The sequence below is a fragment of the Ammospiza nelsoni genome, chromosome 6 (assembly GCF_027579445.1).
Source record: "Ammospiza nelsoni isolate bAmmNel1 chromosome 6, bAmmNel1.pri, whole genome shotgun sequence".
NCBI classification, from domain to species: Eukaryota; Metazoa; Chordata; class Aves; order Passeriformes; family Passerellidae; genus Ammospiza; species Ammospiza nelsoni.
In genome coordinates this window covers 54,406,778-54,478,198 of record NC_080638.1, presented here as the reverse complement: position 1 = coordinate 54,478,198, position 71,421 = coordinate 54,406,778, and the positions used below count along the sequence as shown (strand labels likewise).

The 71,421-nt window shown below is 46.8% G+C and overlaps 1 protein-coding gene across 1 annotated transcript; it reads right to left on the bottom strand.

The window, feature by feature from the left end:
• Positions 1-44,985: 44,985 nt before the first annotated feature.
• On the bottom strand, positions 44,986-67,137 carry LBHD2 (LBH domain containing 2). Its single transcript, XM_059473567.1, has 5 exons — positions 66,962-67,137; positions 57,558-57,659; positions 52,832-52,922; positions 49,314-49,515; positions 44,986-48,222 (listed from the first exon to the last, which is right to left on the bottom strand). The coding sequence occupies exons 3-5, from the start codon at positions 52,919-52,921 to the stop codon at positions 48,146-48,148; spliced, it is 369 nt and encodes a 122-aa protein (XP_059329550.1). The 5' UTR covers position 52,922; positions 57,558-57,659; positions 66,962-67,137; the 3' UTR covers positions 44,986-48,145.
• Between the last annotated feature and the right edge of the window lie 4,284 nt (positions 67,138-71,421).

Here is a 71,421-nt window from a genome sequence, read left to right as displayed (position 1 = left end):
CCTGCAGGGAAGCAGCAGCTCCTTCCTGAGCACCCAGCTGCTTCAAGCACTCATCCCACGCTCTGAGCAGCGCTGCAGGGCTCTGCCCATGCAGATGGACACCTTGGAGCTGGGCAGTCCCAGAGAGAGCTGCAGCGCCCATGCCAGGCTGGTGCCATGCCCAGAGACATCCCTCTTACCTGATTTCCCAGACCACACTGAGGAATCTGATGGGTGAAAGAGAGAAATCAATTTATGATTCAATTAAATTTTAAAATTTTCAATGTTTTGTATTGTTTTATTGTTTTGTTTTGGTTCTTTTAAAGTGTTCTAAATGAAATCTTGCCTGATCTTTCCTGCCCCTCTCCACTTTCTGCTTTCATTCTATGGTTAGAACTGGCCAGCAGGAGGTGGCAGGTGATGCCTGGTGTCCTCTCTGGTGTCCCCCTTTATGCAAGCACACCTTGGCAGCCAGACCCTCACCCAGATACGTACAAAGTTGCCCAGCCCAGTCAGAGGTGGCTGCCTGGCCTTGCACCAGGGACTGCTTTGTTGGCTCCAAAGGGACACTGGCACCATCCTCCCATGGCAGTGCCTGGCACGCATGCTGGAACCACAGAGCTTTGCTCTGAGTCAGGCTGCAGTCCTCTCTCAGGCAGGAATTTGGATTTTGGTCCATATCTAGCAGTTCTCCAGAACAGCAAACATAGATGTGTTTAAATTAACCAGATTCCAAGGGCATTGACTCTTCTGCATTGTTTTCTAATCAGCCATTTGAGACACATTTTCTTGGAAGGTGTGAATGAGGATGAGAGATGATGACACTAAGGTGTGTAAATCCTCCCTCTCTACAATTGCAAAATAGCAATGGGAGCAGTAAATCACATTTTAAATCCTAGCACAAATATCTTCCGCAGCCTGCTAAAAAAATCAAAGGATAAACAATGAAGCCAAATTTGTATTGCTTCTGTGGCTATGGCACATTTTGTGTCCCGCATTTTAATTGCCTCTCTGGCCTCATCTGCTAGACTGATGTTTAGAAAACTTGGCTTTGTTGTGATTATCTTTGTACCACATCACAGAGAAATGTCAGTCATCTCCTCTTCTTTGACCTATTAAACACTTGTCTCTAATATCTTATTGACTTTTATCAGATTGAAAGAATATAACAAATGAGCCTTTTTGATTTTCCTTACTTGATTTCTCTGTTCCTTCCCTATTAGGCTTTTGTTGTTTTTTTCACCATCATATTCTGTCACACAATTCCCACTCCACTCAAGATGCAGTTGTGCGCTCTGAGTTACTCAGTGTAGTTTGGCTTCAGATTTACTACACACTGCATCACCTTGTACAACCCATGGTGCTACAACACTGAGCTGAGATGGAAATAATCTCCTGCCCTGACTCAGGTCATTTTGTGCAAACCAGTAATTGCACTGGTGTAATTTATTGAATCACCTCCATGCCTTCAGCAGCACTGATACATGGGGATGGTCCTCATCCCTGTGAGCAGCCTTTCCAAAGTCTGACTGGTTCTGCTTCAGCTTGATGCTTCCTAAGAATTTTTTATATCTTTGAGGAGCAGGTGGCATGAAATTAGTATGGATTTGCCTCATGCTCAGCAGCTTTGGTGGGAGCACAGCTGCCAGACACTGGGCACTTTTGGGAAGTCCTGTTATAGATCACTGAGTCAGGCTTCCACATGTTGTGGAGTCCAGTGGCAACAGAAGAAGTGAAATAGATGTGTAAAACCTGACCTTGAAAAGCCAAGCATCAGAATACATTGTAGAAAGTTAGAACTGCATATTTACCTGCTGTGTTGTCTATCAACAACTGAGGAGCACATCTGGGTGGCCAGTGCACCTGACAGCATTTGAATACAATGGTCAATAGCCAAGATCTCTCAGTAAGATAAAAAGCAGGACTTGGCCATGGTTGTAGAGCAGGACAAATTAATGCATCCTGTTTGGTTGTGGTCACAAGCCAGCTGCTGAGTCACAGCCCATATCACATCCTTGAGCTTTACTGACCCGGACTGTGGACAGATAAGCAGGATAAAGCCACGTAAGGCAAATAGTGAAAGAACCATTACTTGGGACAAAGGTCTGTGCCCTGTTTTTCTGGTTAACATAGAGGTTTTAAAGAAAATAGGGTGTGAAACTAGTGCAGGTACAGTGCTTCTTCTTTGGAGGTGGAGCTGACTCTTGGTGAAGGCGAACCCTGGATTCAATGTTTTTTTACAAGGGATATAAGGTCTGGACCAAGATCTGACAGTGCTGATTGTGTCACGCTGCCCACCTCTGCTGCGAGAATAGCGAGTTCCCAGACCCCTCCCACGTCTCCCAGGATGTGCACAGCCCCTGCCAGGAACCCTTCCCCATCGCCGCCGCGTGTGGAGCAAACACGGGGCAGTGTTGGCACACGCAGCAGCCGCGGGCACGAGTGGCTCCTGCGGCGCCAGGGGCTCTGGGCTGTGCCAGCAGGCGGTGCCAGGGGCTCCGGGCTGTGCCAGCAGGCGGTGCCAGGGGCTCCGGGCTGTGCCAGCGGGCAGCGCCAGCAGAGGCTGCGCTCAGCTCAATCCGCTCCCTTTCGTAGGCGCTCAGGAGCCTTGTTGTGCCTCAACACACCAATCCTACGCAGGTTCCCAAAGAGGTGTAGGAAGTTGGCAGTCACATCCTGCCCCCAACCTCCTCCCTGCAGCCCCTCTCCTTTCATACATGCTCCATCACTGGATTTTCCCTGGGAGAGGCTACAGCACCCGTGTTTCTTGGAATTGAGTGGCTTTAAATCTCAAAACAGAAAGCAAAGTGCACTAAATTTAGGGAGACTTTTTGCCCTACCTCCAGGAATATTTAACACACCACATGTGAGAGGCAAAGCCTTTCTTGTGTTCAGGCTGAACCAGGGCTTATTTGACATGGTTACTGGTATGGACAGCTAATTCCCTGCTTCCCAGCATCCCTCTGGTGGCCCCCACATCTGCTCCCCTGGAGGGCCCACACTCTGCTAGGGGGGCTAGAGATGATGGAGAGCAGAAGAGGCAGCACTGAGTGGGGGGAAGAGACAGGAATGTAATACATTTTGTGAAGGAAAACAAGTAAAGACAACAGAGGAAAAAAAGGAAAATAGCTGTCAGAAATAAAAACCCTTTCAGCAGAGGAATGAAGACAGATGGGAAGGCAAAGAGAAACAGTGAACAAAGAAAGAAATGCAGAGAAGTCAAGGAGAGGTTGGGGGAAGGCTGTGCAATCATTTGGCACCAGCTCCTTGCATTAGTTCCCTGAATATTGTGTGAAGCGGGGGTAGAGAACTGCAGATCACTGGAGTGTAGCACCACAATATCGTGGGCTGGCCACTAAATTACCATTCAGAGAGTCTCTTGGCTTAGCCTCGCTGCTGCCATGAGAAGGAGCAGGATGTAAGCTGAAAAACAGATCTATGGAAAATAGGGCTGAGGCTAGAAATTCCATTATATTCTTGGCACTTTGACATTTTTCCTCCCCTTTTGTGAAATCTCAAGGGAGCGCTGCCTACTCTTGCAATAATAATAATTAAAAAAAAAAGGTAGCATATGAGTTGGCATGGTAACTTCATCTGCTAAGTAACTAACACGTAGGATTTACTTCTTGATCTAGAATAATAATGTCAACAGCCCCCAGGAAGATGCTTCCTTGTGACTGACTGCCTATTGTCACCTGGATTTCATGCTTCGCTCACACTCGGTGCCCTTGGTGAGACTCGCTGTGGTGCAGGGACAGACCTGTGCTGCTCTGACACCAGACACACATTTGCTGCCTTCCTATGTTACACCCTTCAGTCCAGCAGTATTTGGACATGTCCACATGCTGGTTTACATTTAATCACTGTTATTCTTATTCCTGAAAGGCCAAAACGTTTCAAATGTGCCCATGCTGGCACCATTGGGCTGCTGCCGAACATGGGCACCAGTAGCTCCCAGTAACTCCTGCTTCTGAGCCTTCCCTGCCCATGGGAACAGGCCAGGAGGTTCCAGTGCTCCTGCTGAGCCTCCCTGGGCAGGACAGACGTCCTCAGAGTGATACTGGCCAAACAATTCTTCCTTTAGTGCCTCCAGATGGGGCATGTGCACTGCTATCCTGGAGAGCCGAGGTATGGAGAGCTCAGTGGAAGCAGCAGCAACACAGGGAACAGAAGAAGTGGAAAACACTTCTTGTTGCCAGTTTCAAAAGATGGGGGGAAAAAAAAAGGAAAAGAAAAAGAAAAAGAGAAAGAGAAAGCAGCCTGATACTTTATTTTGTCCATGTTTATGGCTGAGGATTAGCTGTATGGCTGGACTCCACACACCTGTGCCCCTCTGCTACTTCACCCAGGGCAGGTTCTCCCAGACAAACATGTACAAAATGCCCAGTGCAAAGAAAAAGGGTTGCCTGTGAGGAGTGGGAGTGGTGAGACCCTGGACCAAAATGGAATTGCTCCTTTCCTTTCTGTGTCTTTATGTCCCTGCAGATGGCTTTCCTTCTGGGCTGGTGAGGGGACTGTGACCATCCTGGCCCAGGAGCTGGTCAGCTGCAGTTGTCCTCATCAGGGCCCAGGGAAGAAAGGTAAGGGCCAGGGTATCATCCAATGCAAAGAGAAAACTTTGCATTCTGTGGCATGGCTGCTCCTGGGAGCCGCCTTCTCTTCTCACTTCTTGTTTTAGATTCCTGCATCCTTCAGCTCTTCCTTTTCATGGGTCCCACGTAGTTTATTTTTGTCCCAATGTACAGACACTGTCATACTGGTGTAAAGACGACTTGGATCAGGGTGGCTTGATTTTAAAAACCACAAATCTGGCAATACCACTCCTGGCCATAGGTCCATCCAGCCCAGCATCCTGTTTCTGAAGGGCATCATAAATGGGTGTGCAGAGAAAAGCAAGAAGAAAACAGATACATCAGATACTCCTGCAGCCTCCAACCATTTTCAGCTTAGGGCTTCCTGAGCTAAACATGGTTTGCAGTGTGCATGTAGCAACATTCTGTAGTTTCCTTTCCCAGGAACTTCTCCTGCTTCCTCCTGAATGCATGCAGACTTTTAGCATGCAAAACATCATCAGCAAGGGGTCCCATAAGGCCATCTGCTCTCTGAAGAACAACTTGCTTTTGCTTGTTTTGAAGCTGGGCTTCACTATGAAGCAGCCTTCAATTTCTGCCCCTAATTCCTGTACTGGAAGAGACAGAGAATATTTCCTTCAGTGTACAGGAGAAAATGGTTTCAAAAGACACCTATAAAATACTGTGTGGCCTGAACAGTGAGCTGTACTGCCCCAGTGCCACTGATTTCAGTTCAGTGCAGCCAAGCAGCACCAAGCAGGTCGCATGCCAGCCCTATGTGCTCTCCACAGCCTCTGCAGGCTCCATCCTTGGTGATAAATTAACACAACTGCAAAAAAGACAAGTTGTAGGATATCCAAACCCTTTCTGGGTCAGAGTTTGTCCAGTTGTTCCAACATATCAGCTGTTACAACATAAGATAAAACCTTCCTGCACTCCTTACCTCACTTACAGCCTGGTCTGCCACTGCCTTAGCACAGCTGCACGTTACCAACAGTGGGCTGGCTCTGTAGTCCCAAAGAGAGCATGGTGAGTGCAGAGATACCTGAATGAGTTTTGAATGAGGGAACTCTGTTCCTGTTAGCAGTGGCCAGCAGCCAACCCCACCAGGCTGCAGTGTCCTTGAGCCCCTGGGTTTCTGCCTGGCACAGCTCCCAATGCACCTGGGTTGGGGAGCTGCTTCCCAGGGGATTCCACTGATGCCAGCTCTGCTCTGCCCTTTCAGGGCTGGTCCAGACTCAGTGGGTCCTCGTCCACACACCATCACTGAGGGTCTGCTGCAGGGTAATTCACCCTCAGCCTCCTGTTGGGGAGGGTGGCTTCACCCATTTAGACATTTGGTGTTTTCCAAATGTGGGCCCATGCCTCTCTGCAAGCATCTTTTAAATGTGAGGGATGTCTGGTTTAAAGATTTTTGTAGCACACAAAGCAATTTAAAACAGCTGAGTGCTAACCTCCTCAAAGGAAAATTTATAAATATTTGCATCCAGCTCTCAGTGGCACAATAAAAATATATTGTACTTTAGATAAATGCTTTGCCTAGAGGAGTCCCAATAAAGTCAATGATCTTTTTTGTTTGTTTGTTTGCTTTAAGTGAGCAACAAGCTCTAAGGCCCTTTATTTCCTTCACTGATCAGTGATTTAGAAATATTCCTCAGTGCAATCTCTTCCCTGTAGAGCTCCCTTTATTCTTTCTATCCGTGCTGGAGAAACAGGCTATCAAAAGCCAACAGCAGATACCTTATAAACATTTTACTTATTTTTTATAGTATCTGAAGCAAGTGTGAGGCAGACAGGGCTCTCTGAGAGTTGTTTCAAGGTTTCCAGAAGAGCTTTGTGAATGCAGGATGATGGGGCTGTGTTTATACCCTGTGTGGGTGGCAAACCCTCGGGTACCTGGCTCCTCCCCAGCGGGGTGTGTGAGGTGCTCCTGCCCTGCGATGGAGCAGTGACACACGGCCAGCAGAGCGAGGGTCCAGCAGCATCCCTGTGGGAAGTGGTGAGCACAAGTGGGGAATGGCCGTGGGACACTGCTGACAGGCTGGCACGGATTCGGTACCCTGGAGAGCAACGTGGGCCTGGAACAGAGAGGTGGAGAGCGTGCTTTGTGTTGCTTGGTGAGGATCACGCTGTAACCAAGGAAAACAGCCATGACTTGTTTGTACGGGGCCGCCCCGCGCTCCGTGCGATCCCGGCGCCGTGCTGGGCTCGGCGTGTCACCGCAGGCACCACGCACCCTCACCGGTGACTCAGGGATGCTGGGGCAGGCAAACAAAAGGAAGCTCGACTCTGTTCCGTGATTTTTTTCCCTTCCACAAGGCAGGAAAGAGGCCGCAGGCAAGGAGGCTGTGCCCAAAGCCCCAGCGCTGCCGAGGGAGGGGGTCAGGGAGGTGTCAGACCCTGGGGATGGAGACGGGCTGCTGGTGGGTTGTTCTGGCGGGCACTTCTGCTGTGCAGGTACCCTGTGAAACAGCTCTGCCAAGGGGCTGTACACCTCGTTTTGTCTGAGCAAGAAATCATCCTTCTCTTTGTATGGGGCACCTGTAAAAAACCAGAGTGTAACTGGCAGTGGGCAGCAAAGAGCCCCACTGAGCAGGAGTCATTAAAGCCACATTATTTTTGGAGGGTGAGAAGTGATATAGAGCAGGTGAAATCCCTTCACAATTTTTTTTGTGTGGTGTCACTAAGAGCACCTTAAAGTTATTATTTAATTGGTGCTAATGATAAGTAAATACTCCTGATCAGCTGATGGTTTACAACTGAAACATGTGAGCCAACAAAAATCTTAAACTATGGTGGATGGTGGCACTGCTATTTTTGCCACAGCTATGCACAATAATTTATAAAGCAAACCAACAGAGAGGCATCTCTGATTATTTTGTACTCTGTGATAGAGTAAGAGTGAGGTGAATTGTGATGCTGCTTATTGTCTTGTAGGTGATGCTCCTTGGACGTTCTGGAGATCAGAGTAATTCTTCTCTGACCCTCTGTAAGGGCAGGAGGAGCCAGAGGGAAGGAGAACTGAAGCTAAATGCTGTGGGGGAGATGTGTGCATAAAGATGCTGAAAGCTCTGGTATGAAAGGGCAGCTGGAAGCGAGGACCTTGGGGTGAGAAAACACGAATTTCTATTTTGCTTTTGTTAGGGGCATGAGGATGTTGAAATGTCAGGCTGTGAATGTTTTGGTGCCGGTTCACTCACATGAAAATGAATTTGCTGTAGAATTTTGCTTACTGCTGCCTATATACTTACTTTGGAGTTCATTTCAGAGTGACTACTTCTTCTGTTCCTCAAGCCAAATGTTTTGCCAAAGATGCTCAGAATGTTCTGTGAATGAGCCCAAGGAACAGATTTCCTGGCTGATAGAAACTGGCAAGGCTCCTCCAAAGTCGGGCAATATTGGGAGACAATAATTTTGGACTGCTACTAAAAAGCTTACAGATCTGTAAACTAGTGCTCTAAGTTGTCTAGCAATATTATTTTGTGAAGTTATATAAGTTTGCAACAGAAAATGTTTTGAAAATTGGCTCTCTTTTCTTTCCTAATGCTATACCAGGAGGCAGAAGTCAAAGCAACATCAATGTTCCAATTCAAAGGCAAAAAGGTGGGTGTTTTAGGATTATATTGAACACTTTACAGACAGATAAAATTAGGCCTTTTCTTAGGCCATATGAACAGCTGAAACCCTTTTTATTATGATATAATCAACACTGAGTGTCATGAGATTGGACACAGAATTGAGGCATCTCAAACCCAAAAGCTGTAATAAGGAGGCTGTATCAGCCCTCAAAGTTCAGGCAGCATGTAAGAGCTTTGCTGATACTGAAGGGATCACCTTACTTGACATCAGTTTGGTTCTGATGCTCCTGCTGAGCTCCAGCCCACCCCCTGGTCATCCTGACCCATATCTCACCTGCCAGATGTAGGGTGCAGAGCTTCTCCCTACCAGGCAGTCCTACTGTGGACAAATGCTTTTCATTTTCTCAACCTGTTCCAGCATAAAATCATTGATGTCTTTGCTTTTATATTGCAGGGATGACAGTAGGCTGGTTTGCACTTGGGGTTTGCCTATAACAGGGTTTGTTCAGAGACCTTTTTGCCCAAGTTTTGTAGGACACACCCAAGACGATTCTTCACTCCGCTGCTGCTGGTACAGCTGCACGTGGACTTGTGTACTGTAAGATCTGAGCAGTTTTTGTTGTGCCTGACCACTTTATTCTGAACATCTGCAGCAGGCATTCATGGATGGTAAAAGCTGTTTCACTGCTGTTGGCTGGATTTACCTTTCCTCTAACACTCCAACCTCTGCTTAGTGCACTACTGCTAAAGAGCTGCAGCTTAGTGCTGGAATTCCACTACTGATAGTGGGGGAAAAAAAAACAACCAAAACTGCTATCTGCAGTGGATGAAGCTACCAGATTTAGGAAAACTGCTGCAAAGCTAAGTAAATGCATCAGAAATTCTCAAAAATGCTGTTTCTAGGAGGTCCTTTGAGGACAAACTGACTTTTTTCCCCTCTGATTTTAAGATTTTGTTTGCTGCTGGCTGGTTTCAAACTAGGTTGTGGGTATGCTGTTGCATCCTGTTTATCACTCAGGACATAAATGTTGTTAGATAAGCCCAGATCACTGTTCCAAACCTGGAACTGCAGTTTCCATGAGAAAGACCAATTCCTTCCAAGGAGTGAGTATTGGTTCCAGCACAGGGAAGGAGAAGCATTTGGTCTTGTTACACAGTAGTAGCACTGAACATTTCTAGATGTCTGCATGGTTCCTCTAGATTTAGGTAACTAAATATTTCTAGCTTATCACAAATCTTCAGCCTGAAAGAGAGAAATGGGGAATATAGGAGAGGTCTATGAAATCCCAGGAGGCAATGGGAGAGTTGAATGTGTGAGGGTCATACCCTTTCTCTTGTCAGTGTGAGAACTGAAGACCATCAAGTGTAATTAACAGGAGGTTGCCTCAGAATGCAAAAGAGGTTAATTGTTTTCCACACAGTTGATCTGTGAATTGCGTTGCCAAGGGATGTAGATGACAGAATTTTACGGGGACTCACAAAGTGAGTAGGTAGTCAAGGAAAATTAAAATCCACTGAAGGCAATTAAATGAGAGGGTGGTTTTCTGGCTCAGTGAAACCTTAAATCCTAGGTGTTTGGGGTGGGAAATGAGAGTGGGACATCCTTGGGGGGGAATAAATCACTCTGTGCATGCTCCATACCTGTTTTCTTTCCCTAAACATCTCTTGTTGGCTGCTGTTGGAGCCAGGACATTGGGCTGGATGGACCTTCCCTGTGACTGCTCTGGTGTCAGACAACATCTGCCATGTGAAGTCTCTGTCTGCCCTGTCAAAGACTTTCTGAGAGCCAATATGAAATGGTCACATGATAGCTGCTGTTCTTCCATTTGTTTAGATGTGGAAAATATGGTCAATGGAAGAATAGGACAAAACCCAAGTTGCATTGGAAGCTTGTTCTTGACAGTGTTGTAGGCTTTGCTTAGTGCTGGTTTGCCAGAAGGATTGCCTTCGAACAGGCAACAGCACACTTTCATTCTGATTGTTGCTGTAGATTAAACATACTGAGGAAATTTTGAATTTCCCCATCCTTGGGGTAGATTCCTTTCTCAGGTTCAGCTGAGGAGATAAATCTTATTTCAAAGATTTCTTTACAAAGCTGCTGAGAGAAAATGGCAGGAGTGTAATGGTGGGTTGCTGTCTAGGTCTGTACTTTGTTGGCAATCACTTTGAAATCCTCTGAGGTGATATTTGCTCATAATATAAGATTCTACCTTTATGATGATAAAAATGAATTTTGATTCAAGTAATATCTATTCAACATAATGAATTAAAAGGTCTGCTTAAAGTATTCTTTGTCCTTCACAGATAGAGTATTTCCATGTCAGTGATGATTGAGTCACTGTGGTTGCAGCTTGGGGTTTGGGAAGGATACCACACACTGCTTTGTGCTTGCCATCTCATGTTCCTGGGCAAAGCTGTCAATAACATTTAGCTTTTTCTCTAGCTGATCTTTTGCAGCTTCAATCAGGAACATACTTTTCATCAGTCTTTTTCTTCTCTCTGCTAATAGTGATGGAGTTCAGAGCAGCCTGTTTATTTTCATGAGAACTTCTGCTATGGTATTTTGACTTAATTTTTGCTTTTTTATCTCCTGTCCTCAGGAAATCACAAAACTCTGCAATATTCACATGCATGTGCCTGGCATACATTATTGAGAACTGGTTCCCTTGTGGATCAGTTGTCTGAGGTCTGGAATTCAAGTTTTCTTGTGCATCTTAGAAGTTTTATTTATTTGCTTTTTGCACAATTACTTGGAGGGCAGGGGAAGCATTTGGGTTCCTGGCTACACTGTCCAGAGCTGCCTTGTGCATTTATGCAAGCTCTTTGTAACAATGAGAATTTTTCTAGTGATACATATTTCACTTTTAATTTTTCTTGGGGAGAAAAGTGAGAAGTTGCCAGTGATTCCCATTGCTGTTGCTGGTGCCTATTGATGTTGCTCAGTTCATTGCTATCTGTCTTCACTCGTGCAGTCACCTTGTCTGTGGAAGGTGTTGGAACCTCGCTGTGACAAAGTCTTGGATGACATGACAGCACTTGTGTCCATTTTATGTCTGCACCCTTCTTGTTTATGGGTCCTGCTGCATGATTCCAACAACATGGTCCATGTCAAGGGTCTTGCACCTATTGCTGGTCTTTGTATCTTGGTGTCACTCAGAGGCAGGGCAGTGTCCCCTCTTCCTCCAGCCAGGGTGCCTCATAGGTTCATCCCTTCCTTGCTCCGCAGTGTGGTGTAACCTGTCCCTGGCTGTGCTCCCTGGTGCTGAGCAGGTCACTGCTCTCTCCACCTTGCTGGGGACTCAAGCTGGATTTCCAGCTGATGTTCCTGAAGGTTCATAGTGGAAACCAATCTGCAATCAGTCTGTTTCTCCAGGCCTGCTTTTTTTCATCATACTGGCTTCTGTTTAGGATCAGTCAGTGGGGGACCACTAACTGGTTCAAGGATCATAAATAGCCATCAGAATGCTTTTTTCTCCATCTAAGAGGTACCTTCTGACAGGCTGAGTTGTCAGCCTTGTCCTCCACCTAGAGCCCCCAATCCTCATCTGCATTTCTAGGCCTGAGAAATTAGTTTTGCCCAGCCTGTATACTTGTACTTCCTAAAGCCCTGCCACTGCCAGGTCAGAAATCCCCCTGGTGCTGTGCACTGTGAGTACATTGAGAAGAGGGTGAGGCATTGTGTACTGCAATGGGTTGAAGTTTAAGTCCCATGTACTCCTTTCTCCTATGCTTATTGTAAGAGAAGTAGCAAAGAATGTGCAAACTTAAGGAGAAATGGGCACTCAGTCATCTTTGTGTGAAGATGGTACAAAAATTTTGTCTCTTGTTTTTACAGTAGCAATTCAGCTCTTGTCTGCCCTGTTTGTTTTTTGTTCACTAGAGAATTAATACTATTATGACAGTGCAAGTAAAAACTGATGAATTCCAACTTGAATTGCTTTTCCTACAAAATGTTTTAAGCAATCTGTATTTAGCTAACATTTATCTAACTCCACCCCCAACCAACAGTTGGAAGAAAAAAATCTTTACAGTTCAACACCTCCTCCTCTCCCTATTTCACTAGAAGCTGCAAAACCTCCCACTCTACTTCTCTAGATCTTCTGAGGAGACCTCTGCCAAAACACAACTTGATGTTGGATTCTTTTTTTTAAGTATGAAAAGCAGAAAACAAAATACTTCCAGCTTCTCATACACAAAGAATCAGAACAGGGCATGAGTCCAGCTTGTTTCCCTGCCTATATTTCCTGAATGTGTACTCTCCCAGAGGCAACCAAGGCTCTCTGCTACAGCTCTATCCACCAGCCTTGCTGCAGCTCTCTGTATCAAGCTATCTCCAATGTGACCCTATTCTTTAGGGTGGGCATCAAAATTGGGACTTTCCCAGGCTTCTGAATGTTTGGCACAAAGGAGATACTGCCTTTGTGAGCCTGAGACAAACTCCTCAGTGGTGACACCAGCCTACAGCAAAGATTCTGCTTCTTCCTTGCAGGCATTGTTTCTACACAGGCACTGACCATTTCTCATGCAATCTGTGGATGTAGAGGGTTTTTTTGAAGTAGAGCATGGACAGGTTTCCCAAGGCTTTCCCAGGAGGTGGCAGGCAGGGAGCATCTACCCCACAATCTCCTGACAGGATCAGGGAGAGGCTGTGCTGGAGTGAAATGGGCTGTGCCCAGGGCTTGGGAGAAGGCCTCCTGTTCCACTGTGTGAAGGAAATGGAAGAGGCTCCCAGCCCAGGCTCCCATTCCAGGCTCCAGGCCAGCCTGAGGGCGAGGTCCCAGCTGGGACAATTGAACGAGCCCTGTGTGATGTCCCTGCCTGCTGTGGGGCTGTGCCAGGGTCCCTGGGCAGTGTGCAGGGCAGCAGCAGGAAATTGGAATGGCAGTCTTTTTAAAAGTTCTTTTGCCTGTCTGGAAAGTCTTTTTCCTTAAAACCTGCTGATCAATTGGGAAAGGAAACTTCACTGCAGGCTCCTAACCCCTAATAGCATCCAAGCTCTCTATTTTTCTACCACACATGAGAAGTTTAGCCAAATCTGTTCCAATAGACATGTAGGCAGTGGCAGCTCCAAGAAGACCTTGTCTTTTTTTTTTTTTTTTTTTAGTCCACAAGTTTCTTCACCTATAAGACCACAGTTTCTAGGAAGGCTGTTATCTCTTTCCAGACTTTACCTGCCACAAATGAGCAACAGCTCCGGTGTCTCACTGACATTGCACAACCTGTCTCTGCTCAGCCAAAGCTACAGGTACAGTCTGGGACAGCTCAAAGCAGATTTGCCTGGGAGGTGGGCTCACCCACACCTTGTATCCGGTCTCTAGACATCCTGAAGGATGTCATAGGATGCATTCTTGCATGGGCAATCTCTGATTCACTCCTATGAATTGTCTTTACAAGCTCATTGTCTTGCTACTGTTGCCTCAAAGGGCAGCTGCAACCATAGTTTGACTGATGGTCAAGAAATACCAATATTTCCAGTTACCTCTTAACAAAGTGCTGTGAATTCAGCAGTCTCTTATGAGACACTCATCAGGTGCTGCAAAGTAAAATGAAATCTTCAGTAAGCAGGGGAATGCAGAGACCTGAATTCAGCACATGTCCAATTCACTGGAAAATGAAATGTCAGCATCCCCTGCTCTTCCAATTTCTCCTCAAACATTCTTTGATCCCACTATGTGAAACCTGCTTCAAGCTTGACTTCTTTTGCAACCTCTCCACAAACAATAGTGCAACCTGACAGACATCTCACACCCAGGGATGTCCCAGGACAGCTCAGATGCCACTCTAATGCCTCCAGGCTAAACACACAAATCTGTACATAAATATCATTACTTTAGGAAGCATATGTGAAACCCCTCCCATCACTGATAGCTTACACCATCACAAAGGCTGCACAAAGAGCCCCTCTCCAGAAATGCTTTCTGTGAGTTTGCAGGTTGGAGGTGGTGGCTGCTGCTTTCCTGAGTTGATTGTTCTCTGGAAATCACCTTGGTAACTACATTAGAACAACAGTAACTGGAGACCTGTCCTTTCTGAGCAGCTTGTAGAGTAAAACTTGACAGCTTGCAAGTTAAATATTGGGTTTCCTGATCTATCCTGCCTGCTGGGAAATAGAGGGAGAGATAGGACACTGAGTCTGTGCATGGCCTGGGATCATCCTGCCTACTATTGGTCACCAAACTGAGGTCTTCAAAGCAGGAGCAGGGTTCCTTGTACAGCTGGTTAAGAGAGAGGGATCCCCCTCTGCTCAGCCCTAGCTCTGGCTGTGGTGCCCCGCTCAGCCCCCATTCTGAACCACCCAAAGCAGTTGAGGGAAGACAGGATTTCTGCACATCCACCTTCCCTGGGAGCAGCCTGGAGGTGATGGATGAGTGTGTGGCTGCATTTCTCACCACACTGCCCATGTTGTGCTGTGAATTGAATTGCCATTAACCTCTGCCCTGTTAACTGCTGCTCCTTTATCTTAATTACGCACACAGGAGCTGCTGGTGCCTTACAGAGCTGTACACAGTGCTGACAGAGCATGGGGCTGCTGTGCACCCCAGCTGGCCTGAAACCAGAGGGAAGCCCTTCTGAAACAAAATCAAGCCCTTTAAAAGCAGAAGGGACTAGAAAGCTCTGAGAAGTAACCAAGCTGTCTGGCTTTGATGGGAGATTTTATCCTGGACCAAAGGAGAAACTTTATCAAAATTTTTAATAATCCCCACCAGCAGTGGAACATTTGCTGGGAAGATAGTGTTCCATGAGCACATTATGTGCTTTGTCAGTTCTTGGTTGCTTAATTTTAATATTTTATTGAGTAACTCAGATTCTCCCCTCTTCTGCCTTTAGGGTGATGTACTGTGAAGGCTGCATGATGTGGAGACAGATGGAGGGAGGGGAACTTCTGTCTTACCGTGTCATTCTTCACCTCTTGACTTTCTCTTTTCAAGAAAAAAAACAGTTTAAAACAAAAAATGCTGCTTAGTGCTTTTTGTCAGAAACACCAGTATAAAACCTTGTTCTTTTTTAAAACTTCTTGTCAGCTGAAATTGTCATCTTGACCTTGCCACCTCCAGTCAGGCTCCTGGAGTCAAATGGGTGACCTGGCTTTGCCTCAGGCCAGGTTTGGGCACCTGTGAGCATCAGGGGATGTGGATGATGTCTGCAGAGGTGACAGAGATGTATGCTGACACCACTCCATGTTCCTAGAGAATCCAAGTGTGAGAAGGGCTCAGGACTGCAAAGCACAAGGGCAGGCAGTGGGTGTGTGGTGCCAGGTGGTGCAGGGGAAGCAGCTCAGGGATAATTAACCTTATGCAATGAGGCTGAAAGGCAATGCACAGAAAACTGCTGAGGGGAAAGAGTCTTTCCCTGCTCTATGGGTTGGGGAAATCATTATCTCAGCACTGTGGGGGCAAGTCTGAGGGCTGAGCAGGTAGGCTGCTGCCCCTCTTCCCTGCTGCCAGGTTCAGGCTAGATGACAGGGGAATCCATTTGAAAGCATTTTTATTTTCTTCCATGTACTGGAGAATACATAACTGATGCTGAATTCTAAAGGTTTCCACACAAGTTGCTCTCACTGAAGCACAACTTCTGAGATTCAGTTGCAGTGTGGGAAGGCAGTTTCCTGGGATTTGCTGGTAAAGTCAGCAGTCACTGGAATGGCAGACCTAAGCAGTGCTGCTGTGTGGCTGAGCTGGGACAGGCTGGGTGACCACAGCTCCTGGCACATTGTCACACTGCTCTGTCCCCGTCCTGCGGCCTGGGGGAGTTTAGGGCAATGCTCCCTTCCCTGCTGACATTCCAGCTGGGTGCAGATGGCACCAACTTGTCCTCTGGTTAACAGGGAAGGTCATGTCTGGGCTCTGTTTCAGGCTCTCTGCAATTCCCAGTTGCTTTAGCAAATGGAACAGCTTGAGAATGATGTTTCCATTACAACTTGGGCTGCTAAAATAGCTGTTTCCTGATGGCCAGTGGAGGCAGGGCAGCAAGTTGGGGATTAATCCACAGTGTTTGAGAAGGTTACATTTTATATTTTTTATTATTTTATTTTATATTTTACTCTATTTGAAGTTTTTTTCTGCAGTCTCCTGACATTTTGTACTTGCTTTTACAGGAATATGACAGAGCATTTTAATATTAATGGCAGACTTGGAATGGAGATGTATGACTGGTCATGGCTCGTGCACAAGCAAAGCTGGTTCAAAAAACCCCAGAGGTAAATCAAGCGTGTGAAATTTGAGATTTTGTAAAAAATTTGGCTGAGTTTGCAAACAGTATATCTAGCTCTATAAAGACTTAAGGGGTTTTTTTGGTTGTCAAAATAGCTCAACCAGATGGCAATAGGCTATTTTTGAACTTCAGTTACATAATTTTGCTAAATATTTTTCCTTTCTCCTCCAATTCAAAATTATCTGTAACTCAGACTGTATTGGTGCTGTGTATGGCAATCTCCTGACAGAAAGGCATTCCTAACGTGTTCCCTGTGTTTGGGGGCAGCCAGGGCCAGGCTGCCTGTGAGGGGAGAGGAGCCAGGAGCTGAGATGGCCCCAGCTGGGATGTGGCCTCCCCAAAGTGGTTCCCCAAGGACCCAAAAGAGGGACAGATGGTTGTGGCACCCATGGGCAGACCCAAGCACAGCAACACCAAGGAGGCCAGGTAGGCAGAGTGGGGTTCCAGGTGAGGAAATTAAGGGTCAGGAAGGAGTTTTGGTGCCCAGGGAGGAGGTGCAGGGACCATTCAAATTATCTAAGGGGAGCAGCAGTGCTTGGGAGAAGAGGAGGTGATAGACTTGCAGTTAAAAAGGTCCCAGAGGGGTCAGTAAATTTAACCAAAGCAGAGGGACACTGAACTGGGGGAAGGCATGAAGCTGTTTGTGCTCCTCACACCATTCTCCTGCACCAGAGTATGATGGGTTGTAGAAGAAAAATTATTTTGTTCCTGTAGTTTTAGCCATCCATTGCCACAACTGGAATGGTGAGAAGGGAAGAAACTGCCCTTTTTAAATCTTGAAGTGACAGGACTGCAAAGCTCCAACTGGAGCAAGCCTTGCCTGAGAGCATAAGGGCCTGCTGACAAGGTAGAAATCACACTTCTCTGAAAACAATGTAAATAGCTTTAAAGAGCTTTTTTCCTTTTTGAGAGACCTCAATTTGAAAATTCAATTGCATTTTAAAGGAGAAGCTTAAAACGAGTTTCAATAAACACCAGTTAAGGACTGTTTTCTGAATTTTGCTTTAATAATGTAAAAAAAAATAATTAATGTTGCCAGCCATTCTATTACTCCATAAAAATAACCAGAACTCATGATAAAACAAATAAAAATTGTAACTGTTTTTCCCTCTTCCTATTAACATTTTCCTGATTTTCCTGTGGACTTGGTCATATGCATGTATTTGTCATGTGTTCCCAGTTCACCACAGAGAACACCAAATCACTCCTAGCACTAGACCAAGTTGGAAAAAGTACTAATAGATGATTTTCCACCAGAAAAATTAAATTTTTGCAGGAACAGAATTTTTTTTTATTATTATATCTTGATAATCTTACTGATATTACTTGAATTAAATTGCTGAGGATAGACAAGAGGTCAGAAGGGCTTTGTTCTCAAATTTGGCTTTTATATCAAAACAGATGCCTTAAAATTCTTTCTTGAGAATTTGACTCACATTTTTGATTGAAATCTGGCCTGTTTTTGAGATTTTTAAATAGGATGTTTGCTGTGAAGAAGAATTTTGGTTTCCTGCCCAGTACTGACAAGGTGTCAGGTGTCTCAATTGCAACTTTTTCACTGCAGTGCTCCTGTATCATCCCCTTGTGATGGCTCCTGGTCATGGCAGTACAAGCCCTGTTGGTCTTTGGATGAGTGAGCAGGGGCCTCCTTTAAGGCATGGGCTCAGTCTCAATTTCTCCCCCTCTCTGGGTGCCCTACGAGGTTGCCATTACCTTCTGTGTACTTGTGAGTTTTAGCCCTGCCTTGAGTGCTCCTGACACTGATCTGCACTGTGGTAACACCTTGATAGGGCCAAGAGCTCCAGGACACCAACCACCTTCTGTGAAGAGCTCAGGGAGGGAAGTCTCCTGAAGTTATTTGTAGCAAGGGGGAAGACAGCCCTTTCTTTTCGTTATTTCTTTAATTTTTCTTTCCTTTTTCTTCAAGCGAACCAAAATAAGTGCTTCTATACACAAATATTTCTGCAGTATCACCACACAGAAGGAGAGGGATGGGTGGCTCAACCCAGCCTACTTAGCCCAAAAGAATAACAATTTTTTTGGGTTGTTCTAATTTCTTAAAATATTTTGATTTGGGATTAAAGCCAAAAACCCTCAGCTATTTTCTCAGCCCTAATTTGAGCTCACAGGAGTGGGGTGTTGCCTCTGTCTACTGGAAAGAGAGATGATTCATCAACCTACAGAAGTCTCATTGCTCAAATCTCCTCAAAACATGTCTCTGCTGTCACCCACGTGTAACATTACCCCACAGCACACATCCTGTGTGGATCTGCCAGTCTCTCAGGGTTGTCTGCCTCCTTCCTATCTGTGGCACTACTGCCCCTGTGCATGTTGGGCAGTGTTTGTGTTTGCACCCCATGAGAGCTGAGGGCATGGCAAAGTGACTGCAGCTGGGAAAGTCCTGTCTGGATCTCTGGCTCTGTCCTCTCTCCTCTTCCATCATTGTCTGTAGTTTCATGGCTGTGCTGGCTGCTGGCTCACATCTCACAGGAGCACAGATACAGACCCTCTGCAGCTGACTTGGCTCCAAAAGTTGCCCCAAATCCATGGCAGCCACACCTGCAGGGATTTCCCACTAGAAAGGAGGCAGCTAGCCCTGGTCCCACTGCTGGCACACCACAGCTGCAGAACCAGCTGAAGCAAAGTGGCTTTGCTGCTTTTCCAGCTCTCCTTCCTCCTTTGAGCCAGCTGGAAAGTGAACCAGCTATAGGAGCTGCCTGTAGACAATGTCCCTAGGCTGTAATTCAGAAGGGCCAGGATGTTCAAATAAATGAATACCTGACTTGTCTGAGCCTTGACAAGGTGGGAATTGCTAATTACTCTGAGGAGAGAGCCCTCAGAAATGCACTGGCTGTGAGTTAACAGGGTGCAGAACCTTTTTCCTCCAGGCCTACAAAGTTTCTTCAGTCTCATGGATATGGGCTGGGTCTCCTGACACCTCACAAATATGCCATTTTCCAAGGCCACTGGTATGCTCAGAGCTGGTCTGGAATTACCCAGGAATAGCTTTTTCCATAGCAGTTACCTGGTTTTATGTATGAGACATTTTATTCTGTGTTGAATGTCCTATTTTGTTTTAACATAAGACACTTGAGATGAGTTGAGATATTTAAGAATGGGGATTGCACTTACAAGTAGCACCCTTCTTGAATCTGAATTGTCTTTCAAGTGTAGGCATGGCCCAAAAATCAGGCTAGGAGCCAGTGGGGATGGTTGCCCCAGAGGGAAGCTTTTGCTGTAGCAGGACTGAGCTGTGCTGGTGGGGTTGGATCAGTGGTGTTTGCTGTCAGAGGGAGAAATAGAGGCTTTCATTCACAGTGATGGTAAAGGAGAAGTCTTTCACCAGCTTCAGGGCTATGCCAGTTTTTTTCAGAAGCCTTTTTTTTAGCTCTGTCAGGGCTTACTGATGAGAAGATGAGCTCAGTGCAGTGATTTACTGAAGCAGTTACAGGTAGAGCATGGCTGGTTGCTCCTGGTCTCAAGTCCATCACTCAGATGTCCTGGGCAGTGACAAACTTGTGTTAGACCTGGTCTGAAATAAAGCTGATGCAGCTGGAGAGCTGTTCTGGCCCTGTACCTACAAACTGGGAATGCAATTCCCCTGGCACAGACACACTCACAGGTTTGGGCTGGTAGATGACTTTTCTATTTTTTATCAAGGGGAGGCTCTTAATTATTTTTTTGTGTGTACATTTAAACCTCTAGGTGAGAGGAGAAGACTTCTTATTTTTCAGCTGTGAGAAAGGGGATACTCTCTCCTTGGTAAGCATGTCTGTGGCAGCAGCAATCAATATCTGTCTCTGTCAGGTCAGCAGCAAAACAAGAGACTGAGCTGTGCCATGAAGACAATGGCTGGAAAGGTGCTGAGACTAAATGTGGACTGTATTCTGTCCCCTCCCAAACACAGGAGCTGTCAGTCAGTCCTTTGTGGAGAGGTATGGCCAGAAAGCATCACAGATTTGCAGTCCTAGGAAGGGACAGAGCAGAGGAGAGACCCAGGATCTGTATTAATGATGGCCCCAGGGGGTTGCTGGGTCCTCATTAGAGCAAGTGCTGATATTCTCATGCTTATGGTGATGTCTGCTCTTTCATTCCTCCATCAGCAACACCTCCCACACCAGCTGAGCTCAGTGTCCTGGAGAAGGGAGTGCTTATAGGTGAGGTCAAGGTAATTTCAAGAGATGCTAAAAGAAAAAGTAAAGGCAGGCTGGCAGCCAGGAAAGGAAAATTGGCCCCATTGTTAAAGGAAGAAAAGAACATCAGAGAGCTTTTAAAATGTCGGGAATGGAGTATTGCTGTTTGCTCTTTGCTTATTGAGTAGAATTGGAGGGACATTTGCCTTAAATATACCTTCCATAGCAATACACAGAAACATGCTTTTTAGTGTACTTTAAACACAAGTTGTAATAGTCTCTGGATAAAAAGGCAGTCATTATTTCTTCGAGCACACTCTCTACTGACGACCAAATGTTCCAGTGTGGCAGACTGGTGGCTTTAAAAATAGCTGTTCACTCCCAAGGCTCTGAGCATGGCTGGGAGGTAAATTAAATGTTTGACTGTGAGAAGTCATTGATGTGGTCCAAGAGCTGCAGCCAGCAAATCCTCATTTCACTGAAGCCAGTGGAAACACAAGGCAGTGAGAAAAGGTTGCAGAAAGAGAGAGGGTTTGGGCGTCTTCAGGAAGCTCCAGGTCTTTTGGGAGCTGTTTTAAAAATCATTACTTACTGAACTGTTAAAAATCCCAGAAAACTGGGTGGAAGGGCACTGTCAAGATGCCATCTTGGATGTCATGGCTGTGCCATTTCTTAAAGTACTTGTCCAATTTCTTGTTAAATATCCAGAGACATAGACCCCACATGCCTCTGCTCAGCAGCTCCAGCTGCACCAACCCAAAGCTCTGCTGGGTTTTGTGTGAATCTGCCCTGTTGTAACTTGAGCACACTATTTTTGTCCTATCCACAGCTGTAATGGGGGGAAATGTATTTTTTTCTTTTCTTCACATCCTTTGAATTCTTCTTCCCTTCTCCAGAAGAACATACCCACCTCTTCTGACCTTCCCAAGGTCAAGTTGTGGTTTTGGGCCCTTGCTCACCCCAGCTGTTGTCTCCTCTGAACTCCCTCCAGTGAATTAAAGACCTTAAAATGCCTCCCAGCTGAATGCAGTAGTTGAAGCTAAAATTTTACTGATGTTAAACAGACTTGAATTACTTCATGTGTCTTATCAGCTGCAATCCTGTTTGTATGTCACAGTACAGTATCTGGCTTTTTTACAACAGCAATGTTGATTTGCAGTCAAGGTGTGACCCACTAAAACCTTCAGGTCCTTTCCTACCCAGCTGATACCAAAGTAGCTTCTTATCTCCCATAAGCAGGAAAGCCTGTTCCTTCCTCTAGCTGAGAGTTCAAATTTGTCCTTTTTTTCAGAATATTTATCTTTCTAATGATTTTCAGGGGGTAACTTAACACTCATTTATGATCCGGCACGGATTTGCCTGTCCCGTGCTGGAGCTATTTGCAGATATAATAAGGATCTTTTCTATCCCAGCTCCCCACTACTCCCACCCTGTGCCCTGGACATGGCACTCCAGCATCAGTTTGTTCTTCATCCTGGATTTGATCCACATATATTTTCCAATGGAAACATACTTGTGAAGTAACTGTGAAAAAAGGGAGGGCACTCACTGGAAAGTTTCATTTTTGGCAAAACAGCAATTTCATGAAAAATTTCAGGAAATGTGAAACTATTGATTTTTGTCTCCAGTTGTCAATTTTCAAAATAAAAAATTATTCTTTTTTTTTTTTTCCTTTCACTCAAGTTTTTCTTTTCCACTCCCTACCCTCATCACCACCTCCTCTCAACTTTTCCTCCATATGCTTGCCAGGGAAAGTACAATGTTCAGATATTTTTTCCAAATCTTCCTTTTTCCACTGTCTAACCTTTCAAGACTTCAATTTGAAAAAGTTAAAGAATGGGAAAAAAACCCTGTGTAAACAAAATTTGCTGATTTTTCTAGGGCATGTGTGGAGCCACTCTTGTGCAGGGGCACAAGGAGGAGAATCCTAGTTAGGAAAAACTAACATTAATGTCACTCAGTAGCCAAGAGCAAGCACCAGGGAAGAAGGGAAAGCACTGAAAAAGCTAAAGGCATTAAAAGGCTGGAAAAAGGAGATGTTCTGCTCTGAGTTGGCAATGCCTAAACACATTCACCATCTGAAAAGGGTTTATAATCTCCCTTCTTCCTGCCTTCCTTTGCCCTGGGCAGGTTTTTCTGATGGGCTGTATCTCCTCAGTCTGGTTCTGCTTCTCATGGGGTGTCACAGGCAGGTCTGAGGCCCTCTGTTGCTTTCTGTCCCATCTCTGTAGGACTAGATATATCCTTTTCATAGCATAGCAGCAGTAAGAATTTTCAGTGACCATACCACAGGATCAAAGCCAATCCTTTTTTTTTTTCCTTCCTTAACATTTCATGCAAAGAGCCAAGAAAGAACTGATTACAAAAGTACAAGGGATAAACTCTTCCATAAATTAAAAAAACAGCACTATTACTTTTGGAGAGGGCACAAATTGTGACTCAGAGCAGGACTGCTGACTGGAGTTCAGCTGGCCAATGTGTCATCCCAGAGAGCAGCAAGGCTGCTTCTCTCATCTGCTGGATAATCCCTCTCCCTGCTGAAGGCAGTAATTAAGGGCCATGTTTTCAGCAGCCCTACAAAAATAGGTTTGTTTGACTGCAGGAACTGGACAAATTGCAGCATATGTAGGTAGCACCATGGCACAAATACTGATTTTCCACATGCACTCAGAGACACTGAGGGCTTATTCTGGGCGAGCCATTGCAGATGTGGCTGGAGCTGCCTGCATGCCCTGCTCCAGAGACTGCAGCTGTGCCTACAGCCCACATCCCACAGGGAGCACTCACCACACTTCCCTGGCTCCAAGGATGACTGGAGGGGGTGGCAAGATTTCAAGACCCTCTTGCCACATTGAGACAGGAAGAAATTCATTACAGTGAGCATGGTGAGGCCCTGGCACAGGTTACCCAGAGAAGCTGTCATGTCCCATCCCTGGAAATGTTCAAGGACAACCTGGATGGGCCTTGGAGCAACCTGGCTTACTGGAAGGGGTCCCTGGCTATGGCAGGGGTTGAAGCAAGATGATCTCTAAGACCTCTTCCCACCCAAACTGTTTTGTGATTCTATAATTCTTCGTGTCTTGGACACAAGGCAGCTGTTTCTTCCCACTCTCCCATTATTTCGGCCTTGACTGTGACTGGAAACCAGAAGAGGTTGCTCAGGGAGGTGGTGGTGTTTCCATCCATGGAGATGTTCAGGCCCTGAGTAACACACTTTCAGTGCCCTGGCTGTGGCTGTTGCCCTGCTGAAGGCTCACTGCCAGATCTGTGGCTGTTCCCAGGTCTTATCAGACAGTGAAGATCATAAGCTCTGGGCTTTTCTGACAATACACAACTTGAGTTTCCACTACCTTTTCTTTTCAAACAAACTGATGCATTTTATGATGGCTGTTGATAAACCGCACTTATTTCAGAGTTGTTGGAAATGCCCTGGTGATTTTTCTTCATGTCACTGTTAGAAATAATTTGTTTTCATTTTCTAGGTAAGCAAGCACAAACGTGACTCTCCCATCTCTGTCTTCAGATTTGGAATAATCAAGTTCATTACTGACATTCTTTGTAACACTTGGTATTTTCAGCCTAAAGACATTCTGACCTCGAAGGCTCTGAACACACAAGGACAGTGGAGAGACTGCTCCATTCTCAGGTAGACCCTGGTGAAGGCACAGTTAAAAACAAAAACTTTAAATATTCGGCTTCACTTAACTATCTCAACAACCATCTGTTTATCACATGGAAAAATTTTTGTAAAGTTCCTTAAAGGTTTGCCCAATGTTTTGGGCATATTTCTCTTTTTTTCTTGCTGAATGAAGACCTCATCCTCTCTCTTCTCAGTCTGATGGAGCTGGAGATTTGGGATAGATACTCATATACTAATTGTGCAAGACAACATTTACTGAATAACCTGCAGCAGAAAGGGAAGTGATCGCAGACATCTTTATTGTCTGCTATTAATTGGAATACCTGTTGCACAGACCTGTTGGTACCACTGGATGTAGCAGTGAAAGATGAAATCATGGTAATTGCAATCTCCCCTCAAGCTATCATTTAATTTACATTTTAATTAATTTATGTTGAAGCAATTAAAGGCATGAAGGAAAGAACGTGCCAGTGTCAATTAAGGACTGTGAGTCAAAGAGGAGAGTTTGGTTCAAGACAAAGTTAATTTAAAAAGAATACTTTGTAATTTACAGTTCTGTCTATGTGACTTTTCTAAGTTCTTTGGAAGCTTGAATAAAAGAAAAGAAAGTTCTAGAATCTTGGCCATTTTGAGACATCAGTGGCTTCCTTTGTTTTCAAATGGGGAAACTGAAGCAGAGAGCATTTGAACATCAGTTCTTTGAGCCCAAGGATAAAAACCACAGCAGAGCTGGAAATCAGATCCTGAGCTGTAGAGCAATCCAGGTATCTTCCTTATAAGAGCATTCTTCCAACTGGCACACAAAAAGGAATTATGAAAGACATGTTTTTGTGAGTAGGGTGATGTCTTTGCTGCACAGATCTCATAACCTGGCCTTTGGCTGCTCAGCCATTTGGTGTTCTCAGAAAATGGCTGTTAATAATGACAGCCTTGCTAGGTCTTGTGACTTCAATATTCATTGTTTTCTTAAAATCTCAGGTCTTGGATGTAGAAGCTGCATTTCTTTTTAAATGAAACTTAAAAGAACTTAAATGTATCTTTGAATCACACCCAGTGTAGCATATCTTGACTTTTCCAAGCCACCTCCACCGTTCTGAAGGACAGATTTGGGACTTTCAGTGTCACTGCTGTTGCACATCAAATGGGAATGAGGCTGGAGGTGCTGAGCTGCTCTGAGCAGTTGGCAAGAAGTGGCTGCCCCTCAAACAGGGGGACAGCAATGCTGACTTCAGCTGTTTGGGCAATAAATTGGTTCAGCTCTGAGTGCCAAAGTGGGAAAAGAAAGCAGCTGGGTTTGCTGTAATGGGAAATACAAACATCTGAGAATTAGGTGCTTTCACAGCAGCAGCAAATGCAGGAAACTGCTTACACTGATGAGGAGACTCAGTCACCAGGAGGTATCAGGCTAAATCTGTGCTGAGGTGCAGCAAAGATATGACAGGAGATTTATGGTCTTTTCATAGGGAGTTGTCTGTTCCCCTGTTACACTCCTATAAATTGTATAAGGGAAGGCACAGGGCAGAGAGTTTTCTGTTTGCTTGATACAGACAGGGATAGCACACAGCCCAGCCTTGGAGGTGATGAAGAGAGAGGTCTGATCCCCAGGGAGCACTGGTCTCCATGAGGGAAGACACAGCTGGGCTGGAGGAATCCAGGGAGAAAAGCCATCTTTGCAGCAGCAGTCTGAACTGAAAAAATAATTTACGTCTATGCTGATTAATTGTGATTTTTTCTATACTGAAGGGCTTTCTGTTCTCTTCTGCTCACAAAACCTGGCTCTCAAATTTTGTGTATTTGTAGAGCTCAGGGTGGGGGAAAGGGCAGGGTGGGTCCCTCCAAGATTTATCTGACTCATGCCTATCATGAGAGGCACTGACACCAGTGGAGACAGGTCTGACAGGGGTGGCCAGGAGCCCCATGAGCAACCAGGCTACAAGGACACTTCTGCCACCAGCATGGACATGGTCAGAGCTGGCTTGGACACCCTGTGTGTGCATGCTTGCCTGGACACAAAAACTCCAGCCTCTGGGGAAGGCAGCATGTTCATGCCCTCACAGGGGGCTTGCAGAGCCATGGGTGTAGGAGCTAACCCACTTTCCCAGTGTTCCTCCCTGCACTGTACCTGCAGGGAGCACATCTCCATCCTTCCCTGCTGCTCCTCGTTGTGGCAATTGCACTGGAACTCAGAAGGATGGTTTGTCTCATTTCTTTAACCTTTCACCATTGTAGAAGGAACTTTTGAAAACAGCTTTTTGCATTTTAGTAGGGCTTGTAATTCTTCTGCTCCTTTTGCCATGCCTTTTTCAGTGCATGCGACGGGCCATGACCAAGGCTGCAAAAGAGCAGCTTCTCTTTTGCTTCTCTCCCCCCCTTGGTGCAAACAGGAGGGGGAGAGAAGCAAACAGGAGGGGCAGGCTGCAAGTTCTCCACCAGAGTTTGTTCCCTGCCTCCTTGCAGAGCCTCAGGGATGGTGCATCCCTGCCGAGCCACTGCCTGGATGAGGCCGCTCTGGCTGCTGTGAGCCTCCAGCCCAGGAGCATTTCCACACCATTATAGCCAGAGATTGGGGCATTTCCAACCAGCTCTGGGCTGGGGAGAGGCTGTGCTTTACCTTCCCAGCCCTGCAAAAAGCTGCTGAAAGTAGGAGACTCCTGGCTGGGGAGGGATGGGGACAGGAGCAGCTCCCTGCGTCCCTTGGCTGGTGGCAGCGCTGGAAACAGAGCCCATGGTGGCTGAGCTGGGGACACGTGGCACCAGCTGCTGGGGGGACAGTGAGGGAACCGCAAGGAGCAGCCAGGGAGACGATTGTCTTTGTCCTGCAGGGAGGAGGTCGAGTGGAAAAAACCACGAGAGATGGGATGAAAATCAGCAAGGAGAACAAGGTCCGTGGGCCAAATCTGCCGCAGCTGCCAATGTCATCAACGCAGGGCTGGCGGGAGCCACCCTTTCCAAACACGGCAGAGGACGTTGGATGCTCTCCCAGAAGCACTGCTGCAAACCCACCCAGAATGCTCAAGACACGGGCAAAGAGAAATATTATTCTCATCTTTTAAAAATACAAAGTCTGATAAGATATCAAGGAAATGGTGCCGGTTCAGCCCTGCTCCCACAGATGGGGGATGCAGAACGTTACCCCAGCCTGGGGATAGAGACTCAGATGTTGCACTGAGTGTGGCAGGGCAGTGCCCAGGACTGAAGGGATGCTCTGTGAGAGTGAAGGCAGAGTGGGAGGCCCTTGGATCGTCCTCCTGCAGAAGCAGAGCTGTGGCCTGGCCTTGCCACAGTGACCGTGAGCTGTGTGGGAGACAGGCCTGGCCTTGGGGCAGTGACCATGAGCTGTGTGGTGAACAGGCCTGGCCTTGCCACAGTAACTGTGAGCTGTGTGGTGGCCCGGCCTGGCCTTGCCACAGTGACCTTGAGCTGTGTGGGAGACAGGCCTGGCCTCACCACAGTGACTGTGGCCTTGCCACAGTGACCATGAGCTGCCTGGTGGCCAGGCCTGGCCTCGCCGTGGTGACCATGAGCTGCCTGGTGGGTCTGGGCAGCTCTTCCTGCCAGCCAAGCACCCGCTCCTGACACAGGTCCTCACCCTGTCCCCTGAGACAGCCCCAGGACCCTCCTGCCAGGGAGAAGCTCAGCTCCCACATCAAGGCAAGCCAGACATGGGAACTGAGCATTGGCTTGCAGTATCCCTCAGTTCACCCCTGGGTTTTAAGCCACAAAAAGCCCTGCACTGCCAGGCCCTGAGCTGCAGGAGATATTCCCAGACTTTCCTCCTCCCATGCTGTCCTGCCCATCACTTCCAAGCTGCCTGTGGAGAGATCCCTGTGTTTCCCAAGCTCCAGATGTTGTAAGCACTGACACTTGTTCAAATCTCTCCCTGCAGATCATTAACATGGGAGAGCAGTTTTGTGAGGAGAGGTGAAAATTTTATTAATGTTCTTTTCATGTGGAATTTATACTTCTTCTCCATAGTGTGAGTGATGAAAGAAAACAGCTGTGTCAATAGTCCATAATGGGAGGGGAAAAGAATTGTTAACAGCCATATTGGCTCTTAGAGAATGTTCACAGGCTTTGTTAGAAGCTGGCTGCACAGCATTAAAGTATTGAGGGGGTGAGGGGTACAGGTGTGCTCAGAGCATCCCCCAGCCACTGCAAGGCACATGTGAAACTGAGCTGCAGGAGAGTCCTAAAAGGTGAGGCCAAAGTGTCAATGAAGATCAGAGATCAGATGCCAACCAAGATTTCCTGACTGGGAGTTGTGGAATGCAAAAGGTGCTCATCCATGCTGCTGAGAAAGTGTTGCTTATGGAGGAAAAGGAGCAGATCAGGGCAGATGTCACTGAAGGAAGAAAGACAAATGTCTGGGGAAATCTCATGCAGGAGGTTTATCCTTGTGCTGGCCAGAAGGTTCTGGACAATAAGTACCAGAACAGATGTAAAGAGCAGGGGCTGCTTGGTCCTGCAGGGACTACAGCCTGCAAAAGGGAGCTGAATTCATATTCCCTGCAATTTCTTTGTACAAGTTGAGGAGGATTTTGAAAATAACTGTATTTTTTTTTTCCTTTCACATTTTTCAGCTCCATATTTACCCATTTTCCCTGAAATGCTTATTACCCTTGCAGTAGATATTCCTTTTTATTTACTCCTCCTACAATTCCAGAGGAATAAGAATTGCTTACATTAGAGTTCAGCTTGTTTTTTCACTGCTTTCTTTAGCTGAGAAACCTTAGAAGCACTTTCCTAAGTGAAATACTGAAGCTTCACATTTTAGGTAAGTTGGCAGGTGTCACAGAAAGTTTTATTCTGAAATGTAGTGACATCAAATTAAAAACATCATCTCTCTGACATCTAAATGAATGCTTTTCCATGCAATATCCAATGTGATTATTCCAGAGAGGGTAGAGAGAAAACATTTCTATGTTCTTTTCATTTTTTGTGAAAATCCCTCATGACCCTAATGCCACAAGTTTTCCATGTAGTTTTCTTCATATCTTATACAGTGAGATATGCATAAGATATCTTAAACATCCAAAATCTCAAAAAATTAATGGTTCTTCCTCTAGAAACCTCTGGTTTTTCCCACTGACTTCAAAGAGAATAACCTCGTGTCACCTGGCATATCACCAGGGTCAGGGAATGAGCAAACAAGGTGGAAGGAAGCCTTCCCTGCCCACAGGTACATCTGAAAACTTTGTTTTGTGTGTCCTGTATATTTAATGGAGCAACTTGGAGTTTCAGAGTTATTTGTTTTGATAGTTAAGCTGCTCAATGCTCCTTTGGGCAAGTGCACAGCATTTCTCCTTCATCTGGGAGGAAGGCAGGAGCCCTTCAGAGCAGAATGGCAGAAATTAAGAGGCTCGTCAAAGATGGCACTTGATTAGCAACCCCTTAATGCCCTATCCTCTGCATTTGATGTGGGCAATCAGGAGAAGGTGTTGCCAAGGCTACAAGATATTGTCAGTCTGCCTTCCAGGTCCTCTGTGGCTTCTCTGCTCCCCCTAATTGTGCCCACACGTTCTGTTTAAATACCATCTGCCTCAGCTGCAATTTGCACAAGTGTCTCAAGGGGCTTTGCTCCTGATTCTCCCATAATCTGCCCTTTGTGTGCTAACCCTGCACAAGATGGTCTTGTTACAGGGAAAATACACTTGTCTTCGAAGAATGATAAAATAAGGATGTGAAGTAACAAAAGGCAAGAAGGTCAAATCTGAGATCAGTGTTGCCTGAGCCAGATTCCCTTACAGATAATTCCTGAAAACATCTTGGGATCAATCAGCAAAGCAAGAATTTGTCATAACCTCTGAAAGAGTTGATAGAAGACCCAGTCTTTATTGAAGATCTATCTGCTGTCCATTACTGCTTATATTCTACAAAAACCCCAACTGGTACCAGCAGGATCGTCAAATGGGGAGTAATGACTTTGCACAGTGACCCAGAGCAGCAATGTGGATCCAACCAGGTTTGAAACTGGTTGAGTTTCACAGGTTAGATGCTGATCTCTTTCTGCTTTCAATTTCTCTTTCCAAACAGACTTTTCCACTTTTGTCTATTTTATATAAAATTCATTTAAGGTGCACTGGCGGGGTTGGTGCTGACATATAACATCCCTTATACAACCAGTCTGATCCCAACACCACTGGAAAATTATTTAAAAGTAGGACTAGTCCTTCCCAGCAGACACACAGTAAGATATTTTTCAGTGTCTTACCAATACCTATGCATTTCTTGTAGAATACAGGAAGAGTGTGTAATAGCTAAATAAGTAGAATTTATTAATAAATTCAGGTTCCTCCTTCTTGCTCTTATACTCCTGCAGGAGGTTAAGCAATACTTTTGCTGAGAGCATTGTCTTTGGAAAGGCCCACCAGCATTCTGCTCTGGGCTGTCCTGCTAAGGCTCCCCTTTATTCAAGCTGCTTGACTGAAGCTTCTGATTATAGGACCCCTTTCTTCTTTTTGTTTAGTTGTAGTCTTTTCCTGTTTGGACTAAAATGTAACATTAAGAGCATTCTGACTGAGAAAAGTCAGAATAGATTTACTGTATACCTAAAAATGTTAGCCTAAAGTAGCAGTTTCTGAGAAGAAAGCAGAAGAAAGCATAAAGAATGGCAGGAAAGAATATGAAAGAATGGCAGGAGTGATTTGAAATTTGATGGGTATCTTGTATCAAGATGGTATTCCTCTGTAAAAAATTCCCCTAAATGAAGGCAAATGAGTGAACATTCAAATATTCACAGCTTGCACAGGAAAAGCTTTCCTGTATTTCACAGGTGATTTCTTCAAGCCTCTCCATTCCACAAGCTCTGTGCACTGCAGGGAAGGCTGCCTCAAAGCAGTGCTGCAGTCTCAGTTCCTCACAATCATTTCTGCACATCACCACAGCTCTGGGTCCAGTCTGGAGCTTCCCTCAAGATCGAGGAGGAGCAGATGTTTTCTTCAAACAGAGCCAGCAAACAGATTTTTCACTTCATCTTATATTGCTTTGTGTCCTGCAAACCAAGTGCTGTGCCTTGTGTCAAGTCAAGGAGGAGTGGTTAGGGAAAAATTGGAGCTGCAAGGCTTCTCTTCTGAATGTGACTCTGTCAGCCTGGCAGAAAGTCCAAGAGGCAGAGTCTTCCCTGCCTCTTGGACTTTCTCACTGGTGATTTCATGGGTCAAGGCAGGAACCCTGGAAAGGGAGCACATCTCCTCTTACCTTTGGGTAATGCCTTTATTTGTTCCTGATGTCTGTGCACATTCAGTTGGGTCCCTGATTTATCAGGTGCCTTCATTCCTGTGTGCCCTGGGATTATCTCAGCTAAGAAGGTGGGAGAATGGTGAGAAGGAGTAATAATGGACAACAGGCACTGTGAGAAGGAATAGAGATGAGCAGGAGGAGACTCTGTCACAGTCATCTGCATGGCTGAGGGGAAGAGGGTGTCAGATCTGAGCAGGAGTTTCTGAATTCCTTGCTTTTTGGTGTGGGACTGTAGGTTCAGAGTGAGACAGAGAATAAAATGGCCTTTGTTCACTGTCCTGGTTTAGGGCAAATTTTGAGTCACCCTAGGAAAATCACAAGAGGGTCTTCAGCTACAAGGAAGACAGAATAGTTAGAGAGTTGGTTATTCAGGAATAAAAGAGTACAGAGATCGGGGCTGCATGAACCTTTTACTGACACCTTTAACGAGCACAGGGGGATTGCCTTTTCAGGGGTGTTAAGTGTTTATCTGTGCATTGGCCAACAAGTCTTGAGCTGGGTGGAGAAGTGCAAACTAGGGAGGAAAGGGGGGTATACAGGCCAGAAAGCTGGACACCCTTGCTGAGCACATTCAGGAATTGTCTCCCGACTTCCTTCTGGAATCCAGGCCCAGATCTGTCTCTGTGTGTGGAGGGGGAAACTGTTCAGAGCACACTGAGAGCTGTGGTTGGCTCTGGGTTCCCTAAAGCTCTCACAGCAGTGGGGCAGCTGGTGGTGTGCTCCTACAGACCTCTCCCCTCCTGGAAGACTGGAGAGTCTTCCCAGGTGGAGGTGACACCTCTGTCCCCTTCAGCACATGCCACGAGGGGACTGACAGCAAACAGGACTGGCCACGAGTGACCCAAGTTAGCAGGAGTCAGATGCTGGAGAGATGAGTACAGGGTGGTTTGATGCACACCCAGAGCATAGGGATTTCTGTACTGGTGGATTCTGCTGGGTGTGCTAAAAGGTCAGCAAAGTTCCAAGCCAACCAGCCAATAGCTATTTTTGGCTCCCATTTTGCAAACACTACATCATAAACAAAGAGTTATTTTGGTCCGTCGGGATTGCTCTGATAACTTTGCTCAGTACAATGTTAAATAACCAAACCCCACAGGAATAACAGCACTGTTTTATAATCCCATATTATCAGATATATAGAGGCACACAGGGGTGGGTGGGTGGAGGGGAGAGCTTAAATCTTTTAACAAGTACAAAGGAATATTTATGTTATTCATATCATCACAGTCCACATATTGCAATGATTTGGAGTATTGTGTAGGTGTGCACAGAGGTGTGGATTTTTAAACAAGCGGGTACTTGTGCCAAAAGGAGAAAATAGCAATAGCTATTGTCATCCACCACTTCTTAGTAATGCCAGTGCACAGTGTGGCTGGTGTGACAGGGAGCAACTGAGGCACCTGTAGAGCCCCACTCCCACACTCTGTCACCATGGCTTCCTCCACATCTGTGCTGTGGAAACACCTCCCTTACCCACGGAATTCTGGTGGAAGTGAAGCGTCTTGATTTGTGAGTCACTGGCAGCACAGCTACAGCAACAACCATGGAGAGAAAGTCTCACCTGCTTTCCTTCTATGCTTTATGTCACACAAGACCCAAATAGAATCAGAGTTGCCATTTGTATGGACTCAGGGAAGACAGCCCATACACAAAGACCTTGAAAATGTCCCCACAGAAGACAGATAAAGGAAAGACAAAAAAGTCTTGTATTGTCCAGTTTATCACTGGTGAGGTTAAGCACAGAGACCTCAAAGACCATCTGCTCCATCTTATCAGATCCAGCACACTTTAAAAAATATTTCTATTTAGGTGTCAAAGAAACGCCTGCATTTTCAAGCACAACCTTCATGGCAGGTGATCACGACATGGAAAAAATCTACTCCAAAGAGTCCAGATGGCATCAGTGAGAAACTGACCTCCTGTAGAAACAGAAAGGGGATCCCCTGAGAGCTGGACACTTCGGAACCACCCTCCTCTGACCACCTGCCAACAGTGTCAGGGAGGTTGGTGCTGGATAAGTCACTAAGCCAAGACATCCTGAACACCAGGCTGGGACAATGGTTAATCATTTTATCAAGCCCACCTTCCCAACCCAAAGAAGGTTAAAGAAGGCTCCCTTCTGTCTTGTCTTATCTCATCAGCAGTGGATGGTTATGGAAAAGAGAAAAACTCATCTCAGGTGTGTGCAGTGAAAAGGCTCAAGGTAGCAATCACATAGATTGTTATAAAGAGATGAGACATAAGGAAAAAAAGACACAGTCATGTGGTAATTCTGTCCTTTAAGGTGTTCAAAATTCAATGGGACACAGCCATGAGCAGCCTGCTCTACCACCAAAGGTAGTCGTGCTTGGAGCAGGGTTGGACCAAATAAAGTCTATAGATGCCTCCCAATCTAAATTATTTTGCAGTTTTTTTGAGTTGAAAAAGGTCACTCATCCTGCCTGAGTGGCTCAGTGTTGTCCCCAAGAGGCAGCATCAGGATAAAGCCATTGCTTTCAGACCCAGGGGCTCAGCTGCTTGGTGCACACACTGGAATGTGAGGAAGCCTCAGGAGTTTTCTTGTCTGCCTGAGGGATTTGACCACATTTTCTGCCTCAGATTGCTCTGTAAAGCACTAGGGAGTTGCAAGGCTGCAGTTTACTTTCTATACCTTAAAAAGCAAAAAACCTTCCTCACTTTGCACGCAACAAACAGCTGTTCATCTGCAAAAGGAAAAGAAAGACCCCATGTGCTGCTGCTCAGGGCAGCCAGCTGGCAGGTAAATGTGGATTAAAATATATTGTGCAGTGAGGACTCACTAGAGCAAAGGTTGAAATCCTGGAGTCTTACTTCTCCTTGTCCCCAAATCTCTCTAGACAGCAGTCCCTGAGCTTTGTGTTTTCCAGCTGACCTGGTGGGGGGAGGCCCTGGGATGCCTTTCCCTGCAGGGCTGCCCCCTCTAAGTGGGGAAGGCTGAGGCAGCCCCAAGAAGGCTCCTGGTTGCAAGAGCTGAGCAGAAGCAAACACCCCCTGACACCAGTGTAAGTCATTGGGAGAGGCTGGACCAGAACCACCTCTTTCCTCAGGATTTCCTGTAGCACAACTTGAGCTTCCTGGTGTGTATGAGGCTGCCTGTGAGAGTCCTGCTTCCCAGGCACTGCATCTTCCCCTGTGCCTCCTGGGCAGCTGCTGTGAGCCCTCTGGTGAGGCTGCAGGATGCACAGGAGCCTGGCCCCAAGGCTGGCCCCCATGTTGATTTAGCACAGAGGCACTCAGGGACTGGCCCAGCGTCAGAGTGAGCCTGAAATGGTGACAGAACAGGAACTTCCAAGGCAGTATCACCAACTAGGTGTTTTTGCTCTTTAGATCACATTATCTCTCTGGAAATCTAGCAACTGGAGTCATGAGACTACCAGAGAATTGCAGTTTGGGAATTTTCTAAAGCTGGTTCTCAGCTGTTTGTGCAGTAATGACTGAATTTGAAGTACCTGTCTGTTGCAGTGTGTTGTAAACTTCCTTCCCCAGGTGTGCCTATACCTCTCTCCCTTCCCCCTTGCCCCCATGCTGAGTGAGTCCTGTCAATCAGGCTTAACATTCCAGCAAGGTGTCGTGTGGTTGGTCAAGTTCAAAGGATGCCCAGGGGTCATTGGCCTGTCTGGGTGTCATCTTCCCCTGAGACCCCACCCCTCTCACCTGGTTGGTGGCTCACCTGTACCCGCCCCCTGTCCCTGAGCTTAAAAGGTGAACCAGACGATGCTGTTGGGATTCTGTTGGAGCAGTTGCTCGCGTTCAGACCTCTGTAACCATGGAATAAACCTCTGGACATTAAACCCTCCAGGAGAAACCATCTCCTTTTTCTCTTCACCATTGCCTGAAGCCATTCCTCCTGAGGTAAACAGGGTTCCTAACAAGCCTGGACTTGTTCAGTGCCCAGCTGCAATCTCCAGCAAGCCAAGGTATCTCTGGGGTGATACACTGCAGTTGCTGCCTTTGGCCCAGCAGCGAGGGTCAGACTGGCCCAGGCACAATCTAACTGGTAATACTGGGAGCCGTATTCCAATACCTGTCCTGTACCCCTGCTGTAAAAAGCAGTCAGGGAACCCAGATCAACTTGCACTTTTTTTTAAGTCTTTAAGTCTTGCACTTTTGAGGCAAAATTATAGAACTTTCTAACACCTGGAGTTGACAGTCCTATGGCTCAAAGGTCCTTGTGCCTAGACCATCCAGTCTTTGGAAATATCTCCACAGATACAGGTGTCTTCAATTTGGAATGTATTTTGAAAAATCTGTTCCAATTTCTTGAAACAGGCACTTGTTATCTTGAGCATTCACATTCCTGAGCACTGGCCCCTGTTGAGGTATTCATGTGTTTTTTGTCTGTGTCACTCAGTCAGAAGGAAGATAATATATGCAGTTGCATATTTGGGTTGTTCATCTTTTGGAGTGCTGAACAGGCTTCCTAAATGGTGCTTCTATGCTTTGTTCAACTTTCAAAATGAATATCCCAAAGAGGTCTGCATTTTCTGGCTCAGAAAGGCTTTCAAAAACAATGAATCAAAAGGGGCATGATTTTCAAAGAACTTATATGGGGAATTTATGTCTTTGCTTCTTCCACGATGAAAATCCTTATGTAGCCTAATAATTTATTTAGATGTTTGCCTTTAAAACTTAGCTTGTGACTTCTCATGGGAAACTTAGGATGGGTAGATGTAAACCAACCTATGATAAATGGAATGGATAAGACTTCAGGAAGAGAAATCCAAAGGACATACTCTTAATGGTAGAGTTAAGCTGAGCTCAAGCCCAGTGTTACCATTTCGCTCATCTGTGCACACAAGACCCTCTGGCATGAGTTCCATGGCACTGCCAGCCAGATGAGCTGACACGATAGGAGCAGAGTCAGATTGCAGAGAAAAGTCAGGCTCAGAAACCTTCCTTGGACCACTCCTAGAGTCAGATTGCAGAGAAGAGTCAGGCTCAGAAACCTTCCTTGGACCACTCCTAGAATTTTCCACCTGTGCCAAGAAAGACAGAGATTCTCCCAGAACTGTTCAAGGGAAAGAGCAGGATCCATTGATTTGGGGCAGCACAAGAGGCTCATTACCTCATGTTCACACCTAGCGTTGCTACCCCACAGGTAGTGATGGACATCCAGTGCAGATGATGTGAAAGCAAATCCTGAACAACTCTGCTGGGATGGAGAGAGGGGAAAAAGTTAACCTGCTGCTGAGAAACAGTGCCATGTGTATTCCTGATCAGTTTACATTGAAATGGCTGCTGAGAGGTTATTTTGGTGAAAAAGGCAAGAGCTCATTGTGTCCCTTGCTCTGCTCTCCTCTCCACATGGGTGGAGTGTCACTGCAATCAGCTGGAACCTTTCCACATACAGCAAACGGCAGGATTAGCAGTGATGTTTTCCAAATATTCCTCGTACTCAACTTATGAACCAAAATGCTCCATTGGGCTGTAATCACTAGTAGGATTGCTTTAGTTTATAGTTTCTATGGTGAGCAGTGTTTCTGGAAGCTGGGCTGGGTACATTTTTTTCTCTCCAGCTGGAAACCTTGTGTTGAAGAAAGTGGAGATTGTTAGATGTTTTGAAACGTGTTCTTCTGCAAAAGAAGTTCCCTTTTGAACAACTGAAAATAAAAATTAATTTGCGTGATGCTACAGGCTGCAGGCTAAATCGCATGGCTGAGTGATTATTTAGGAAGACATAGAGTTGCTAAAACTAGATCCAAGTTCAGAAAACAACCTGACATTGCCGGAGTTTGCAGATCAGAGAGTCATCACAGAGCAGAGGAATTGAGGAGCTGGTGGCACCACACAGGATGCTGGGCAGTGCTGGCACTGAATGCCATACAATGCAAATCCCAGTATTAAGCACAGAATCATAGAACAACCAGAGTTGGAAGAGCCTCATCAGGATCATAGAGTCCATCTCCTGGTTCTGCACAGAACAGCCCCAAGAATCACCTTGGCCCTGAGAGAGTTGCCCAAAAATCTTCTGAAACTGTGAGGCTTGGGACCATGACCACTTTCCTGGGCCCCCTGTTCCAGTGCCCAACCACCCTCTGGGTGAAGAATCTTTTCCTAATATCCAACCTAAACCTCCCTTGACACAGCTTCAGGCCATTCCCTCGGGTCCTGTCACTGCTTACCAGAGAGAAGAGATCTGTGCCAGCCTCTCTGCTTTCCCCTGTGAGGATGCTGCAGACCATGGTGAGGTACATATGGCCAGAAAAAGGCCAATAATTCAGCTGGAAGGTGTAGGTTTGGTGGCATGCAGGGAGGGCTGAGCCCTGGCATCTGCTCAGGACAGGCAGCAAGGTTATTGCCAGCAGCAGGTCTTGGCAAACATCACTGCAGCCACAGGTTTGGCTCCTCAACACTCTGAGCTGCTCATGTCCAACAGAGGCAGCTGTGTCCTGGAGAGGAGAGATGGGTGTGTAGTAACATCAGGAGACTGCTGGTAGGAACGTAGAATATTTGAGCTATTTCACTCTTGGTGTATAAAGCTCTGTGTGTCAGCACCAGAAATGCAACACAAAAGCAAATGTCAAAAGGAGAAGTCTCAAGAACTGAAGAGTAACAGTGTCTGAGAACTCCATGGATGTTTCTACCCATTAGTTTGGAGATGTAATCCATAAATCATGCCATCCTCACCAGTATGTTTTATGCAAACTGTTACAGTCACCAGGAGCTGCAAGTGTAAACACTATTGTTAAACTCATATTCTTACATCATGTGTGATTCCTGTCCAATTTACTAAGCAGCAGTGTACAGTGTCACATTGTGTGGGCATTATTTTGTAGTCTTTTGTAATTTTTAACATTTCTGAAATGCTAGGCATATAAATTGCTGCTTTTTAGTTTGGGATGAAAAGGGAAAAATCAATAGGGGTGTCACTTGAACCATCATGTCATCTCAGTGCTAAATTCTTAATAGGGAAACACTTGAAAACTGCTCAGCAACCTTCCTCTTGCCCAAGAAGAGGCAGCCAAAACCTGCCTGTCTGTGGAGGCACTGTCTCCTGACAAACCCCACTGATGAGTAAGTTTGTCAATCCCACGGGTGTAAGTCAGGTGTGAAAATGCAGAACACTGCTGAGGAAAGGTAAATACTCTCATGGCAGCAGAGATGGAGGGGTTCACAGTGTGGGGACTGACCACAGAAATCTTGTGTAACCTCAGCTCAGAGGGATAAGTGGCTATGCCTATGTTTGTGGGGGAACAAGAACCAGAACAGAACTCTAGAGTCTCCTACAACCCAGCAACAGACACTTCTCCCCCTTGGTTAATCCATCTTCTTGTAAATCATTTATGGATGTTTTGAGGCTGCTTATGAAGTTCAGAGGCATTAGGCTGGAGAAGAGAGTGCAGAGAGGCATGGCATGTGCTGTCAGCCCCCTGGGGTGTGTCCATCTGCTCTCGTGCGCTAACGAAGACCCGCTGTGTGCTGCCTTCCAGGAAGCTCCACTCTGCAGGGTCTTTTGCATTAATCTTTAATATGTACTCTGTGTGCTAGTCTTGTAGGAATTCAGACAGAAACTAGGTTGCTTAGCAAAGATGGGGCTTATTAGCTGTCTTCTTCTCCAGGCTGTGGGCCAAATCCACCAGGCTCTGGCACAAAAGAGGCCAGCTTGGACTAACATTCCCTTTTGCAATATTCTCCATTTTCCAGTTGGAGAGGGAAACATGTCAGCACCCCATTCTGTGGATTTTAATCCTTCCTTTGGTTGATCTACCTGATCTCTCCAAGAAGACACTTGAGGAAAGTCCTCAGTGGAGGGCTAGCAAAACTGCCAAGAAATGCACACCAAATGAACAAGGCCACAAGCACCTCAAAAGTAAGATCCAGTTACAGTTCAAATATCCAAATTCAGGGTATTGCCCATGTAGAATCAGGTCTACAAACTTACAGGAATTACCCCTGTACATACCTGATCTCTGTAGAACATCAAGTTCAAAGTTCATGAGCACAGCTTCACCAGACCTAGCCCAGCAGCATGGACACTGTGGGGCTGGTTTATGCCTTTGGGATAAAAGCTGAGTGTGTGTTAGCTGCTTTCACAGTAGACACTGCAAATTCCTGTCCTGTCTTGTATACTTTGTGCAGGCAATTTTGCTTTGAGTTGGTAACAAACCACAACTCAGAGGATAATGGTATCCTCTGGAGCAGAGCTGATGGTCACCCTAGGAAAGTTTAATATTTGATATTTGGCACCATGTGCTCTGTGCCAGTCAGTGTCATTCATTTTGTGTGTGTTTAACTCATGTAAATTCACTACTCTGCAGTGGTACAGTATTTACAAACCTACCTGGGGTGAGACAACCCCTACAGCATATGCTGCTACAGAAGCTCTGTGGCTTCTGAGCACTCCAGGCAGGGTCACACAATAGTGAGAGCTCCATTCTGCTCTGGTGTAAGGCATGGGCCTTACCCTGCCATCTACAGCCATGCATCTGCTGAGGGCTCACATCATCTTGTGTTCAAGGCACAAAATCGTTGCCTGTGGATTTTTCTTTCTAAGAGTAGTTCCACAAGCAGGAAATTTTGTTAAAATGCAGCAGCATCTGGTTCTGATTTTGGGAATCAGCCATTTATCCAGTTTTCTATGAGTAAGACTCAAGAAGTCAAATGATTTCAGAGACAGAGCTGGTGGATCAGGTTGATTTACATCTCAAGATGATCTTCAATCTCTCCTTTGGCCACCAGATGTTACAGAACAAGACGAGAGAATTTCCGGAACTAATGCAGTATTACCTGTCCCTTCTCATGTAACCTACAACCACTTATGCATTAAGACTGTGTAAGATCCCATCATGGTGTTTTCCCAAGCCTGTAGATGTTTTCTGATCAGATATATATGCTGGATTTAGCCAAATCCCCACTTAAGTGCTGTGCTCTATGTATCTAGGTCATTTGCACAACATTCTTATTGCAAATCTGGAACAACAAGAACAGCTCTTGGCAGAGTTCTGCGTGGCAGAAACACTTTATGTCTTCAAATAAATACATGGAAGCTTTTCTGGATAGAAAGGGGAAAATAAAAGGCAACAAAAGAACAAATTTGTTAGTTTGTCCATAGTTTTCCTGTCAACTCAAGGGTAACCAGGAGAGATAACTGGAGAGACTCAGAGCTGCTGCTGTCACTCTGCTTGTAGGCAATGTGTTGTGCAGTTCTTGGGCCATTTCACCTGCCTCCTCTTGTCTCAGCCCACTCTTGGTTTGGCCCTGGGCACCAACAGTGGTGAATGCAGCAAAACTCTGCTGGTTTTGTCTTTGCCAGAGCCAGCTCACCCACAGAGCTGTGCTCCTGTGTGGAGCAGGGCTGGTGGCAGAGGGGAGAGGGGAAATATGCAAAAGGTGCCCCAAAGAGGGGCAAACTCGAGCCTCAGGCAGGGTAAGGACCGGGCACATCTCTGCAGGCAGCTCCTGCTAATCTCCCCCAAGAGAGGTGGGGAGATCAGCAAAGCCAAGGCACCGTGCTCCTAAAGCACCTCCAGTACAAAACAACCAAAAGGTACTTGCTGCCCCAAAGGGTTTGAAGACAAATCACTTGGAAGGAAAGCTTTGGCTTGGTTTCATTAATGCTTATCAGGACCTGAGCCAGGTTGTGGCAAAATCACAACAGGTGTGGGTTATTTGTGAATTGAATCAGTGCTTTCCTGTTTGTTGGGATGAGAGGCAGCCACCTAAGCAGGGTAGTTTGCTGGGTTGTTCACAGAGTGAGCAGCACTCCCACCCAAGCACGCTGAGGCTCTGCCCATGAGAAGGGCACGCATCACTGTTAGAAGCCTGAAAATCTTTGGAGAATGCAGTGAAAAGTGAACAGACTCAGTGAACTGCCTTTGCTTGGGATAGCAGCTTAGTGTGATAAGCACCATATCTTGCCCTGCTTATTTCAAAATTACTGAGCATTTCTATAAAGCAGAGCTTAAAATTCTCTCATTTTATTCCATCTTTCTTCCCCTTGACACCCAAACTCATCCCTCAGCTGCAGTGAAACTTGAGCAATGGCAGCAATTTGAAAGGATTGTTATCTGTGGATCTTCAAGTAGGGCTTATACCCACACAGGAAAACTGACATTCTTTAATAGCTTCTTTTTCACAAAATGCATATGAAAACCATGCAGATGATTTCTAGCAGGACAGTGGTTCACGCTGAGCCAGCAAATAATTCTCTAGTCTTATTTTGAATCAATATTGGAACAAGTTTTAGCTCTGCATGTACAAACTGGGCCAAAACAAAATGGGTGGGGAAAAAGACACAAGGCCCTTTGTCCTCTCTGGAATTTGTTTAAAACCTCAGGGATGAATAAGGCATTTTATTTAACCCATCTGGCTATAAATAGGCAGCAGCACCTTAGCCTCTGTGTGAACTAGGGAATTCAGACTGCCTCCTCAGCTATGCTTGAGGGCACAGCTTCAGCCTCAGATGTGTCCCTGCACTAAAGGGTCACTAAAGGCAACTGAGGGCACTGGGTGTGGTTCACAGGGAGACCTTGGGCTAGAAAGAAGGTGCTGAGGCCAGCAGGAGTCAAAAGGCTGCTTTGCTTTTGGTTGCTTGGTGCTTCAAGCACCAAGTCTTCCTGGCATTTAACATTCCAAAACCCATCTTAATTTTTTTTCATGTTCCTACTGGAGAAGAATTGGTTTCAGCACTGTGGGAGTGACTGTTCATCCCTGTGGTACCTCGAGGGTTTCATGATGGAAAAAGCACCAAGTCTTGTTCTTCCCCCTGTGCAGACCCTTCAGAGGAGTGGACTTAGCTCCCACCCTGCCAAGGGATGCCAAGCCAGCAGCTCCACACCCCACCCCTGGGCCACATTAACCAAAACCAGGACGGACAGAAACACCTGAGATTTAGAGAAACAGATCCCAGCCCTTGGGCTCATGAGGAGGGGGAGATCCCAGACACATTGTGTGTCCTGCTGGGGGACAGGAGTGCTGGCATCTGGTCACAGCCACTGAGAATCAAAGAAACAGCCATGCTGCTCCCAGAGCCATGCACCCCACAGCTGCGTGGAGACCTTTATTGTGTCCAGTTCACTTTGTCCTGCCTCAGCTGTGAATTCGGGGGAAAAGCCATTTGCTTCCCACCACACTTCTGAGCTAGGCATTATAGACCAGGAACAGTGGAACAGCAGCTGAGCTGCTGGCTGTCATGCCATGTTCAGTTTATGTTGTTCCATCTCCGTGTTTTTGGTTGCACTTCTGTACTTGCCAGATTTCACCAGCCTGAATGTGGACACACAAGGCTGCCAAGGGAGGGCTGAGCTGATGAAAAAGGTGCCTGTGCTGTTTCTTCTTGTTCAAGTCATCATCAGTGAATAGCTGACAGCAACAATAGGTTATTTTTAGGTTTCCAGTGCCGGAAATCTGGAGCTTTCTCCTGATCCTGAGTCTGGCTGTTTGTCCCAACAGCATCCCAGTCCCAAGGGTTTTCATGGCTTCATCTCCTGCTGAATAGTGATGTGTGGGGGTACAGCTGTCAGGGCTGTGGAGGACACGTGGGTATGTGACAATATCCAACCTATGTTTCACAAATTAAATGACTAATTCATAAAGAGAATTTGTCACACTGCAGGAGCCACACTGAAGCTGAATGCTGGCTTGATTGCAAACATCCATTTAATGGCTGGACTCACTGCAATCGTGGGCATTTTAAACAGATTTTCTTTGGTGTGTGGGCACAAATCCTCAGGCAGGATGAAATGATCCTTGGCCTTTCTGGTGTAAGGTCTGGGATCTGAAAGCTGAGTGTGAGCCCCTGGTCCATGTCCCTACCTCCCTGGAGAGCCCTGCTTCTCCACTCCTGCCCATCAGACTCAGGGAAGGTCTCTGGGAGGGAGGTCTGCTAAGGTTAGATGTGAAATTTTGGGCTTTTAATGGCAGAAAGGTGGGAGAAAATTAAGGAAAATATTTTACCAGTGTTCTTAGAGGAAAACTGAAACTTTTCAACATTTCAAATATATCTCTCTTTTATTTTTTTGAGAGAGAGAGAGATAGAAAACAAAAAAAAAATTGTTAAAATCCTAATTTTCCAGAACTGAGTGAATTTAAACCATGGAAAGTTAGTGTCTCTGGAACAGAAGCCATGTGTTTTAAAAGACAGAGGGAAGAAGGGTGTCTTGCTCTAATTTGTGGTGGAAGCTGTGCATAGGACACAAGCTTTTATAACATGGAAGTGAGGGATGTGCTGTTTGCTATGGGAGTCATGGCCCTCTGAGACTGCCAGGCATCACCTTTCTCCCAAAAGGATTCACAAAAATACTGGATTTTTTAAAAATAAAGAAATAGGAAAAAAAAAAGGTCAAAATAAAAATTAATGTTGATTTAATTTAGATGTTGCATTTTTCAGTTTAACATGATTTAAAAAGTCAGGTTTTGTCTCTTAGTCATTTAAAAAGATCTAATTCCACTGAAAATGTTATTTGCTTCTTTAGACAGGAGTGTTAAGCAAAACACATCTAAAAGAAAAATACTAAGCAGATGTCTGATTAAAAATAAATGAAAATATCTCAAGTCAATGGGATAACCTGCACATCCAAAATACAAATGTTAGAAGAAAGACAACAGTGTTCCCACACTTGTCCTATTTGATTAATTGCTAATACACTCCCCTTGCCTTCAGGCTCAAGGAAAGAAAACAGCCAGGACTCTGCAAAGATTTCACAGCAACATAAATTCAGCAGCAGTTGAAACTGCATCCTCTGGAGCCCTCAGGTAGCACCTGTTGCATCCTTTGTGCTGCACACCACGCAGCAAGAGCCCAGGCGGAGGGACAGCTCCCAGGGAGGTGAGCAGTGTCAGTCCTGTGCCAACCCACCCTCCCAGTAATGTATGCTGGCCATGAGATTTTCCATGCATGGTGCATGGAAACTCCAGTGCTGAGTGACACTAAGCATCAGGTGTGCCAGCAGTGCCAGAGCTGGCTCACTGCCCCAGCCTGGGATCCAGCAAATTCCCCTGGCCATGCAGCCACTGCCCAGCAGGCACAGCCCTGCAGTGGCAGGGAACTGCCTCTGCCCTGCAGCAATGCCTTTGCCAGGGGATTTACCCATCTCAGAGAGCAGCAGCTGCTGCTGAGCTGGGTAAGTAAGACATAGCTTCACCCTCCAGTTATCTGATCCTTTGTTTTCTAGCAATTTGATGTTTTGGGAAAAAATTGGTTGTTCACTGGCAGACTATCTCTGCCTCTCATCTTCGCTGCTACATGACCCTGCTCTCTTTGCACAGGGTGTAGGTTTCCAGTAATGTGAGTTCCTGCTGGGCTCCACAATTGCCTTTGCAGAAAACATTAAAAATGTGCATAGCATAGAAAGGTGAATGAAGATGAGCCACTGGCTCACTGGTAGCACAGCAAGGCAGGGCACCAGCAGGGTGAGCAGGGCAGAGAGCAAATCCTCAAACAGGAACAGGGAGTGTTGAGCTGCCTGGTCAAGGAAGGGGTCGAAGAAGAGATGGCTATGGCAGCTGTCCCTGATGTAAATCTGAATTTGTCTGTGCAGGAGCATGTGGTTTGGAGGGCCTGGGTGAGGATTTGCATGCCATGGAGCAAAGGCTTCATTCCCTGTATTAGTGGTAGGACATGCACCACCACCTCTAACCCTTTCCATGTTCAAACAAAGACACTGTGGATACACTGCTTCTTCCAATCAGTTCAGTATAGGCATTTAATAGGCTAAATGGTGAAATACATCTACAGGACATACATTAGTCGAGTATTATGTACAGGTGGCATTTTACAAAATTAGAAAGAACTGAAATAGAGCAAAGTTCAACAATGTCTTACTCCATAAAACTTCCTTTCTGCACTACATTAAATATTCTACAAGCTAGACTAGAAAAATATGACTGAATGTCTTTTTTTTTTCTTTTTAGTTTCTACAAAGCTTTTAATCCAGAAAAAAATACAAAACAACTATTGAGTTTATTAGAGAGACAACACTTGCACACAGACAAAGTAAGTGGACATTCATAGACCTGCAAGTTGAATAAATAGGGTTTGTTTGTATAAAACAATTTTCTCTCTATCTTGCTTTCCTGTTTTAGGGCCTCTGGCCCATGGTCAGAAAAATAAAAATGGGAGGAGGAGTTTGGCTTTGCACGGTTCTTAAACTGAGGCCACACAGCTTTAGGAGAAAGCTTTAGTTTGAAGCAACCATTTGGTTCAGGTAAAATACTTCAGGGGAGCAGCACAAAAGAGGGAAAAGGAGAGAGAGGAGTAATTAGGCTGGAAGAAGGAAATCTGGGATTTCTATACCAGCTGCAGCTTTAAGTACAAGGATGAAAAAAAGCAGTGGTGCCTGCGTGGCGTCTTTTCAGGGTGTATGTAGAATTTAGTTGTTTCTTTGGGAAACATATTTAGGGAAGTGCCATTGACCTCAGGTGGAAATAGGATAAGGGCCATCCAGAGCAGGAAGGGAGGGAGCGTCTGAAAGCAGATAGAGAGCACAGAAAATTGGGGGAAGTGTTTCAAACAACTGGTTTTCCTTTTATAAAGCAAAAAGCAAATTAAGTGATACATCTAACGTCATTCCTCACAGAGCTGGGCAGATGCAGATTGGAAGGAAATCACACAGCTAAAAATATGTCGTCACTGCTGTTGTTTTCTCCCCAGAGCTTTGTAAAACTTCTTGACAGTCGATGCAAAAGCAGCATTTAAAGAGCATCTCCCATCAGCCTGGCTGCCTCGCCAGCACAGCTCTCCCCTGCCACGGTGGGTCCGAGCTGGGGACCCTCTCCCCTCACTGCTCCCGTGCCAACACGGAGCTCCAGCTTTGTTGGCTTTACCAGTAAAATGAGGGGGTGACAGGGATAGCAGCCAGATATAAGATGTGCTCTTGAAACCTTCAGTTAGTCTGGTGAAATTCGGTGCTCTGACCAGAATCCCACTCACCCAACGAAGTAATTCTAACAGTGTAGGCAAGAAAGTCTACATCAAGAAGGCAAAACAGATTGTTATATAGATTGAGAGAGCAAAGTTTAACTTAAGTATCACATTATACTGTACTACACTGCTTATAAAAAGGGTCCTAGATCCCAAACACCCCAAATAATGAGTTATAGTTTTGTACATAAATTAATGTTGCTTTGAAGTAAAATAGTCTCTTTCCTTTGTAATAAACATTCATTGCACAGAATTCTTTGTAAGTAAATATATTAAATTTGGTTGCTAAGAAGGTAAAAACTTATTAATACATCTGGCCAGTAAATTTTATCAACCATCACACATTTAAAAGTTGTTGTTAGCGAAAATTATTACTGGAGAAAAGAAAGCACTTGGAAGTCAACTTAGGAGTTAATGCTGGAAGAAATCCTATTATTTCACTCCACCTACAGCAAGCAGCTTCTTCTGGATGTAACATTAATTGGAAGTACAGACCCCATCCAGCCCTGCAGAGATGGAAAAAGCCATCTTTACAGCTTCCAGGACACTCATCACTGATAGTCAAATCCCTCTGAGAACAGGCAGTATCCACCCCCACCAGCCCATCCAACAGGTCTTGTTCCAGGCTGAGACTGGTGCTTCTCCTGGGACAGTGGAGGGAGTCTCTGGGAGGTCCCTGTGCAGGAAGGGATTCACTCCTGTCAAAATGACCCCCAAATTCCCAAGGAAAATCCACTGGAGGGCAGAGGTGTCCAGACACAGCTTGTCCCACCATGAGCTCTGGGCTCCAGGAGGTGACGGTGCCACTAAAGCTGAGGAGGCCATGCTGCAGGTGAGGAGGGCACCCCTTGGCACTCGTGTTCCTGCCAGCAGAGCCAACCTGGCCAGGAGGGAGGCAGGTATTTGTCCTTCCCACCACACCCCTCCCACTGCAGCTGGCTCAGGGGAAACCTGGAGCCAGGCAAAATGGAGCACAGGTTTGGGATGTGCTGTGGAGCTCCTGCCACCTACGCCCTACCACCACCCTGCTCAGGGCAAGGGAGGAGCAGCTGTGCCCCTGCACCTACACCAAACATACCAAAGGAGTAACGTCACAACAATCTCTGATAACGAGGTGGGACAAAGCCAGCCCTGGGGGAAGCAGGAGCCATCTCACCAGCTTTAGGGGTGATAAGTGCACACCACACCACGGCTGGACCTGGCCTGAAGAGCAAATGGACAGCACGATCCACCCCACCAAGCCCACCACAGACAGCCTCAGCCACAAACACCAGCGACCAGCTCATCCACCAGCTAAGGAACAGCGAGAAAGCGCTTCCAAAAGGCATCAGCCTTGCTGAAAAGGCAGCTAAGGAAAGGCTGGTTCATCCAAATATGCACAGGTTAGCCAAAGGGAGAGAACTGCTCTGGGCTGCCCCAGGAGGCAAACCTTGCCCTTGCGACTCTATACAAAAGCTAAAAAATCAACTGGTGACGTTATATTACATCTATTGTCCGTAATATCACAGTGCTAGTTTGAAATGGCTAAAAAAAGAAAGGTTTTAGATTTAAGACATTCCTCCTGTAGAAATGCAACCCCTTTGTCCTGATGTTGACACCTGAAAGCAGCCTTTCTTGAAAAAGATAAAACCAATGAAATGCACTAATTAAAATTAGGAGCATCTTTTCCTTGACAGCCTTGTATTTCCTAACACATCCCATTGTTTCCCAAGGGGAAATTAAACAAATAATATGAATCCCAGCCTGAAAATCAAAATGTTAGAAGAACAGTTCTAAAGCCCAGATGCTTCTTACCAGGTACTAACTAAATAAAACCCTTGCAGATTTAAATACAGATTACTTTGACATGTCTTCAGAGTGTGTTAGCTTTCCAACAACATTCACAATGAAGTTTCACTTCTGAGGCCATGGAGCTCCTACTCATTCTCTTCAGTTCTGCTTTCCAGAGTATCTGTACTGTCTTCCACATCTTGAGCTGGGTGTGCTAAAGTATCTGCAAAGAAACAGCTCATCAGCACTTATTTCCCCATATAGGTGCAGCCTTTGTTTGATTACCTGCTGTACCTGGCAGTTAATCTGATACAAGAAATCTTCTCTGCTTGCAAACCAGTAGTTAAACCTGGGGTGAGGAATTCTGAGTGCATCACAGTCTGACTTTGCAGAGTGCCTGAGACCTCGGGTAAGGTATTAGTGAGATGAGATGACCCCTATGGACAGCCACTGTCATGGGAAGGCCACCCAGTCTTGGAAATCTGCTCAAGCTGTGAGGCCTGAAGACATAATGAGTTTAAATCAAGGCACAGAACCAAAAGAGAAACCACAATATATAACCTGAAATTCAGGAAAGATTTGGCTCATATTTACTTGTGAATGATCATACCCTGTGGTTGTCACCACCCAGAAATGCCAACTGGAATAGCAGGTGATTTTACACTTCAAGACCTTTTGTCATCACCCCTTGGAAGGGAAGGGAAGGTGCATCTTGCACCCTGTCCTGGCTGCTGTGTCTGGGGGTTTGGGTGGCAAATGCTGGTGCACTGAAATGGAAACCAGGTCACTCTATAAGAGAAAAGGACAGCACTGAGATGAAAAAAAAAAGGAAATAAATAGGCCAGTTTCTCATTGGAGCACTTCCTGTGCAAGCTACACTTAGACAAGGTCTTACTTTACCTGTACTTACCCCACAGTGACACTGCCAGCCAGGGGTACATATTTGTGAGCTGCTGCTGCACTCACACATTCCTGGGACAGCAGGATGCTTTGAAAACGTGCAGCTGTCAGACATTTCACTTCTAGGCTAGGAGACAGGGATGGATACATGCTGCTGACCAGGATTACTGCTCCCCAGAGTGACCTGCTAACGTGCAGTGCACTGACTGCCTGTTGGCCAAGTGAGTGACTGATGCAGATAAAAACATCACTGCTCAAAATCTACAACAAAATTTTCAGTCCACAGGACTCCTCCAGCACAGATGTTTTCTGGGCACCTTGAAGTGTTTGTCTCATTGTTAACTTCAGTGCACAGCACTGTCTGAAACAGCTATTTTCCTATGGGGAACAAGGATGAAAAATACTCATTCAGACCTTCCAGATCCATCTGCTGCTGCTGTTGCTGGACACAGACTCTTTGGTCACCATGAAGACCTTTGTCCTCCGCTGACTTGAGGTCCTCAGGAGGCCAGCGCAGCTCCCCGCTCTCCACCTCCCCGGACTCGGTGGGCTCCACCACGATGGAAGGCAGCCTTTTGGACAGCTTGGGGTACTTCTCACGGGAGTCTGGGAAGGCCTGGGGAGACATTTGGGGATGCACATCAAAGCTTTGTGCAGGGATGTTTATTCAGAGCAAGCAGAGTATGTCCTTTCTGCATTTGACATGTACTCTACATGTCCATTAAAAAAATCCTCTTCCAACTGGTGCAGATCAACAGCCCTGCACAGGGAGGATTTCAAAACCAGCTGAACCCAGCTCCTTGCTGGCCAAGCATGGTGCAGAGAGGCTGTAGGTCTCAGCACACTCCCCCCTGCACGTGTTGTCCCTTCCTGAGCAAAGAACCCACTTTGCTTGCTGGTGTGTTGAGGAGACGATTGCCCAAACTCGTGTGATCCCACAAGAGCAGTGAAAATGGAGACTTGGGAGAGAAAATTTGTTATGCTGCCAAACACTTGTGTTTCAGTTCTGGTGGGGTTTGGGGACACCAAGGTCATTGCTGTAAGGCTAAGCTAAATGGCTGCTGCAGCCCTTATGGCTGCTGTCCTGATATGATATTCCCATTTTCTTGCAGTGATAGTTTATTAAGAAGCCACCACTGTGCAGAGCTATTTTCTGCAATGTGGAACACTATTTTATGATGCATTCATGCAAAACAGGTAGCCCCAGAGAACATCTTTACACAGAGGACTGTGCCAGCTATTTATTTTCATTTGTCACATTGAAGCTGCAGATCAAACACTCCACAGTGTGTTAGAGCTTGAAGCTGAACTAGAGCTTTTTAGTGAAGGATATTGTAAACATAAAAGTGCTTTCCTGTTTTCAACATAGCTGGATCACTTAAATCTCTCAGGGTACTTTGTTTTGAATAGTTTTGGTTCTCATGGATTGTTTTAGGGTTTTTTTGGAGGAAAAATCATTCCAGCTCCTCCAGGACATTACCATAAGAAACTCTGTTGTTGCTTCACTGAAACCTTTTCTCCTGGATCCTCCAACTTCCATATACCTGAACTAACAAGCTACAAATCCCTCCATGCTAGCTGAGTTTTATTTTTATTTCCTTGTGTTTAATTTCTAACAATAAAATCAAGGTGCATGTAAAGGGACTGAACCAGGACTTGAGAGCAAGAATGATCCCAGTTTAACTTCAGAGGCTGCCACAGGTTTGCTCTGGGCTGGTGGGAACCTCCCCACACATCTGCAACATGTTCACCACTGAACCAGGGTCTCTGCTATCTATACTAAGGTGAGAAATGTTGCATATTAGTGTAATGAGACACAATTAGGATTTTTTTTTTGTGAGAAAGTGCCTTCAGTAGAATTAGACCACGTGAATCACTGAAGGCAAACATTTCTGGTGCCACCCTGAGCTGCACCCACAGTTTATAACTCATCCTGACCAAGCAATGCTGCTTATGCTGCCCATCAGAAAAGAGCTGCCCAACTTCCCATGACACAGACTTCCCCTGAGCTGTTCATAATTTGGAAAGACATTTCCATGGCAGCTGTCTTGACTGGAAACCAAATATGAGACAAGGTCTCTTTGGGCAGGACAGATCCACAGACCTGCTGAGCAGCAGTGCCCTCCTCTGCAGACCCACAGTGGAGCCCGGCTCCCTCAGCCTCACGGCTCAGCTGGCACAAAAGAGCCATAAAATTGTGGGCAAATTGCTGCATTTTCTCCATGGCTGCACAGGCAGGTGACAGTGACCTCTTCCCCAGCTCTTGTGCTGCCTGCTGGGGTGGCAGAGGCTGCATGACAGCCACCCCATCCCCAAACCTGCTGGCAACCTCTGGATGGGCAATGCAATACAACAAAAATTCTGCTTTTCATCTGCTTTCTGAAGCCTTAGGAAATGACATGGAAAGATCTAAAAATGGCCTGAGGAATGATTATTACAGCTGCAAGAAAATTTAGGAAAGGCACCTGTGCGGCCTCAGCTGTGGCTATTTTTGTTTGTGTCATTCTCATATGGTCTTTTCTCACATCAACCACATAATTTTTTTTTCACCAGAGCCCAGCATTTACCATGTCCCTCCAGGAATGAGTCAGGACTGGCAGGAAGCAGAGCTGCCTGTTGGGCCTTGCTGTGTTTTTCTGCAGAAGCTGGAGCGTGTGATGAGTGGGCAGGAGACTGCAGGAAGAGAAGGACCAGTCTCCTGGACAGAGTGCTTGGAAGTTGCTGGAAGGAACCTAGTTCTCCCACTGAGTCACTGAGTTTGTGCTACATCTCATCTCTGTTTGATTTTTTTTTTTTTTTGCCTCAGGTGGCTATCACTAAAATGTGGGTGGTAACACCTTCTCCCAGAGGGGAAAGGTAAAGGAGCTGGGGGAAAACTCTGGAGCATATCATCAGAGAGACCAGAGAACAGCCCTGCATGCACAGGTAAAGTCAGGGCTGGGACAGAGTTTGGGCAGCATACACTAATACAACACTGAGAACCTGGAATTTGGTGAAGAAGAGGAAAAAGAATATTGAAAATGTGCTCCTTGAGTGAGCAGCATCCATCCTGTGCAGCCTCTGAGGTACAGCAAAGTCCATGTGCTCTTTAAAGGCACAAAGCCTTTCACCACATGAACGAGTGATCCAAAAGGAATTTGCAAATTTCTGTTCTGACTTCCCTGGTTTCCAAATGCCAGATTTTCACCTGCAAGAGGCTGCTCCTGGAGTAGCCCTCTGAGTCTGCTCACAACATTACACATTGTGTTGAGAGGCAGCTCAGGTCCACCAGGACACATTATGTGGTTGGTCCCTGGTAGTGACACAGAGTCATGAGCACAAGCACAGAGCACAAACTGTGATGTGGGGGCTGCCACAAGGGGGGCTTGGGACATCGTGATCCCTCCTGCTGCAATGGGTGGTGCTTGAGGGGGAGTGTGGAACTGCCTGGGCACAGAAAATGCTCCTGCACCTGCCAGCAAACGGCCCTGCCCAGTGGTGCTGCTGTGATGCCCCAGCCATTTCTGTGAACTAGCCAATCATTTCAAATGGTCTCTGTTCTAAAAAGGGAGCTCCCTCTGAGCCTAAGGGAGCTCAGTTCATTTCAAGGGTGGCTGTGTAAAAGCTTGGCACAGTCCTGGCTGGATGCCTCTGTTGCACAGTAGTTGCTCAGATCTGAACTCCTGGTGACAAACAGCCTCTGTGCCTGCATCCCTGCAGGATCTGGGCACTGCTGTCACTGTGCCCTGCAGACCTGGCACCCCACTGAACACTTCAGCCCAACTCTTAACTTGTAATAATAGAACCTGTGTAGGATCAAACACGTATTGTAGGGCTTGTTCTTCTGGCAGCAGTGCTCTGCAATTCAACACCTAGCCTAAGGACAGTTACTGGCTGCATTAAATGGCTTTTGACAAACAACTCAAGACACTTCTCAGTTCAGCTGAAGTTACCTGGCTGGAGGGGCCTCCTTCCTCCTCAGGAGTCTGGCCGAGCGCAAATTCCTCCATCACCGGCTCGCGGGTGTTCATCACCTCTGTCATGCTGGGAACAGTAAAACAGAATGGGACTCTGAGCTTTGGCCCCAGAGCTAATTTAACAAAAATTATTGGCTTTTCATATTGGTTAAAATAATTGTGTTACACTTTCCTTCCTGAGCTGTCCAAAAAATATTTCCTTGGCCTCCAAGCTAACTGTAGCTGCTGCATGTTGTGATGCTGAGCAGGGCATCGACCCCAGCTGCCCCTGGAACAGAGAGGACCCCCACAGAGTCCCAGAGGCATCAGCTGGAAACTGGAGTCCTCCAATGTTATCAGCAATCAGTTTATTACTGACATATGAGCTCAGAAATTGCATCTGTGGACCAAAAAAAGTAACTGGTGGAAATATCAGCCTTGAATTAAATTCTGATTCTGATTCTTCGTAATGTCTTCAATATTTGCTCTTCCAGATGTCTCTTCCATTTAGTCATGAGCCAGCACTTCTTTTTAAGCTGTTAATTCCAGACACACCAGCTGTATTGGTGTCTAAGAACCAGATTTTCAGCAGTCTTTACTCGCCTGAGTGTTTGGAGAGGTGTCGAGTGGGACTTCCAAATGCATCAGGGACTGTATGGCACCTAAATCTCATTTAAATCTGGGACTTAGGCACCTAAGGTGCCTGGGTGCCCATTGAGCATCACCCTGTGCCACCTGGCACCACAGGCAGAGGCGCTGGCCACGGGGTTGGCCTGGTTCTGCCAGGCACGGCAGCATTCCAGAGCAGAGCCAGAGCAGAGCAGAGCCAGAGCCAGAGCCAGAGCCAAAGCCAAAGCTAGAGCAGAACCAGAGCCAGAGCAGAGCCAGAGCAGAGCCAGAGCCAGAGCAGTGCCAGAGCAGTGCCAGAGCAGAGGCAGAGCAGAAACAGAGCCAGAGCAGAGCAGAGCCAGAGCAGAGCCAGAGCAGAGCAGAGCCAGAGCCAGAGCCAGAGCAGAGGCAGAGCCAGTGCAGAGCCAGAGGCAGAGCCAGAGCAGAGGCAGAGCCAGAGAAGAACCAGAGCCAGAGCCAGAGCCAGAGACAGAGACAGAGACAGAGACAGAGACAGAGCAGAGCCAGAGCCAGAGCCAGAGCCAGAGCCAGAGCCAGAGAAGAACCAGAGCCAGAGCCAGAGCAGAGCCAGAGCAGAGGCAGAACCAGAGCAAAGCCAGAGCCAGAGCCAGAGCAGAACCAGAGCAGAAACAGAGCCAGAGCCAGAGCAGAGCCAGAGCAGAGGCAGAGTAGAGCCATCACAGCCCTCACTGCACAACTCGGCCCAGCCCGTGTCCAGGCAGCTGCATGTTGGGATTTTCCTCCATTTGCCATTTATAAATACAGCATTCCACTGAAAAATCTGATGATGCCCAAAGTCTCCAGAAGGCATATTAAGTGTGTAGGGACACACAGAGCCACTCTGAGCTGAAGGGGCCATGTTCATTTTAAATGTTAATACATCAGCCCTGGAGAGATCTGGCATGGGGCTTTCCCTCTCTTCATCAGGTAGTGCAGTTGGTGGCTGCTGGAGCCTCCTGCAGCACACACAGTGTAGGCACCATCCATCAGGCTGCCCTGCCACCTGCCACAGCAAACACTCCTTCAGGCATGACTGAATGCTGCCATTAATTCTGGCCCTGCTGCATACACAAAAGCCTTCTTTGTAACTGCTGCACCTTCTGAGAAATGCCAACTACAACATCTTAAGGACAACTTGTTTCAGGCTTACATTACCAATTATTGGACAGAACTAAATTTTACAATATCTGCAATTACTACGAGACCCTTCACAATGACTTTAATTAGCTGAAGCACGGAGCAGCATGATAGTGCAGAGACTTTCACTCCCACTGCATCACATTTAAGAAAAAGCATGGCAGAACTGTGGGACACTTGGCTCAGCTTTGGACCAGGACCCTATTCATCAGCACAGGGAAAAGCCCTGAAGGGTCAGCCTTGGACCCAACCAACACTGAATTAATTCACACACTTCCTGGTGCATGCATGGAACAGGAAAGTGCAACCAGGCTCTGAAACCCAGCAAAAGGCTGAACCAAACCCCTGATCTGAGCACCCTGCAGCTTACACAGCCTGAATCCTCCCAGAGCCATGGCATAGTAAAAGAGGGACAGGTTCTGCCTGCTAGGAAGAGTGTTTTGAGCTGCCAGCCCTTGCTTGGACCTGTGCCACTCCCCAGGGACAGCACAAACCACCCCATCAGTACAATACAGAGGCATGTTTGTGGACACATGCTTTTACTCCTGCAGCATCCAGCAGGCCATACCACTGGGCACCTATGGACAACAGCACTGAGGGAGCAGCAGCCTGGAAATGGCAGACCCCTCCCAGCAGTGATAACTGTGGGCCCTGCTCACAGCTGTTCCTGCCACCTTAGACAGCACTCAAAAGAACAGAGATGTGCCCCTGGACCAAAAGGAAAGTAGCACTCCCTCTGATATCACCTCCCTCTGATCACTCCCGGTGATCATTCCATCCCTGCCTTTTTTCCCCACTCTGGCCCCAGACCCTTCCTTGTTCCCAGAGGGGCCTTTTCACCCCTCCTGCTGCCCCTCTGGCAATAGCAGGACCATGCTCTCCCAGCCCAGCTCTTTGGGAAGAGCTGCTTTGCAGGGCTTTTACACCCTGTGTCAGCCAGAGCCAGCTGTGAGCCTGGAGGAGCACTGGGCCCACCACTCTGAGCATGTCCAAGATGAACATCTCTCTCCTGGCATCCTTTTTGGGGTTCAGCACCCTAAGCCCAGCTATCCTGGATTGCAGGGAAAAGGAAATGAGAAAGTGTGTGTCTAGATGGAAATAATCTTAGAGGCTTTGCATGGGGTCAGTATTTATGAAGTTTCAGTCTTGGCAACCAGAAAAGCCTTACCCACTGCTGTGTGTCCTGGGGGTTGGTCCCTGCTAGCCAGCAGCAGAATCCTGCACTCACTCATAGCTGACTGGTTTATTTTAGCAGCCATTCAATACATTGCAAATGTTTAAATATTTCTCTGTCCTCATTCCATGGGAAATTTGAGATATACATCCACACATGCACTGTCAAATGTGTCATATGAGCTCCAAGATGTTAAGACCTCACGAAATTCTATTATTGAGCAATAATGGGCTCCGTGCTTCCCTAAGACCACATTATACCCTGCAGATTATTTGTAAATGACAAAGACAAATGATTTGGGCTAGAAAAATGGTGACAGTCCTGCCAGTGTTACAGCAGATGCCTCAGTGAATCAGCTCCCAAGCTGTTGAAGCCCAGGCCATTTCAGAAAATCTGTGCAACTTAAGGCTTTGATTGAATAGGACAGCAGAAGTGATTGTACTTGATGTGTTTCAGAATAGAACATGGGGCCATGCAATTGCCAAAATAATTAGGCTTTAACTGGAATAGATTAATTATTCCCAGTCTTCACTCTGAAACAGTGAAGGAAAGCAGAAGGATCTATATGGGCTGTGAAAGCAGTGATGTTTCTAACGAGCTTAACTAGCTCTTTAACAGAAGCGTAACTAGATGTAAAATAATTGAGAATGCCACTGCAAATCAGTTCCTGAAACTTCAAAATCACCTGTAGGACATCACTGAGTTGTTTATAAAGCCTTATAAACTGAACAACAGGCTTGGTGATGCTGCTTAGGGCTTTTCAAACTGTGATAACATTTATGCACAATTTTTTGCTTTTCAGTGTTGATGGAAAATATTAAGCCACTTTTAGCACTGCTTTTACATGAGATGTACTGACTGACATACAACAGAAAAGTGGCTGATTCAAACAATTACAAGAACTACAGCTCTTCAATTCAGTCTTGCATTCATTTTATGTATGGTAGATGCTGGTATCACCAGTGACATACAGTAGCCATAGTGATGCAAAACAAGGCAATAAATAGCATTTACAAACAAAGGATAAATTCTGTTCTGGTGGATGAGTCATCTACTCTGAACCTTAAAATTCTTGTGTCAGTGAATTAAGAGATACATTACTTCCCCTAGTTTTAATTAAGCATAAATATACCAATGGGGAAGGGAGGGGGAAGTGAAATCTGTTCTTGCTTTTCTGTGAGAAAACTACATTTAGAGAAGATTATCTTAAATGCAGTGCTAAAGTGCTACAGTCCCAGGATCACCCTATGCTGATCTTTTTTCCAGGGGCACGGAGCAAAAGCACAGATCACTTTGTGCTGCTTGTGATGGCACTAACAAGGTCAGTAACATACAGAGCAATATTTAGCCTGACAAGTGCTAAACCACCTCCCATGGGAAAGGCCTCAGAAACAATGCACACTTTTATTTTAGGTTTTGAACAGAGGGCAAAACTGACCTGTGAAATTCATGGGGAAAAAACAGTATCTGAATGCAGACCACCTTCAGGACTCAAAAATGTGCAGCACTCATGGAAAATAGGCAGGTCACATGATGCAAGGAAGTATTTCCTTAAGGACAGGGGCACAAACACATTGTATGGGACAAGCTGAGCTGTGGTTAGGGAGAGCTGTTACCGAAGCAGGGATCAGTCTGGGGGATTCTCAGGCATGCAGTGAACTGAGGCCTGATCCTGCTCTCCCTCCCCAGCCAGGACAGCAGCACAGGGGACTCCAGCCAGAGCAGGAGGCTCTGGGGAGGATAAGCAGCAAGCACAGGGCAGTGACAAAGAGAGCACGTTACCTTCAATCACATCCACGGTGTCACTTCCAAAAACTGTCCTTGCCACAGGCGCCTGCACTGCTGAGGGAGAGTGGTGCAGACTCAGTCAGAGCCTAGAAGTGCCTGGAAGAGATAACAGAGCAGAGTCAGAGCTGGTGACCAGAGGGACAACGCTGGCAGGCACTGGTGTGAAAGAGTCCTGCTGAAAGCTTGCTGCAGAAAGCCCCACTGTGAGGGTCTGTACCATTTTCTGTGCAAGGTGGGATTTGATCTTCACGGAGCACCTTGTGAATTACTGAGGCAATTAATGTACCAAAGCCACCCAAAGCTAACTGAAACACCTCACAGTCCGACTCTTTGTGATGCTAAACCTTATTCCTTAGTCTGAGTTACACAAAAACTGCAGAAACTGGGATACTCTGAAATCCTCCCATACAGAAATTGTATTGATTGTTGGAAAATTGGAAAACAAAAAATGTATTCCCTTATTTGGCAGGATCAGTTTGTTTAGTGAGAGACAGTTCTACTGATCAATACACAAAGAAGACAACATGCTCAGAGAAGGATCCATTAACATTGCATTACTGCACAGTTCTTTTGGAAGTCAAGGGGAAGTGATTTTTTTGAAAAATCTACTCCAATTTGAAGGTAATATGTTGACTGCTATCAAGACAGGGAGCCTACTGAGCAGGAGTGAGGATCCCACCATTTCAAAGAGTGAATCACTGATTTCTGATGACTTCTCTGTCAGAAAGCCTTAGCTGATGAGCCTCAGGAGTTACAGTGCGTAAATATAGTCAGTATCTAGGCCAGAGATGATTTTCTGAGAAATTTGTTTAGCTCTACAGCTTTCCAAATATATATTCATGCCAGCCACAGCTATTTCCTTGGATGGGAAAATGGTGTTTTCAGTGAAGTGAATGGCATTAGTATATATATTTTATATCCTCCAGTGGTTTGGATTCCAGCCCAAATGATTAAACAAATCTACCTGCTCTGGAAGCCTTCCTACCAAAATTTATTACACTGGATTAACTGCACACTGATTTTATTCAAAAACAGTGACAGAGGGAAAATTGTGTATTGCATTCTGGAGTTTCTTCTCGTGCCACAGGCCATGCTTATTGAAAATCAGGGAAGCAGGAAATCACTTCTCTATCCCCAGGATTCAATCCAGAAGGTTTAATTCTTGTCTGGCAATTCTCCTTGCTAACCAATGACCAAACCAACATCAGGGAGGCTAATGTTTAGTCCCTTAAAAATTCATGACTACACTCAGTGTTTGTCTCATAAAAACAAGGGAGCATCTGATACCATGCTATCCAATGGTCTGGGAAGATTTTTATCCCACTACCCATTACAAAGCTGCTGCTATTAAACCTACAAAAATTCAGCTTGAATTTGTCCACCTTCAATATCTCCTTCAGAAAAGACTGGATGTAATAAGAACAATTATTTCAGAGTAATTATTACACTGCCAATGAGAGGCAAAAGGGTGTAGGAGATAAGGAACCAGACACCACATGGTCAGTGGTTGGAATCCAAGCCAGGCCACTTCCTATTCAGAGTTATCTTCAGATGACTGGCTAGTGCTATACAAGGACCCATGCAGTACTGCATTAATTAAACCCACATCCACTGCTTTCCAGTCTCAGCAAAGGACTTCAGGATTTAACTGACCCAAGCCCAATCCCTCTCTGGTGTTTTGAGCAACTCTGTCCTATGGTGCATGCAGTGTTGGACAGGGGATGTCAGCCCCTGCTGCTCAGCTACTTGAAACCTGGAATAAAAACAATTCACTTCAGGACCACAGCATGGAAAATGTCCCTTCTCCCAGTATCACAGCCATATTCCAGTACAGAACTACCAGAATGCATTTATTCTCTGAAGAGAAAATATTCACTTTACCTGCCTAATAGATGTGATTACCTTCTGCGGCTGACAAACATAAACTAAACCCCTTCCTTTGTGATACTGCCTAATCTTTTAGAAACAAGGCACAGCTACTGAGACCTTGCAAAGGGCTTTTACTGCAATGGAAACCATCTGGAAATTACCCAAGTAAAGCCTTTTCTCTGGTTATCTCTTCTTGTCCCTTCTACCGACGTTTGCTGCTTTCCAGCCTGGAGCCCATTTGCTCAATGCACCCTCTTCCAACCCACCCATCTTCTGCTGCCAGAATAACTTGCCTTCCTTTGCCTCAGCTTGATAACCAACTTCTCTGGCTGCAGGAGCACCAACACAGCTGTGCTGTCATTAATAGGAACTGAGTCAAGTCCCAAGTCTCCAAGACCAGTGGTACTGCCTTGGCCACCCCTGGTCTGGGCTTGCAGAGCCTGGCTATACCTCCCAGCAAAGAGCAATGAATTTAGGTATTACTCCAATGAGCTGATCATGTCTTGCCTTTTTAGGAGCCATAGCATGAAGCAAGGAAGTCCTGAGATGTTCCCAGTTTTCACTAGTGAGACCAAGGAATGCTTCAGTGGTGGCTCCTTTGCCCAGAGCCAGGGCCCTCAGCTCACACAAGGGGATGAGTCTCCACCTGTGCTGGTGGCATGGGTCACAAGCCCAGGCACTGAAAGGTGCTCTCTGGGCTTTTCTCCCATGTTGGAAAACATCTGGAGCAAACCGCATTTTTGGAGCTTCTACAACATGAGAACACAGCCTGTCCCAGTGGGGTGGCCTCACCACCCCTGGGAGAGTAACTGGCACCAGAGCAGATGTGGGATATTGGGCAGCAGCTCTGGTCAGCTGCAGTGCATGGGAAGCCCAGCCTGGCTGTCTCTCCCGAGTCTGCTCTCCATGGGGGCAGAGGACTCCACCAGGCACAGCAGCAGAGTCCTCTCCTTGGGAAAAATCCACTGTGAATTGCAAAGTAGATGTTTTTAAAGCAAGTGTGCTTTAAAACAGAAACAGGAACTGGGCCACAGGCTGAAATCCTAGCAGCCCACTTGATAAAGGAGCATGTCTCAGAGGCTCCGAGCCCCAAACTTTTCTCCCACCAGCAGCAGCACCTCCAAAATCAGGGCACTTCTATTTAGAGATTCCTCCTACTCTGGAACATCACCCCTTCTCCCTGAGCTGCCCCAGTGCTGGAGACAACCGGGTGGCAAAGTGAGACCTAACCTCAGGATGCCAGGGCTGCTGCTAGATTAGCAGAGACTGCAGGACACCCTCTTCCCTTCCCAGGCTTCCCAAAGTAATCATTTCCCACTGAGCACTCATGGAAATATTGTGATAACAGCCTAACAATACCACATTGAAGGTGCACCTTCTAACAAAGCGTAGATATGAGGCAGAAATTGGCCTTGAACTCCACTTGCAAATCTATCATTTTTCTGGCACGGCAGAAACAGGAGCCCTCCCCTCCTTATTTCAATGGGTCAATGCCAAGGGCTTTTCCAGCCCTGTACTTAAATTGTGCTGGATGGACATCCCCAAGGTGGCTCTGGAGCTCAGCCTCGTGGCACCAGGACAGAGCTCTGGGTGCAATCACAGCACAAACACGGCTCCCACTGATTCAGACACGCCACAAACAAACCAGGAGCTCAGCCTTGGGTGGCCGCCCCACCTCCCGCCTCACCCCACCACAGCCCCTGATAAATGCAAACTTCTCTTCATTCAAGGACTCCAGCCTTTGTGTGTGCTACAAAAAGAAACCCCTACTATTGATTACAAGGAGAATTGGGACAGGCAGTGCATAAGAATGGCGAGAGGTGGGAGAAGCAATGGTCTGCTGCTTGCATTTTGCACAGTGGAAAATTTCGATGGGTCACAGGAAACCCTGCTCAGCAAGTCCCAATAAACAAACAGGTCAAAGGAGGTTTTTCCACCCAGAAGAAGAAAGGGTGCCTTATTCAGGGCACTCTGCTGCAGTAGAGCAGGCTGTCAGTTCAGCCAAGGTGGAGGAGTGGGCCCTCCATGACAGAGCTACAGTTGTGGTGGTGGATGAAGCCATGAAGGGGCTGCTCACATGGTACAAGAAGGGGCATGTCCCTGCAAGGAATGACAGCTGGCATTTTCCATGGCCAGGTGCTTCTGTAGATCCAATTCCTCCGTATCTCAGTCTTTTGTTAGTCCTAGGAGGATGGAACTATAGCTGAGAGCCACCCAAGTAGCTTGGGCCATCCACAAGCAGGACCATGCCCAGTAGTCTACCAGGGTGGGACAGTGACTTCAGCATCGTGGTACAACCCAAAACAAGCACTGACATCAGTGACACCCCACTGCCTTATTTGTCTGACTGCACCTCAGCTCAGCTTTTGGATACTGCAGGTAGGAACTTGGACAGTCTTTGTTTCCCCTGGTTGCACATTTATAATGAATGCACTTCAAGAAGTGTTGTGGATTCCACGGGACTAGCAAAATGTAAATCACCGCATGGACCGCCGAAGATAAATGTATGAACTCCTGTTTAAACCTCCCACTTCTTTTTGGATGCAAATCTCTTTCCTAAGCAACTGAGAGAAGTGCAATATGTGTCAGAGTCTGGAGATTAGAGATCTGTTCTGTTCCCTCGTTTCAGAAGCTCTTGTCTTCGGCCACCCACGCAGTACTTGAGCTCTGCTCTCCGCAGGCCAAAGCTGCCTTCCTCTCCCCGGCAGCGTGTGCTCCACAGAAGATGTCGATCTCTCTCAGGAACCAGCGAGATGAAACGGCTCTCCAAGTGCAGGAGCTGAGGCATTTCAGCATGAGACACAGCACGTAGTTTGGGAGAGAGAAAAGGGGTAGGAGGCTGCTATTTCCAGACCGTGCTGCCTCTCACCGCTAACTTTGTGGCAAGCTGCAGTTTTTACTGTTCCTGCTCCAAAGAAACTACTGGGGTAAGTATCACCCCTGGGAATTTCTCAGACACTCATCTGTGGACTCCCAACACTACAAAACACAGGCTTGCAAAGGGCCAGTGCTGGCACATGACTCCAACTCAGCCTCCTCGGCTCCTGGTGTTGCACAATCACCATTGGGGAGCCACAGTTCTTCTGACATCCCCAGATCCTGGAGCGCCATGGCTACGCATAAACCTCAACTTCCAGCTTACTGTAGCTGCCCAAGCTCCTGCTGGCCCTCTTGGCAAAAAGGAGCTAAAAACTAGATTCATAAATGGTCAAATAAGACGTAAAAAGAACTAAAATGTTCCTGTGTTTAACTATCACAATTTTCAAAGCAAACTCATGATTTGCAGATGATTCAACTCAAAGTTTTTTCAAATTATTTTTGCTGTGCTGCTTGCTATGGGTGCTTCCTTGGTGGATTCTTCCTGTTGCTTTTTCTTTTCCCCTGGCTGCTTTAAAGCAGCTCATTTATTTCAGCTCTTTGATCTCAGCTCTAAACTACCTGAGCTTCCTCACGGAAGATGCCACAAGGGACAGGTATGGCAGGAGGGGCTGGGGCAGCCAGACAGGATGCCTGGAGATGGGGACGGGGAGCAGCCAGCCAGGAAGCATGCGCAGAGCAGCGGAGGGAGGAAGAGCTAGAGCAGATGGGAAGAATGACTAAGCCAGCTCCTCTGAATGCTGGTAGACCTCGACATCGTGGAAATCTCCACAGAGCCCTCATGGAACTGTGTGCCAAGAGAAAGTTTGGATTTATTTTTTTAACATCAGATTCGGCAGCTAATTGATGTGAGAGGAGCTCATTAGGAAAACACCCCATCAAAATTAGAGATAAGCCTCAACAAGCTGTTAAATGTTTTAGAGGTATCTCTTCTGGTACTTGCTGTGCAAATACTCTCATCTGAGAACTTGCTTTTGGGATCAGAAACACCTGTATTAAGCAGCGTGATTTTGCATAGGCTTTAATTTCCCACAACCTTACAAAGCCAGCACCTTACAAATAACTATATTGTTCATTTTAACTCCAAGCAACCCTTACTAAAGGCTTTTAGAAGGAAATAGTTTTGTTTCTGGGATCTGCTCTGGAAAATGATGATTCTCTCATCCCTAATATTTCACGCCACAGTTGTCCCTCACCTTGCAGCACCCATGGGAATCAGTGACAGATTAAAATTGGCTTCCTGTGCTTCTTTCTACCATTCCCTAGGTATTTTTGGATAGTTCTGAATTCAAGCAAGGGAGTGAAGGAAAAACATCTTAGAGCATCAACATAGAGTACACGATTCTCAGATGGAAATGTCATGGGAAATGGGTTGCAAAATGTTTGATGTCTTTTTGGCACTGTGAAAGAATACTCTGGATAGTCTATCACTGGGCTCATTTCTAGGCAACACAGTAGGGTAGGAGGTTAGGTGCAGTCAGATAGAAAAGTATTTACTTAAGAGACAAATTAGTTATTTCCTGGTAACTTTGGGAAAATTAGAATACAGCGCTATCAGTGTTATAACCCGATATAATATTGAGCATTTAGGTAAGGAAAACAAAGCAAAAGTGGTGAGATTTTACAAAAACAAGCAAACAAAAACCCACCAGAGACTCCTAAGAGAACAAAGACAATGAAGTGGCTATTAATATTCCTTCTTGGCAATTACCAGCACAACCACAGGTGTCACGGTATCACAACCTAACACCAGAGATGCAGCTGGTTTTGTCCACAAATTAAAACTCCATCACCTCAATTGAATTTCCAAGCATGGGAAGCTGCCATAGCCCAAGATGGAGGATATGAGAACACTCTGTCCTACCACAGTAAGAATGGGGAAGATGGAGGGTGAGGACAGCACACAGCTAAAAATAAAGAAATCACTAAAAACCAAAAAATTCAGCGTGCCTTTTTTTAATGAGTCATTAACACTGAAAGCAGATATGGATTAACAAGACTGTGAGTCTTCCTGCCAACCAATTAACATTCACCTTCTGAATCTAGAGGTCTACTAAGTATTTGCACAGAGGCAGTTTATGTGTGTGCATGTTAGAGACTGAACTCAGCTGAAAATTCAGGTTACATCTTACACAAGCTGCAGTGGTCTCAATGGAGAAGCTGGACTTGGAATATTTTCTCTAATTCCTATGGGGACATGGGCACTGCGGGTAGAACACTGTGGGATCAGTCAATGCACACTGATGAGAGAGGGGGATTATCCTGCTGGACCACAGCTTCTTCCAGCACTGGCATCTGCTGTGCAGGGGACTGGTCATGCTCTCCCCAAACCACGAAGGAGAGGTGATCCCAGACCCTGAGGACTTGCAACCAAGCAGGGACAAAGACTGAGATGAGATTTGAAGGACCTGTTGGTATCAATCAGTCTACTTCATTCTAGCTGGATGTTATTGGTTGGTAGCTTTCCTGGGATTTGCAATAAAGCCTTCCCTTGAAGACTGGAAATTCAGGAAATTGATTATTTCACAGAATTTTCCAAAGAATGTGCATGTTTAAGAAGCAAAAGGAAGGGCTGTTGCTGAGGCAGATACTGGTCTCCTTGAAGTCCTGGCAGAGCTCTTCCTGCCTTGAATGGCAGAGGATCAAGGCTTCTCTGAACAACGTCTCCCAAACAGATATGGTTAAATGGGCTCAAACACAGGGGCATAATTTCAGAAATGAGAGAGAGAGATCAACTCAGGATTCAATAATCTCAGAAATGAGAGAGAGCCTGTGACACTCTGGGGCTGGTACCTGATCTATGCAAAAGCCTGTTGCTTAATACAAAGAGATCATTGTGAGAAGGGAGGGAAAGTAGTAACTATATTTGCACATTATTTCTTCTCCTAAGGCAGTGTACCAAAGACACTGGAGGAAATTCCCCCTGATTGACAAACTGTCAGGCTAGAATGGGAAAGCGACAAAACCGGGTCAAGTTATTCCCTGTTTGCTTGTTTTCTCTTTGTAATCATAATGTTGACTCTGCAAACATGTTTTTTAAATGGTGTATTAATTATCCAAATCCTGAGCTGTGAGCTGGATTCTTTTCTGGGCAAAAAATTTGTTGCTCATTAAAACTAAGAGAAGGAAAACACTGGCTTGAGCCTGGCTGTGCGTAGGCAGAATTTCCCCGCTTCACCTTCCTTCACAGGCTCCTCATAAGGAGGCATTGTGCTGTGAGCCAGGCAGGCTGCAGGGCAGGTGTGAACACCAACCCTGGATCCCTCAGTGCCATGTGAACCCACAGCCTGAAGGGCTTCATTGCTGTACTGACTGTACAACTGCAGTACAAATCTCAGTCGGGAAAAGACTAATGGAAACAAATTTCTCTCTGTGCGTTGCTTATTGTGGTTGGAGGGGTTAATGCTACGTCCAGGCTAACCCAACTCCCCTCCACAACTGAAGCCATATTCAGAGATGCACAAATACGGCTCTGTCCCAGATGAAAAGAAAATTTCTGTGGTATGTTCATTTGGCAGATGGAAAATACTCTCACCCCTTGCTCTGAGTGAAACATAGTCCTCATTTACAGAGCAAAGTAGGTTCTTTCATTCTCTAAAAGTAATCGTATGTGTGGTATTTGCTACCTGATGGGAAACGCAGGATTTCAGTGTTCACTTCAGCTCGGCTGCAAGCAAAAGCATCGTCTTAAACTTGTGCTTTGTTAGTCGCTTCCTCGCCTCAAAAGTTGTCTTGGAGAAAAAAAAGGCACAAACAAATAGCTGAGGCGATCGCAGCCCACAAACCAACAACTCCCTCAGCGCTGCGCTCATTCATCAGGATTCCTTCACACAGCCCTTTCGGCTGCCGAACGAGTTGGGAGGTGTTTTTGTAAACGAGAATCCTTTTTCTCAGTGAATTCTCCGTAACACCCTTTACTCGAACAAACAAGCATGAGGAGAAACGAGCCGCGGCACAGGCGCGCGATCCACCTCTCCCTCTCTCCCCGTTACCCCGCGGCCGCCCATGGGACTGGAGCGCTTCTCCCCGCTCCGCGCTCCCCGCACGGCCCCGCAGCGCTCCGACCCGGGCACCGCGCTCCGGGGCTCCCGTGCCCCGCACAGACCCGACCCGCACCGCACTGACCCGCACGGCACCGACCCGGCCACACCGCACCGCACAGACCCGCACATATCCGACCCGCACCACACCGACCCGACCCGCACCACACAGACCCGCACACACCCGACCCGCACGGCACCGACCCGACCCGCACCACACAGACCCGCACACACCCGACCCGCACGGCACCGACCCGACCCGACCCGCACCGCTCTGACTCGCAGGGCACTGATCCGCACCGCACAGACCTGCAACGCTTTGATCCGTACGGTACCGACCCGACCCGACCCGACCCGACACAACCCGCACCGACCCGACACACAGACCTGCACACACCCGACCCGCACGGCACCGACACGACTCGCACGGCACGGACCCGCACACACCCGACCCGCCGCCCCTGCGCCCAGCTCCGGTCGCCGGCTCCGCCACGGGGGCTCTGCCCGGGCGCTGCTCCCGGCCGCGGCGGGGCTGCGAGCGGGGCACTCACAGGTGGCCGCTCTCCCCCTCTCCGCACCCCTGAGCCCGGCGGAGACCCCGGCCCGGCTCACCGGCGCGGCAGGCGAGGCGAGGCAGGCGGCAGCCGCCCGCCGCCCATGCACGGCGGCAGAGGGGAGCCGGCAGCTCCGTCAGCGCGTCCGCATCCTCCCGGGCCGGGCGCTGGCACCGCCGCCGCGGCACCTCCCCGCCCGCAGACCGGCCCCGCCGCCGCCAGCGCGGGGAAACCACTCCCCCGGCAGCGCCGGCGGGGCGGCGCGCAGGCACGGCCCGGCCCGGCCCGGCACGTCTCGGCCGCCCCGCGGGGAGGGGACACTGTCCGCGGACACGTGTGGCAGCGCACGGCCTCACCCAGCCCCGACCCCCGCACGGTGCCGGGGTCACACAGCGCGCCCGGCCCGGAGGGGTCGCTCCCCCGGAGCGGGTCCCCCTCTCCCCTTGCTTTGCTCACGGGTGTCACCAGCCCGCCCTGCAGCAGTCCTTGCTGAGAAAACGTCGAATGCGGAAAGCACAAACTTTTTGGGGTTCTTTTTGGAGAGGTTCTTTTTTTGCGGGAGGCGGGTGCTCCACACCGAAGTGCGTTTCCCATCTGCATGTCCCCGCAGGAACACGCTCTGCGGCGCGCAGCATCCCACCGCCTTGTCCCGAGGGGCTGCGGAGCTGGGGCTGGCAATCTGTGCCCGGGCTGTGGTAAGGGGCTCCCCCCTGCCAGGGGCTCACTGCACCCAGGCTGTCAGGAGGCATCTGCAGCTCTGCATGTATTGGAGATGCCGGTGACAGAGGCAAAAACACAAGCAGTGGCAAAAATCACAGTGGTGGAGCAGTGGTGGAGGAATGTGGATGTACAAAGGAGCACGGTCCTCCCCAGGGCTGGGCATCCCCCCGGGAAGCAGCTCAAACTCGGTTGATGCAACCAAGGGATGCAGGGGGGGTGCAGATCTGCCTCTCTCCCTCTGCACAGCAGCAGTGGGAGCTGTGGCTTCAGCCTGCAGATGTGCAGCCCCTGGGGTCCCCTCTTTGTCAGGCTCAAAGAAGGGACATTCACCATGGCTGCTGGAACAGGCCTTTCCTTTAGTGCCTTTTTCCCAAGACTGGTGCTTCCAGCACCAGCACGCAGGAGCACGATGGAGCACGGGAACACTGAAAGGGAGGTGGGTGTCAGCCAGGGGAGACCTTCCAGCATTTGTTTTGTGGGAGGTCCTGCAAAAGGAATGCCAGCATGCATGGATGGCACAGGTTGCATGGAATATCCAGGGGAGACACAGCTGCAGGTGCAGAGGAAGCAGTGTGTAACCTCTGCTTCAGTCTCCTCTCTCTGTCTAACATTGGGCTGGCAGGAAATAAGGAGCTCAGCCTGCATTTCAGGGTCATTCATGCTCGGCTGGAGGGGGTCAAAATGTCAGCTGCTGCTGATTTAAGGGAAGAGTGGAAGATAATTCCATCAAGGCAGTGGGACAGTGGTGGCACAGCTGCAGTCAGCTCTTCATGCACCCAGGATGGTGGATGAGAAGGATCTGTGCCCGTGCCCAGGAAACCCACCTGGGAGTGAAAGCAGCTCCTTCCAAAGGATGTATAGATATATGAACACTCTACACACAGAGTGTACCTACTGGAATTTTTCCAGTGCTGGGGTTGTGGGTATGGATTCCAACCCAACAGCCACCCAAGAACCAGTTTGGAGGCTCTCTTTGGAAGCTGATCTTGAACAGTGAGCTTTTATATACTTTGTGCTTTTTGCACACACTTTCTGCAAGTGTATATAAAACATAGCTATTGGTTTAATCCTATATATTCAGTGTATGTACACTTCACTGTATAGCTCAGTGCTCTGAGAATGAGCCCCACATGGCAGTGGGCTGGCCAATTGTTTCTGACAGTTTCATTCCTAGACTCCTGAGTTATTCCTGCCTGAGGACAGAACAGCTGCAAGGGGAGATTTATCCAAGAGACTAAAAGACTAAAACCAACTCCCCAGTAACACTGGGGTTGCAGGAAATCTTTAAGTAGTAGATATCCTTGTCACCCCAGGGAGATAGTGGGGTGCATGTGTACCCTCTCAGGGAGGTGTCCCATCAGGAATGCCCCTTGTGCAGTGCAGTGCTGGGTGGGACAGGGCAGGATCCAGACCTGGGGCTGGACAAGCTGTTCCCCTGTTCTCCAGAGAAACTGCTGCTACTGCTTCTGCCACCTGTATCTAAGGGCACCAAACCTTGCAGGGAGGTCAGTGGGGAGAGTGCAATCCCTCCAAGGGACTTTACCCCTGCTTTCACTTCTACTCTCCATGAGCAAGTTCCTGCCTGTGCATTTTCCCAAGCTGCTTCACCATGAGCTGCAAAGGCAAGGTGGAGAGCAGACACAGGCAGTGACTGCTGTCAAGGAAAACAATGGTTTAAAGCTATTTTGAGCTTTGTGGAAACAATTTATATTGGCTTTGTGGCCCCAAAGAAGAGCAAGTTTCTGTCTCCACCACAGGATCTGTTTAGTCTTGAGTGGCAGATAAGCCTCAGAGGCTGCACCAAACCTCTGGGGTGTGTTGTAGGGCTCAAGATGTGTCTGTGGCATCTAGAGTAAGCATTCAGAAGCAACTAACATCTGCCTGGTGCTCTCCAAGACATCTATGGAGTTTTATTTCCAACACTTGAGGTCTCAAGAGGGAAATTCACCTTGCTCCATGGGCAAATTGATCAGACCCCAGCTGGGAAAGCAGAGGATATGGGTGGAATATCCTCTGTGTGGGCTCCTGGAAGTCCCATATTGGTAGTTTCTGAAGCCCACTGCAGTTTTTAAAATAGGCTGTATGGCAAAGGTTCTCTTGATGATGAACAGGGTAAGTGCCAGTCAACCAGTGTTATTCCTGTGTAACTGATTGGAACTACACAGACTGAATTTAATTTCATGATTAGTTATGCCAGGAGACCACAAGTATTGGATAGGTGCCTTTGTTAAATTAATCTCATGGAAATAATTACTGGCTCCAAGAGAAGGGGGTTGCATTTTCAGATCCAGATAAGACTGGTGTGGGAAGGACACTCATCCTGTACACTAAATCCAGATGAAAACCCATGGCCAAGATGCTTGGTGAGAAGTGCCCGTGCTGAGGCCAAGGATGGCACCCCATGCATGTGCCCACCTCTGGGATCTTGGGAAAGGATCTGTGCAAGCCCCCATGTGCTGGCACTGCTGCATAAGAGGTGCCCCTACCTTGAACCTTAGCCAAAATCTGACTTGTTTTTATGGCCAAAGACACACAGGCTGGAGATGCAATTTCCAGAGCTGGATGCCTGCAGCAGCACTTGCACACAGGTGTGTCCATTTTCCAATGCAGCTCTCACCTTGCTTCTTCATGGCCTGTATCCTGCTGTTTCTACATGCCTTGATAAGTCAGTGCAGAGGCAACTGCCCATCTACACAGCATCTATACAATGTGCATCTCTTACCATAAACATTTCTGCCATATATTAAAAGGAACCAATTTATTTCACCTCTGTTGTAGGGAAATGTCAGAAGCAGGGACAGCTGGCTCAGCTGAAGTGAAGGAGTCAGATGAATATACATGATGCTAAGGCATTATTAACCTTGTGAATTTAATGTTGGAAATTTGACCTTTCTTCTCCCACTTTCCCCCCTTTGTGGATGGCTGTCCCTGCTGGACACACCTCTCATTGTGAACTGAGAGATGTCACACCGAGCTGTTCACTGTGCATGTCAGCACGTGAGTGCTCTGAGACAATTAATCACTCCAGTCCTGATTGCAGATTCTCAGTCCTTCAATTTTCTGGAGGCATTTGACTGAGTAATGTCCTTGCAGAGACGGGGGAAAGAAGAGTTTTCCAACTCATTTGCAGATATTTGATTATTTTAAAAGCTGTTTTTGTGAAACACCTCATAATGCATAAGGTTGCATGGCTCCATATCATGAAGAAAAACCCAGCAGCACAGCTCTTCAATCCAAACAGGAATAAACCAGCTGGCCAATGACAGGCTCAGCTCTCACACAAATCAGGCAGCAGCTAAAGGGATCAATTCTCACCTGGTACAAGGGTGTTTGGGTCAGGGAATCTGGTCATGCTGGGGCTCTCTTTGAAGCAGAGGAGCTGAGGAGTGTTAAGCTGCACCGAGCATGGGAATCAAAGAGGCTTCAGGTGCCAGGGCTCTTCGGGCTTCAGGCTGGAGAAATAATAAAGGATCACATAAAGCATTCTGATATTAAACTGCAAAAAACTTACTGGAAGAGGAAGAGTTACTTTTTATTAAAACACCTGCTCTTCCTTGGCTGCAGAGCTCCTGCTTACATGCTTTTCCCATTCTCTCTTATATGCTTTCCCCCTCCTCAAGTTTCACTCCCTGATATGCTTCTGAGGCCACCCATCTTCATTCCTTGCTGCTGTGCAGGGAATGTGGCCCTGCCTGCCCCAACGTGGGTGTGCTACACTGCAGGGGTTGCTGGTGGGATAAGATCTGCAAAGATTGCTGTAACAAGAGGCCTCCCACTATAATACAAACGTCCATTTAA

Bases quoted from the DNA above. Each gene is read 5' to 3' on its own strand.
- LBHD2 (XM_059473567.1), bottom strand. From the start codon at position 52,921: ATGACAGAGGTGATGAACACCCGCGAGCCGGTGATGGAGGAATTTGCG. The intron at 49,516-52,831 runs GTAACTTCAGCT...ATGTCTCCCCAG, and splicing joins AAGGAGGCCCCTCCAGCCAG to GCCTTCCCAGACTCCCGTGA. The intron at 48,223-49,313 runs GTCTGAATGAGT...GTTTCTTTGCAG, and splicing joins GCAGCAGATGGATCTGGAAG to ATACTTTAGCACACCCAGCT.